At 37.9% G+C, this 72089-nt stretch overlaps 2 protein-coding genes and 1 pseudogene across 2 annotated transcripts in view; all 3 read left to right on the plus strand.

Annotated features, from left to right (window-relative positions):
* SAMD7 (sterile alpha motif domain containing 7) overlaps positions 1–8995 on the plus strand; it is a 16211-nt gene extending 7216 nt beyond the window's left edge. The window contains exons 4-7 of the mRNA XM_024733742.1: positions 1–329; positions 1343–1464; positions 5560–5670; positions 8801–8995. The exon at positions 1–329 is cut by the window's left edge and continues 276 nt beyond it. Coding sequence (XP_024589510.1) covers positions 1–329; positions 1343–1464; positions 5560–5670; positions 8801–8995 — 757 coding nt within the window. The remainder of the gene's footprint in view (positions 330–1342; positions 1465–5559; positions 5671–8800) is intronic.
* Positions 8996–28397: 19402 nt separating this feature from the next.
* Positions 28398–58418, plus strand: SEC62 (SEC62 preprotein translocation factor). The gene is made up of 9 exons (XM_024734025.1): positions 28398–28481; positions 37670–37778; positions 38808–38913; positions 44826–45030; positions 45275–45367; positions 48337–48397; positions 51352–51471; positions 55498–56001; positions 56550–58418. The coding sequence occupies exons 1-8, from the start codon at positions 28446–28448 to the stop codon at positions 55965–55967; spliced, it is 1200 nt and encodes a 399-aa protein (XP_024589793.1). The 5' UTR covers positions 28398–28445; the 3' UTR covers positions 55968–56001; positions 56550–58418.
* Positions 58419–61904: 3486 nt separating this feature from the next.
* Positions 61905–62443, plus strand: LOC112392414 (DNA-directed RNA polymerases I, II, and III subunit RPABC5-like; annotated as a pseudogene).
* The last annotated feature ends 9646 nt before the right edge of the window (positions 62444–72089 follow it).

Raw genomic sequence — 72089 nt, forward strand, 5'->3', positions numbered from 1 at the left:
AAATCAGAAAGTTCTAGACAGTGACACCGAGAGTTCTAAAAGTGGAGTAGAAGAAAAGCCCCTAGGCCAAACCCGTGCAATACCCTGTGAAGAGAGTGAGTATGCAAAAGACCCAGAAACAGACACTCTCAACAATCACAAGTTGGGTGAAACTGCCCACACCTTTGGAGAGCTGGAGCGCGGCCATGGAAAACCCTGGGGAGCCCATGGCACTCCCCTGGAAGAAAAGGCCTGGGACAATGGGAAGGAGAAGGCTTCAGAGCAGGTTTTGGCAGCCTGTGGGGAAAAGAATGAGGTTTACCCGCCAGTTCCTCGACCATCTCTGCCAGGTAGGTGTCCAGGGGCTAATCCTCATGAACCGCAGGTCATCAAGTCCCTGAAGTTATTACATGGTGAGCTGTAACCACTGTGTTTCTTTTTATCCTCCTTTTTCTTGATCCTACTTAGAATGACCTCCTCTTGAAAAATTTATTACATTAGTTCCAATCAGCCATAACAGTGCAATGTATCTCTGTTTATATATTTGCTATATAGAGAATTTTCAGCAAAGGCTAGGAAGGTAAATATGAGGAAGGATGGGAAAGCCTACCAGAATTTTTAATTAACATTTTAATTTAATTTTTAATTTAATCTAATCTCTTCAACACAAAACAGAGGGGCTTCTTGCTTAAAAGTATGAATTCAATCTCCCCTGTATTTAAGTGTAGAAAATAAACAATTAAACAGAAGCTCTTTCAGTGCTCACTACTGCTATGATACTCTCTAACCTAAAAGTATTAACACACTACCCCCTGCCCCAAAAGACACACTGAATAGTTTTCAAGAACTTCTTTAGATAAAAAATAGTTTAAAACTGGAACTTCTTTAGATAAAAATATTTTAAAACACAGGGATTTGGATATGTGTAATCTAGCCACCATACCGACTGCTTCCCTGACAAAATATTAATTTGCCATTTTGATGAAGATGTAGCTAAATTCTCACATGGCTTAGAGAGCATGATAAATCATGTAACATCATAGAACATGGTAGTATTAATCTGGAGAATGAAATCCACAGGGTATTTCTATTGGAATCTGAGAGAAGCTGGAACTTTGTTTTTATTTATGATAAGGTTGTCATTAAAGATCCTTTAGAGGAAGAAAAGAAAGGAGGTAGCTAAGCTTTTTTAGAAATCATCTCTCAGTAACTGTCTTTTAAGGGGGTCACGTGTAGATCTATGTAAAGGGACTGCTCTGTGGTAATAGAACATGAGGAAATGAATGTAACTATACAAGAAACTGTACTCTTAGCTTCCCCCTTTTCCCTTTTCCCACAAAATAATTTTCTTTCTGTTTTAAAGGAACACATGTGCTTCTTACAATCAAGGAAAATCTATCTTTGGATGAAGATATTCAGAAATGGACCGTGAATGACGTGTACAACTTCATTAGTGGCCTTCCAGGTTGTTCAGACTATGCTCAGGTGAAGCAACATTTAAGTATTTTCTTAAAAGTTAGACACTTTGAAATATACTTCCTTCATAATGAGTTCTGTCGAACTTGATTTTGACCCCAAAGAGCATTCCTAATAATCTCTCCCTTTGTATGGCATTGGCTCCCTTGGAACAGAAGTCTCTGATTGGTGGAGCTTGGGTCATGTGCCCACCCCAGCCTCAGGGGAGGCTGGGAAAGCCAGTGTCTGGCTTTAGTTTCTGTCCCATCAAGGCTCCTGAGATGTGGAATTCTCCCAGAATTAGGAGGTTCAGAGGCCAAACATCCAAGAAGAATGAGAGGTATCTACTATATTCCCTGCTCATCCATTTAGCAAACATTTGGAGGCATGTACATCTGTATCAGAAGTTTTAGGCTACTCATCATACATAACAGAAATATATACTTTATTCTAAAAAGGACAAGAAGGAAATACATCTGAAAAGTTGGAAATTAACTATTTTTAAATTCCATTTTTATTCTGGGGCAATATATAAAAATGCCTACGCACATAATTTAATCTGGTAGATAAATACCATTTTTTAAATTATAATGAACTATCAGGACAGTTGAAAAGTAAAACTAGCCTCACTTATATGGGAAAATTGGAGATAAAAATGGTGGGTTGCCAAGTTTTTGAAGTTTATGTCAGTGCTACATTTTCATGCATATAATTTACTTTTTCAAGTGATTTAATAACATAATTCCAAGCAACAGTGTGCCTACTAAATCTGGTATAACTATCTTTGGTTTATATTTTAAAGTAAAAGAAAGCAAGAAAAGGACATTATGATTTAACTACATCATAAGTAACTGATGTTAGTGATAACTTTTTTCAGATCTCATTTTGTGATATTTTCTTCAGTGTAATGCTGTTAATTTTTTAAAAATTTTCATTTCTTTCTTCCTTTCTCTCTTTCTTTCCTTCCTTCCTTCCTTCCTTCCTTCCTTCCTTCCTTCCTTCCTTCCTTCCTTTCTTTCTTTCTTTCTTTCTTTCCTTTCTTTCTTTCTTTCTTTCTTTCCCTTTCTCTTTTTCTTCCTTTGTTCTTTTTATTGGACCAATGGAAAAGTCATATAGAGTAGTGATTAAGAGTATGGCTTATGAAACCAGAAAGTACAAGTTCAAATCCTGGCTTTTCCACTTTCTGGACATGTGACCTAAGACAAGTTGCCTCCCTCCTCAGTGTCTCGGTTTTTTCATCTGTAAAATGAGGATAATAGTATAATACATTTTCAAAGGATTGTTGTAAGCATAAATGAGTGCCTGGCACTCAGTAGATTCTAATTTCATCATTACCTCAGAGGCTTCTAGAGAAAGCAGGATCTCAAGTTACTTGTGAAGCAAGTTGTGTTCTTCAAGTCACCTACTTTGTCTTTTTGCATACCTGCTAAAAAAATTTGTTCTATTTTTGCCTATTCAATGAGTATAACCTTATTATTTTATTACTAGTCATTAACTGTGGGTAAGTCACTTTTTAAATGTATCTATGCTGCTTTTCAAGTGGTACAATGAAGTTACCAAATTCTGATAACCAGAAAGAAGCAACCCCATGTATAACGAACATTTGATTACTGACTTCTGATGGATTGAATCTGTTTGAACTCAATATTTTTAATCAGTCAGTGATTCACAGTCAAAAAAATGCAGTTTATAATAACCACTCTTGTAATAAACAATGTTACATGCATTTCATACTTTATAATCCCAGATGTCCCCTTATGGGTATAAAGAAGTCACATAAACACGAAGACCCCAAACTTTGCTGACTCATTATCTCTTGCCAACAGGATGTTGGTGCTTCCTTCCCCACCCCAAGAAGTGGTACAGTTATTTCTAGGTGTTTCTCAAATGTGTTTAGGATCAAGTCCTGCTCTTGTTTCCTCACTAAAGTCAGTTCCCCTCCTAGCAATTGCTGGTGACCTCAACAGCAAGGATGGCACTACTCTGCTGGGCATGACCAGGCTGTGTTCAGTGACGGTGTTCTGTACAGAAATGGGGAGCACCCCCCTGGATGCAGCTGGGTGCCGTCTGAGCGCAACAGGCTCTGAAGCAGCACTGCTTGTGCACAGCTCTCACAGGAACCCTTGTCTGCAATGTGCCATCCGCTTTTACTCACAGCCCCTGGGACTACTCAGGGCCACACCCCCTGTCCCCTTCTCTGTCCTCTTCTTCCTCACCTCTGCCTTAGGTGCAGCAACCTCCAACCACCCACCTTCTGCAGGTAGAAAAAGAAAATTCAGGAAAAAATAACTGCAGTGAAAATCCAAAGCCCCTTGCAAATGAAACCTTTTAAATAGATGTGAAGAGAGGATGGGTGGTTCAGCCATTTAGGGATATCCAGGATACCCTGTAACACATTTTTTTGGTTCAAAGTCAATGTCTAGTTCAAATAAGTCAGCAGTTAAAGTATTCTCTCTAAAAATAAATGAAATTATTAAAAATACATGCATATTTATATCATGCACTTGGCCCAAACTGCTCTCATGAGAATGAAGTGAGGATATCTTCTGAGTGACAGAGGTATGTTCTGCATCCTTGCCTCAGGCCCAGGGTCCATCCACCATGACTGAAGGTTAGGCCCTCATGCATTTCAGGCCCTGGGTGCCAACCTACCTCTGTGTGAAAATTTATCGCTGTGATTTCTCCTTCTTTGGATGAGCTCTCACGGTCCCTTCGCTGCTCAATGGAATCCCTACAAAGGAAAGAGAAATTAGGTAAATTTTCTACCATAAATATAGGTAACTATTTTTATCAGCACTCCTTTTGCTGATTGGCAGTTAAGGGTTGATTGGGGTTAAGCAGGGGAAATTCTGGATCAGAATCATGAACTATACATTATTTTACAAGTTCTCTAACAGGCAAGCTATGCTTTTTGGGCAACTCACTTAACCTTTTCTATGTTGGTTCTCTCATTTACAAAAAATCATAATAATAGCGCCTACTCTTTATTGGCAGGAGACTATGTGCCAGGCGCAGTACTAAGTAAATTATTTAGATTGTCTTTTAAATTTAATCGACACCGTACTTCTGCAAAGGAGATATTAACTCTATTTTGCAGCTGAGTAAAGCTGAACTTCAAGGTGGCTAGAGGACTGCTTAAAGAAATGTGTGTGTGACTACAAATCTAGCTCTTTCCATTATAATTACTCTACATTGAGGATATTGGGCCATATGATTTTCGGCCAAGGGTACCTGGGGCCCTAGGAATTCTCAAAGGTGGTAGAAGGTATGCTTAAGTTATTCAAGATATTTCAAAACAACAGACAACCTAAGAAATATCATACATTTCCCCAAAATAAGGCTACATAGACTAACCCAAACTGTCCACTTTTTTGCTTTGGCCCAAATTAAGTTACTTACATTAGCCATTCTACAATTTGCTCAGTTAAAATAGGAAAAGAAATAATTACTTAATAAATATAGTTTGTAAATAACTAAAATCTGTTAGAACACAAAGTTCCTGGTATAGAAGTTTCCCAAGAAGAATCTAATCTTCTGCTGGTCCTGAGGCATGCCCTCCGAGGCACGGAACACACAGTGGAAATGGGACAAATATGGTTCCTCTTCTTACGGAGCTTGTAGTCCAGAAGAGGGGCACTGTAAGGGATTCCACATCAGCGTGACTGTGCTGGAGAGGGCAGCTACGGCGCGTGGTAGGAACACGTGGGAGGGCCTTACGGTTTCCTAGAGGAAGAGGCATCGAAAGTGAGACCTGACAGTGAGGAGTTTACCACCTGAGGGACAACAAGGTGAGAGGGAGGCAAAGGAGGAGTTTCCAGGTGAGGACCAGAAGCCAGAGAGAACTTAACGTGGTTGGGATTTGAGAATAATTTTTAGTGGCCAGAGGCGAGGGCCAAGGTGGGAAAGGTGAGGATGGCAGGATAGGGGACTGAAGAGGGAGAAGGGATCAGGCCACAGAGACTTGAAGGATTGTGACTTCATCCCGGAAACAGTCTAGGTTTTAAGGAGGAGTGGCGTGCTTAGCTTTGTGTTTCAGAAAGGTTGCTCAAGTTGCTTTCATGAAAATAGGTTAGGTCTTAAAAAAAAGACATTTAAACAAAGCTGACATCTTTTGTGTTTAATAAGGTGTTTAAAGATCATGCAATTGATGGAGAAACCTTGCCATTACTCACAGAGGGGCATCTTCGAAGCACTATGGGCTTAAAGCTGGGGCCGGCACTAAAGATCCAATCGCAGGTAGGGTGATTTTTCGTAACTAAACGTGTTCATGGTATGAAGCTTAAGAGAAATATGTTACCTTTATCTTGTTGTAACATTAACGATACATCTTTATTAAGCTTTTTCCCTCTGTGGTTGGGGACATGATAAAAGTGAGGGAACCTGAGGGCTTCCCTGGTGGCGCAGTGGTTGAGAGTCCGCCTGCCGATGCAGGGGACACGGGTTCGTGCCCTGGTCTGGGAAGATCCCACATGCCGCGGAGCAGCTGGGCCCGTGAGCCCGCTGAGCCTGCGTGTCTGGAGCCTGTGCTCCGCAGCGGGAGAGGCCACAACAGTGAGAGGCCCGCGTACCGCAAAAAAAAAGGAACCTGAAAACTTTGGACGGGGCATTGGTACACGTTCCTAGTTTTGGTTGGGAAGGCACAAAGCAGTGGTGTGATGGCCAGTGTTTAACAACCTGCTGTCTTTAAAAATGAACGATTTGTAGCATTTGTCAATTTCTGTGGTGTCAGTCCTCCCACCATGGCTGACACATGCAGCGTCACTGAATACAGAATTGGGAAGAGATGCACAGCAGCTCCCCATTTCAGACTGTCTTCACCGTGTGGATAGCACAAGTGTAAACAACCTCAATAGCAGAGATAATAATAAACAATTATAGTAAAATAAGTAGGTAAAAATAATTCAGTGATAGGTTTGGGGTATTTAATACCTTAGTTTGCAATATAATATATCTAATTGTAACTTTATATAATTTAATTTTCAATACTGGCATTTTTAGCAATTAGCTGGCAAATTTCCTAAAAATATAACAATTGGTCTCAAGAGCTGGAACAAGCCAGCTCCAGAGCACCACTTCTCATCACTACCTCCACTGCTTCATTCTGGTCTAAGGCACTGTCTTCTCTCGTTGGATTACTGCGTTAGCCTTCTAACTCTTCTCCCTGCTCTGCCCTTGCCCACCCAGAGCGTATTCACACAGCAGTAAAGAATGATTCTTCTAATACATGAGACAGATCATGTCACTCTTCTGCTCAAATGTCTGCAATAGCTCCCCATTTCTTTCAAAGTCCAAGTCAAAGTCCTATATTATTTGCACTCCTCTGCACCCATCACCACCCTTGCCTTCCTGACCTCATCTTCTAAGTCTCTCCCTGCCAGTTACTGCTTTTGTCAACTCACCTCTGGATGCTGTTTGAACATCTAGACAGGTTCCACCTTCACACTGTTCCCTCTGCCTGCGATGCTCTTCCCCCAACATCCTCATGCTTTGTTCCCTCATCTCCTTCATCTTTGCTCCACCATACCATCTCAGTGAGGTTTGATTGGTTCACCTTACTTAAAATTGCACATGGCCCAGCCCCCATACATACTACTGCTATCCCTTTTTCTGGTCTTCTCTTTTTCCCCATAGCACCCGTCACGTTCAGTCACACAATATAATTTATTTATTTGTTATATTTATTTTTGATTTCCCTCTGCCCCCACTAGAATGTAAGCTCCATTAGAGCAGAGATCTTTATCTGTTTTGTTGACAGATATAACCTTAGAAGTGCAAAACCCATAATAGGTCAATAGTTATTTGTTGAAAGAGTGAGTTTCCTAAAAGTCAAACCAAGAAGCCTCAACTAATTCTTTCAGAATTTTTACAGTACTTTACTTATTCACAATACATGCTTAGACCAGGAGCTGAGTTTCCAGAATGTCCTTCAAAAACCTTTTTATTTTTCCTAAACTTTTCAGGGTAAAGGAGTACTTCAGTGTTTCCATTGATGTTCTTTTTTTCAACTTCTTATTTTGGAATAACTTTAGATACAGAAAAGTTGCCAAGATAGTACAGAGAATTCACCTAGCTTTTCCTAATGTTAACATAATACATGAGAGGGCACATTTGTCAAAACTAAGAAATTAACATTGGTACAATATAATATTCACTTTTAAATGATTTATTTTTCTTTCATGAGGAAAGTATACCTCTTGGAGTACTTACAATAACACTGCAGTTTTTTCTCAAATCTGATTTTCTTTGGCTTTGGTTTATCACTTTCGTTGCACTTTTTGTTCTGCTTTGTCCTTACAATGTGGCCAACCCCAAGTCATTCTTAATCTTCTCCTCACTTGCTGCTAGCATTCTTATGCTCCTATCTGATATATATAAGTGCTTTCATGCAGCCCAGCTGAGCTATTACATCCCAGGCCCCATCTACCAGCATGACAGGACTCCCACAGAAGCTGGGGGTGGGGGGGAGGTGGAGGGGGAAGGTCCAGCTGATGCCAGATGTTCAACCAAGCAGAACAGTTGTAGAGTCCTTGGGATTGGGAATTTCCAGGGGTCCCATTGAAGCAGGAAAATTGGAAGGTTCTGAGTAACATCTGAAAGTCCCAGAAGGTGGGCAGGCAGGAATCAGTGGATAACAAAATCTCAGTCTCCAAAATGGGAATCAAGGGCAAAATTCCATTACAGCAAGAACTGCTAAGAAGAAGGAAACCTACCCTCCAGAACAGAAACGTAGAAGGTAGACCGGGACTGAGCACACAAGGGAAGGGGTAGGAGAAGAAAAAGTTACTGGAATTAGAGAAAGATATTATTAGAATGGAGGGAGCTGGGGGTTTGAGCTGTAACAATGCGAACAATATAGAAATCTCCTGGGTCCCACTCGGCATCAGGTTTGTGTAGGAGCCCGCTGGTTAGTACTAGGGCACCAAGCCCCAGCGCAGCCTTATTTATGTCTCAACACTAAGCCCACTGAAGGCCAGTTGTGTGCTAAGGTTCTAAAGAATTCCAGCCTCACCTGGAGAAGGACGGGCTGGGTGTTGGTGAAGGTGAAGTAGGGTGTCTGTGGGAACCTTTGTGGGACCATTGGGAAAGGAAGAGCTAGAGTGAACTCAGAGTGAAATAATTGTATGTGCAAATGAACCACAGCAGAACCAAGAACAGGAACTGGCAAGCTCCTACCACCTTGATATCCAGTTTTACAATGTAAACACTATGATTCTAAAAGAAAAAGCCCACCACATCCTAGAATTGTGTCCTTCTAGATGTCCCATACCTGAAATTACCTCAGCCTCCCTGCCACCTGTGGCTTAGCAGAGTATGCTGTGTTATTGAAAGAATTCATAGATGTAATTACTATATTTTGTCTTCTAAGGTATCTCAGCATATGGAAAGTATATTCTACAAGAAAAGGCTGTCACTTCCTACCCACACGAAACAAGCATTTGATCAACCAACAGATACAAACCCTCTTTTGGATTTTAATTCCTGGAGTGATACACTGGACATTCCTTGTTCCCAGGATATGATCATTCCTAAAAGAACCGAGCGAGATACTATGAGAAATTAAAACCCTCACGGAGCAAGAACAGTCTTAATCGGTTTTCTGAAAAGTCTGGCATATTCTGAAGGGTGTGCGGGGGTTTCCCAGGACCAGATGGCGGCTCAGAGGGAGAGAAAGCCCACCCTCCTGAGCTCTCTGGGAGGAGGCCTTGCCCAGGCTTCCTGAGGTGACCACATCACAAAGTAGCTGGAGGCATATCCTTAGAAGCAAATACTAAATGAAGGATAGAATTTGCAAACATCAAATTTGTATATATAAAGAGGTCTATTTCTTTTTTTTCCTTCCAGTTTTATTGAGATACTATTGACATAACAGCACTGCATAAATTTCAGGTGTACCACATAATGATATGACTTAAATACATCATGAAACAGCTGTCACAATAAGTTTAGTGAATATCCGTCATCCCTTATAGATACAAAATGAAAGAAAGAAAGTTCTTCCTTGTGATGAGAACTCTTAGGATTTACTTACTTAACAGCTTTCATACATAACATAGAGCAGTGTTCATTCTATTTATCATGTGGTACATTGCATCCCTAGTACTTATTTATCTTACAGCTGGAAGTTTGTACCCTTTGACGACCTTCATTAAAGAGGTCTATTTCTGATTTTCAAAAAAAAAAAAAAAAAGAAAGCTATAGTTGGATGTTTCCACGAGGATATCTGTGCAGAAGCCAGAAGAGCTGACACTGAAAAACAGAGCTCCTAACTGTCTTCACTGGCTTCCCATCCCCCAGCCCAGAGAGAGACAGAGGCAACCCAGTGGAACCGGAAGGAGGAAGAAGAGAATGTGAAGTACAAAATAGAGAAATAGAGGAGCTGAGCACAAGGCCCCAGCTTTTCTCGTGGCAGGCTTTCAGCCTGAAGGAAGCTGGAGAAAGGAACGGGCAGAAGCTCGAACCTTAAAATTCAGAGTTCGACTGTTACTCAGCATTTTCCTTCTGATATGAAACCATGTTATGACTAAAAACAACTGGAGGACTCCTTATGACCTGAGAGGGAGAGGAAAGGGCATAGTGACCACCTCCTATTTCACCCAAGAGGTGGGGAAGAGTTACCTCCTCAAAGCAGTACTGAACTGGCAAGATCGAGGGGAGACGATGACGGCAGCTTCTGCACGTGCCCCGTGGAATCCCACTCTTTCAACTTCACATTTAACAGAAAGACTGTGAAAGAATCCACAGGGAGCGGATAAGCGTTTGCTCAAGGAGGGTATTGGGTGACAGCGGTGTGAGGGAGACTTCTTACTATATACCCTCTGGTACATTTTAAATTTTTAACTGTGAGAACATATTTTCTGTTTTTAAAATTTATATTTAAAATAAACTGGGACTTCCCTGGTGGTCCAATGGTTAAGACTCTGAGCTTCCACTGCAGGGGGCACGGGTTCAATCCGTGGTCAGGGAACTAAGATCCCCCACGCCGTGGGGTGCGGCCAAAAAAACAGAAAAAATAAAATAAAAATATAAACTGTGGTAGGCAGCTTCTAAGATGGACGCCAGTTACCCCTGCTTCCTGATGTTCATACCTTGTGTGATTCCCCTCCCCTTTGGGGTGGGCTGCAGTTATGACTTTTTCTAAGGGATAGAAGATGGAAGACATGACGGGGTGTCACTTCTGTGGCTTCTGTCACAGGTCCTCTCTCTTATTCTCTTTGGATTGCTCGCTCTGGAGGAAGCCAGCTTTCCTGTCTCCAGGCGGACCTGTGGAGAGGACGGTGTGACTGAACTCGGCAATAGATCTTCTGAGGCCTGCCAATAGCCATGTGACTCTTCCCCAGGTCAAGCCTTGAGATGACTATCCAGCTCCTGCCCACAGCTTGACGGCAGCCTTGAGGCTGACCCTGAGCCAGAGGCCCCCAGCTAATCCGCTCCTGGGTTCCTGACCCACAGAAACTGTGGGATAATAAGTATGTGTTGTTTCCAGCCACTAATGGAATAATTTGTTTTGTAGCAATAGATTCCTAAAACAAACAAACAAATTGCATTGATAAACATAGATAGCGTGCGTCCCATCTTCACTTTTTGATTTGGAAGATGGGCTTTTGAAGTCATTGCCCCACAAGCCATGTTAATTTAGTTGATCTTTGCTTTCTTTCATTTTTAATGTGAAAACAACAGGGTTTTTTCCTGACATAAAGTTATATTATAACTATCAAACATGCTTGTGGACCAAAGAGGGAGTATTGGTAACTTTGAGGGGAGAGAGAGAGAAAGAGAGAGAAAGGCTCAGAGAGAGAACCTGCCATTTCAAATTTCAAAATTTTAAGAACTGTTTTGTCACATAACCTTTCACTTCCTGTAATTCCCAGCATATAAAAGTTTCACAAGGTGCCAAACGTGAGTTAACAGGTGTTATGGTGCGGGATAAAAAGAAAGCTTAATTAATACTTTTAGTGGCAAAGGGATCATGGGATTCCATCCATATGATGGCTTTTGAATTTCTTTTCCCTGCTAAATGAGTCAATTGAATTGGTAACTGATTCGCTTGAACAGATGTGTCTCAATGTTACTCTAAGGAAAATGTCCTTATGTCATCCTGGCATGTACTAATAGCACCAAAAAAAGCACTGTGCTTAATTTTAGAACCATGCATAAAAAGAGAACCACGTAAAGGAGGCTCTCCCCAGCTCTCAGCACTCTTCTTTGGAAGAAAAGGAGACTGAAGTTGCTTGTCCACACTAAGATTATTCTTTCCAGATTCATGACTCTAGGGTACCTTTTAACAAAAGACCCACTTTAGTAATCAAAATTATTTTGAAGGGTGAAAATTTTACTCATATTATCATATAGAAATAGTTTTTAACTCTTCTGCAAATTCAACTTTAGTCTTGATTGTACTGTGTACCCTTTGGGAGAATAAAATAAAGAACAGCAAAAACAACAACAAAATGCTCTCTCATGTTTGAAAAATAATCACAATAAAAATGTGTTTGCTAAATAGGCTCTTCTGACTTATGAAACATTCTGTTTAGACAAGGGGAATAAACATCCATATAATGGAGTACTATGTAACTGTCCCTCTATGGAAGTATTAAACAGCTATTAAAAAGCAATAATAGAATTCAAATATCACCACTTTGCACCCCTAAAAACTAAAGGACCTAAACAGTGATCATAAATGACTATTAACACCACAAAAAGAGAAACAACCAGACATTGTATGCCTCCTCATGGAAGCTTATGAAACTGTTATGAATATAGCAAAATCCAAACTGGGGGAAACTGTATAGTATAAATGACCTGATCTTCTTCAACAAATAAATTGCAAGGAGAAACAGAGAAGGGGAAAAGGGAAACCAATAGATTAAAAGATACTAAAGATTTAAATCACCCAGATGTAAAAGTTTTAGGAACAGGTGGTGATGATGGTGGTGAATGTTATTATTGCCACTGAACCGTACACTTAAAATTGGTTAAAATCACAACTTTTATATATATTTTACCACAATAAATTTTTTAAAGGTTCATATCACCAATACAATTATTTGGATGCCTATTGAATATATTGTTTAAAAAAAAAGAGAAATAATTGGGGAAATTTGAACATGATTGATGATATTCACTTCTATTAAAGAATTATTGTCTGTTTTTTAGATGCAATAATAGTGACATTTTTATTGTGGTAAGAACATTTAACACAAAATCTTTTCTCAACAAATATTTATGTGCACAATACAGTATTGTTAAGGCACAATGTCGTGTAGCAGATCTCCAGAACTTAGTCATCTTACCTAAGTCGTTTTTTTTTTTTTTTGAGTTCTTATCTCTTAGAGATGTATACTGAAATATGTACAGATAAAATGATATATATTGGATCTGGGATTCGATTTTACCTGACCTACAATCTAATAAATTATCCACTTATTATTTTATGGAGCCTGGCAGAATACTCAAGACCCTTGGGTCAGAGACAAAGAACTTTATTACTCATGACACAATAAGCAGCACAAACATTAGCATATTTGTTTTGGGTCCCCTTGCTCTCGGTGCCACCGGGGTAACACAGATGGATGGCTGCACGTGCAGCGGGTTGCTTCATAGCTGTGGAACACTGAGTTTGGGGAACTCACTTAGTCTTACAGCAAACAGTAAGAGCAAGAAAGACCTACTGTTTGTCCAGGGGTGGGAGTGGAGGGTGGAGGGGTGGGGAGGAGATGTTACCTCATTTCTTAAAGTTACTTAGTACACAATCAACCTTGAGAAATGGGCCTGGTGAAAGCAGTCAGGGCCTTGGCATCTTGGTCCATAGGAACATAAGAGGCCCAAAGAAGAGTCTCTCTCCCAACAATATCATGACATGAATTTGCTTCAAAAAAATCCATCGAGAAATGAGGCTTTGGTAAGTCAGTGAGAGTATAGTGAAACAAGTTTGGCCATGAGTCGATACTTGTTGAAGCTGGGTTGTGAGTATATATGAGTATATAAGGTCCACTGTGCTCATCACCGTTTTTTTGTATATGTTTGAACTTTTCCACAATAAAAGTTTTTAAAAAATCTGTTTACTAAAGAGTTATCTTATACAATATGTATGGATTCCAATATTTTTTAATAAAATAGAATATGCAAAAATACATATTTGTTATTTTTAATTTATGGAATATTTTATTCTGCCCAATAATACTAAGAATATACTTCAAGCAAATGCTGTTCCTCATTATGGTAAATATATACATTGTCATCTCATTACAAATATATGAAAGGTCTGTTTTATAGAGAGTTGTAGTCAATTTACAGTACTTTTCCAGCCTGTCCTCTGCCAAATGAATGTGTCTTCACGTAAGCCAACAACATGAGGTCCAAGGTCTTCGATGTATCTGCTAAGAATCCTGAGATGTCATTGTACAGCTGTGAAAAGTTAATCTCCCCAGGAAAGGTAAGGGTTCACTTGAACATCATTGGGTGCCATTTTGAAAAAAATCAGAATGCTTTTAGGTTGTGCATATATATTTTTTAAACTAAACTTCTAATGTATTTCACCACTACCACCCTCATTCCCTAAGGAATGGCTCATTCTCTAAGGGGTGGATTTTATTTTGCTAGTTAGAGTGACAAAAAGTTTACTGATTGTTTAATTGAATTAGATTATTATCTCTTTCATTTTGCTAAGAAGTTATTCTCATCAAATAAAACAAAAGCAGGGACTTCCCTGGTGGCACAGTGGTTAAGAATCTGCCTGCCAATGCAGGGGACACGGGTTTGAGCCCTGGTCCGGGAAGATCCCACATGTTGCAGAACAACTAAGCCTGTGCACCACAACTACTGAGCCTGTGCTCTAGAGCCCGTGAGCCACAACTACTGAGCCTGCGTACCACAGCTGAAGCCCACACGCCTAGAGCCCATGCTCTGCAACAAGAGAAGCCACTGCATGGACCTAAAGTCTGTCATATAGAGTGAAGTCAGAAAAATACCGTATGCTAACACATATATATGGAATCTAAAAAAAAAAGAGAAAAAGAAAAAATGGTTCTCATGAACCTAGGGACAGGACAGGAATAAAGACGCAGAGTAGAGAATGGACTTGAGAACATGGGGAAGGGTAAGCTGGGACGAATTGAGAGAGTAGCACTGACATACATACACTACCAAACGTAAAATAGATAGCTAGTGGGAAGCAGCCGCATAGCACAGGGAGATCAGCTGGGTGCTTTGTGACCACCTAGAGGGCTGGGATAAGGAGGGTGGGAGGGAGGGAGATGCAAGAGAGAGGGGATATGGGGATATATGTATACATAAAGCTGATTCAGTTTGGTATACAGCAGAAACACAACATTGTAAAGCAATTATGCTCCAATAAACATGTTAAAAAAAAAAAGCCACTGCAATGAGAAGACCGTGCACCACAACCAAGAGTAGCCTCCGCTCGCTGCAACTAGAGAAAGCCCGCACGCAGCAGCAAAGACCCAATGCAGCCAAAAATAAATACATACATAAATTAAAAAAAAAACAAGAAACAAAACCAAAAGCAAGGATCTCAAATACCTTGTTACTGTAAACAAATTTATCGCCTTTTTTCCTGGTTCAGGCTGCTATAATAAAATACTATAGACTGGGTGGCTTATAAGCAACAGAAGTGTATTTCTCACATTTCTGGAAGCTGGAAATCCAAGATCAGGGTGCCAGCACGGTCAGGTTCTGGTGAGAGTCCTCTTCCAGGTTGCAGACTGCTGACTTCTCATTTTATCCTCACATGGTAGAACTCAGAAAGCTGGAGCAAACTCTTATGACCCTTCTTAGAAGGGCATTAATCCCATTCTTGAGGGCTCTACCTTCATGACCTCATGACCTCCCAAAGGCCCTACCTCCTCATACCATCACATTGCGGGTTAGGATTTCAACATGAATTTTGGAGGAACACAGTCTATAACACCTTCATAGGCCCATTTTCCGTTAGTCTTCTCTCAACATTCTTGGGTTCTTTGATGTCTAAAACATTAGTCAGCAATCTCAGATGCCCTTCTGTGTCTTTTTGGGGTAGGGGAAATAGCCAAATTTCTGAACTTTTTTTTTCACAGTTCCACTCCTGTATAGAGAAGAGCTAATTTCACTTCAAAAAGGATGTTTCTCTCCTAATAGGCTGGGCCACGAACTTCCTTGAATCACAGACTAGAAATGCCTTTCAACTGCTCTTTGAACACTGCATAATGTCCTGTGGAAGCTAGAAATTTCAGTGCTTTCTATATGGGACAGGTAGATAATTTGTTGAACGCTCAACTTGTTTCTTGACATTTGTGAGACTAACCCAACCAGTTTTGTGAAGGAAGCCCAATATTTGTTGGAGTTATGTCAAATGCAGTGCTGTGTTTTGCCTTGATAACAGAACTCTGCTGCAGTTATTTTTTTTTTTTACTTTCACAACAGGTACGATAAGTGTTTATGAAAAGCATTTGTATAATTTAATAAATAGTGGGAAACAGTTCCCTGATATTTTCAAAACTTCAGTTGCAGACCTCTACTAGGGCAACATCTTTTTCATACATTTAGGTCCCCAGACACTGAATAGATAGAAACAGCTTCATTCCAAGCTGCAGAAAGAAATTTGGTCCATGTTAGGTTTTTTTTAATGAATTAGATGATGATCAGGTGGTTCATTGTGTTAATGAGATTGGAGTTACTGTTATAGTCTAATAGTTGGTTTAGAATCCTTTAACACTCAGCTTTTCCTAAATTATCATCTTGGCTCTTCTCGCTTTAACACCAGTGGCTACCACTAAAACCACTCATTTAATTGAGTAAGCAAATAAATATTCACAGCACAGGAATCAGAATGAACCATCCCAAATCTGGTTGTATAGGCTGTATATAAGAAAGATATCAACAATTCCAAAGAATAAATCTATAAGAGGCAACATTTTTAGTCCTGGGAGAATATGAAAAAAAGTCTTTATTCCAGGCCTGATGACTGCTCCCATGCTAGAGGCATAAAAAAATCATTACTCACCAGCCTTTGTCTACACTCACCAACTCTTTAGGTAAATCATGTACGGAATAGATTCTAAGCATTGCTTCCCTCATAGAGAACTTTCCAAAGTGAATGGTCTGATTAGGTTACTTCTTATAATTACTATCCCTAAAACACTCGTTAATTCATAAATCAGGGCTTTCTTTTAAAATTTAGGATGAAGAATAACAATAAAATGCAAGTATTCTTGTGAAGACTCACTTTTCATGTTTGAAATCTTTAATTTGAAATAATTTTTCAATTATCTTATTTTAGGGTGGTGTATCAATTAGGATATTCTATGATGCAAATGACAGAAAACCCAATTCATACTGGCTTAAACTGTAAAAAGGAGCTTGTTGGATCTTGTAACTAAAAAGTCTAAATGTTCGGCTTCAGGCGAGGCTTATCCAGCGGTTCAAATGATGTCACCGAGCATCCAGTTTCTCTTTGTGCTGCCTTCCTTTGACTCCAATGTTAAGTTCTATAGAAGTGGCTTCTGAGCAGTTCCAGGGCCTCTTCTCCTGGTAGTGAAATGCCTCTAGCAGTCAAGACCTAATATTCTCAAATCACAGGATAGAAAGGAAGAGCATGTCTCTTCTAATAGATTCAAACTCCCGGGAGTCACTCAGTTTCATTGATTCCTTTGGCTCCTGTGCCCAGTACCTATGAGCTGGATACAGATTGGTTCATCCCTAAAGCCTGAATTTGTACATGTATTTTAGCTCCTTAATTTTGTTTTTCATTTGTAATATCTCATCTAACTCTTTCGGGTATTAGCCCCTTGAAAGCAACTATGGAATCTAAATTTCTTGCACTATTTCAAAGTACCCACAACAATGAATGCTCAACAAATGGAACTGAATTATATGTAGCAATGATCATTCTTTTATTTATGCACTGTCTCTAACATCCCAAAGTACTTTGTAAAAAATATGTTAGAGTCACAGGATGACGAATGTTCTCCATTGGGAGTGGGAGGAAAGATAAGTTAGAGTGTTTATTTATTCCTTGGGTTACTTTCCTGCAAGTCTGCTTTCCTCATAAAGCCCACAGCTCCTGTCAGGCAGCCCTCTCTAGAAACAACAGCTTCTAGAGAGGGCCCTTCCTAAGTTCTGGATTGTGGGAAACCAGCCCCTCCTCTTGTCATTTCAGGCTGGGGGATGAAAAGGTTTCCTGCTATTGCTAGTTCTTGTTGGTTTCCCTTAACCCCACTCACACCTGTGTAGTTGGTCCTTCATTAAACTCTCCTCAATTATCTGGTTTAAGTGTGCCATTTGTGTCCTGCCAGCATCCTGACTTACACACACATACACTGTTAGAAAATCAAACTCAAACTGCCTTAAATCATCAATGGAATTTATTGAATCATGCAGCTAAAAAAAAAAGATGTCTTGCTTCAAGTCAGTGCAGTGGCTCAAATGACGGCATCAAGGCAATTAGAACTGGAAGAAACTTTATTAATCAGATTGTTATCTTGATTATAATATAATTAAATTTGTGTACAGGAGGGATGAAAGGTTTTTTTTTGTTTTGTTTTGTTTTTTGGGTTTTTTTGCTCCGTTTTGCACTAAAGAATAAGGAAAATAGTTTACTGGCCAAATTGTTATCTTGATTATAATATAATTAAATTTGTGTGCAGGAGGGATGAAAGGGTTTTTTTTGTTTGTTTTGTTTTTTGGGGTTTTTTGCTCCGTTTTGCACTAAAGAATAAGGAAAATAGTTTACTGGCCCAGTTGTTTCTGAATCCTATGTTAGCACTCTGTAAACATTTGAGATAAATAAATGAGAACCTTCAGAGGCCCAAAGCAAAACTAACTCCACAGAACTGTATGGAACCTAAAGGAAAAATAATTGCTTCATCATTTTTATTTTTGCACATCATTAACTCTTTTATTCACAGTACCTGACACAGTAAACTGATGGATGATGGAAAGTAGTGACTAGCTCTTTTCTCTCACGTGATGCTGGAGATGGTATAGCAACTGATGTACCTCTCTGTTCCCAAACACTTGCTGGCCATTCCTGTCGATTTCGTGTAGTGGAGAGACTGCGGAAGACCAAGGGCACTACTAGTAAATGATTTATAGTAACCAAGGACAGCGAAACATGCACTAGTTTTAATTTTTTCAAATAAAAAGACTTTCACTCTGTACACAGTATTTCCAATAACACTATAATGTCAAAGTTAAAGAACAAGATAACATAAAGTATGCTTAAAAGTTTCTCGTTGTTTCAAGCACTTTGTTTTTCCCTGTGAACAATGGACAATTGTGCCTTTAAACTGAAATACTTGTATGAGATTTAACACAGCTGACTTTCTCTCAAAAAAAGAAATTCATCTTTTACACTTTCTAAGTTAGGAAAAGATTATTTAAATGTTTTTGATTCTTTCATTTATTTCTTTTTTAGGTAACCAGTGAGTGTGTCTCTGTTGTTCCATGCTATGCCAGTGACAGCAGTTTGTCCCTTATTTAGCATGGACAAGTATAACAATCAAGAGAGTAATGTGACCATGAGAATTAATGCAAAGCACTTGCTGCCCAAGAGGCAGTAGCTGGGGTAAGATAGGGCCATGGGAATACAAGAACAATGCCCTCCTCGTCCATGCTCCCACCCAGCCAGGGCTTCCCAGAAGCCAGACCTTTGGGGCGGGTGAGAGACCACCAAGGACACTTCAACCATAGCCCACTTGGCTCTCTGAAGAACCCACACAGCATGTCTTAGTCAATTTTTTAAATTAAAAATAACTTTTTTCCCTATTCCAAAAGCAATGCATGTTTATTATGCAGAATGTAAACATTTAAGATTAACAAAAAAAGAAAGAAAGAAGGAGGTAGGAGAGAGTAGCCTTTAATTACCCCTCTTAGGAATGACCATGATTAACATTTTGGTGTATACGCAAAGCTCACTCACTCCTTGTCTCCCTCTGTCTCTGGGATTTTACTATAAATATCCTTTTGAATATCTTTGTACACCATTAATTTAATTCATCTTTTACTCCTCACAGAACCTAACAGTCCTGCATGAGGAGGTATTCAATAAAAGGATGAATGGCTGAATGTCCGAATCAGCGCCTTTTATTCATATGCTGCTGGAGGTTAATATAGCAACTGCTGCACCACTCTGTTCCCATGTGCCTGCCAGAGGAGTACCAGGTATTAGGACTTATCTGAAACCATCAAGAAATCACAGTATTTGCTAACTCCACTAGAAAACCCCTCCTTAAAAGGAATGCTTCACAAGTGACAGAGCCCTTAACTTGGAGCTAGAAGATATAAGTATGAATTACAATTGGTCATTTTACTTCTCATTTTACTTCTTTAAGCCTCCATCTTCTAATCTGTGAAATGAAGGCATTGACCTATGATGTATAGGATCCCTAGCAGTTAATGTTCTATGCTATCTATATATGTCTGTCTGTCTATCCATCCATCCAACCAAACACACATACATGTATGTGTGTATATATTTAAAAAATTTTTTTAGTGAAGAAAGGACCCAGGTGCTAGGCCTTAAGATGCTAGTATGACAAAATCTGGTTTTGTTTGCCTGTTTTGTAAAAACTGAAAGTCTTATAGGAAACCCAGCCAACATGCTTTTCCATGCCCACAAACACTCTCTGTGGCTAAACTGGGAAAATCAAAAGCATGAAAACCAAAAATAAAAATAGAAAATAATGAAAGTATCTCTCTACATGTGGCTTTTATTAATTCTCAGATTCTCAGATGATTGTTGTATTCTGTCTGAGGCTCCCTTTCTTGTTTCATAGCTTTACACTCTGTTGTGTCATTTTCAAAATACTCCCTCCCCCCATTTCCAAGGTTACAAGCAGAGAATAGCTCTTCACTGATCTGTGAACAATGAGCTCTGTTTGGTAAGAGAACTTGACAGCTGAAGCAGAAGAAATCCTAATATCAAAACAGGTTGACACAGGAAAATGATTAGTAACTCAAGTGTCTGGGTGGAAAGGGAGTATGAACTATCACCTCCTACCCATTCCTTCCCGTCAAGCTTTGAGCCATTTTAAAACCCCATACCGATTCCTGAGAGCATTGAAGAAATGATGTGTTTCCAACATGTTCTGGCTGATGCTGAGGGCTCCTTCCCACATGTGCCTCTTCACCCTGCCTAAGCAGAGGGGATGTTAAGCATGGTGGAGGGGACCAGAGGGAACCATACTTAGAAAACCCTGCTGCTAGAAGCTTGTCCATGCAAGCGCACCGAGGCTTTCGGAACTCACCACCTCCAGAGTGTTTGCTTTTTCCAAATGATCATTCGGAACAGGTGCACGATGTCACTTTTGTGACATTCTTGCCCAAAATTCATAGCCTGAATATAATCATGAGGAAACATCAGACAAACCTAAATGAGCAACATTTTACAAAATAACTGGCCAATACTCTTCAAAGAGTCAAAGAAAGGCAAAGAAAAACTACTGTTTCATTGTCATGAAAGACAAAGAAAAACTGAGGACCGGCCCAGATTAAAGACTAACAAAGCATGAAAACTAAATGCAGTCTAAGATCTGGGATTGAATCCTGAGCAAAAAAAGTAGTAGGACAGGACAAAATTTGAATAAGGTCTGCAGATTACTTAGTAGTACTCTGTCAAGTTAATTTCTTGTTTTGAAAATGGTACTGTGGGGCTTCCCTGGTGGCACAGTGGTTCAGAGTCCGCCTGCCGAGCAGGGGACATGGGTTCGTGCCCCGGTCTGGGAGGATCCCACGTGCCGCGGAGCGGCTGGGCCCGTGAGCCATGGCCGCTGAGCCTGCGCGTCCGGAGCCTGTGCTCCACAACGGGAGAGGCCACAACAGGGAGAGGCCCGCGTACCAAAAAAAAAAAAAAAAAGAAAAAAAAAAAGAGAATGGTACTGTGGTTACACAAGATGTTAACATTTGTAGAAGCTGGGTGAAGAGCACATGTGAATTCTTCTATTTTTTCTCAACTTTCTCTTAAGTATGAAAATATTTCAAAGTGAATAGTTGAAAAAATTAAAAATAAATTCTAAAAAACATGGTTGAGAAAAATTCATTTATTATAATATTGGTTTGTGGACAGAGTAAAAAATACATATTAATTAAAAGAAATATCTTCACTCTTGAATTTAAGACTAGACAAGCAAGCTTTTTCTTTGATTAGTCATGTGTAGAATTATTCAGGCATTTCTTAAAATCACTCTAAACTCTCAGCATATACTTTATTACCAAAACTTGAAGTTCAGTATAGCAACTGTACGTAAAAGTACTTGGATAATCTTGGACTGTCCTTGTCACAATATCAATAGATCTCTGCTGGGAACTGTTTTATTATGACAACCGAGCACTAAATTCTCTAATCTTCAGGTCAGCAATTCCTGGGTGTATAGAAGAAGAAAGTTTTCCATTTGGCAGATGAAATATCAAGACCCCCAAATCCCTCTCCTTAGGAAGTAGAGCTTAGGAAAAGAGCCTAGTACTTTTTTGCTGTTTGCTCTGAAATATAGCACTTTAAATGAACTGAGTTCATTTCCAGTGGGGTTAGGGGTGACCCTGCATAACTCAGAAGCAACCTGTAGGGGAAAAAAAAAAGGCAAGTACAGTCATGGGAAGCAGAAGATTTTACATGTCACGTAGGAATATAAAATGTTATATTTAGTAGTTTCTTATATAGATATACAAAAAAATTGAATAACTACGGGGGGGGAGGTAGACCCATAATTACCACAGCCTCCACCAGATTATTTAGATAATTACCTAAAAGTTAACATATCTACTCCGTAAGATTTACTGGCCTTTTGTTCTTTTCATTTCAGAGAAATCAGCATTACTGGACCAGTTCTTGACCACAAGTGCTCTCTGAAAATTTTCTGAGGCCAATATAATGTGAACAAAAAATTAATAGTTGATCTAAAAAAGAAATGGAAAATTTTATTCGAGCCAAACTGAGGATTATAACCAAGGAGACAGTCTTTCAGAAAGCTCTGAAGACTGTTCTGCCCATTAGAGATCAAAACACAGTTATATAAGTTTTTGAGACAAAGGGTTATATGTCAAATGACTATTGACAATTTACATAATCCAGATCTATACATACAAAGCAAGTAGTGGGTCTAGCTAACTAGTTGTTTGTTTTTTGTTTTTTTTTAATTTATTTTTGGCTGCATTGGGTCTTCGCTACTGCACACGGGCTTTCTCTAGTTGTGGTGAGCGGGGAGCTACTCTTCGTTGTGGTGTGTGGGCTTCTCATTGTGGTGGCTTCTGTTGTTGCGGGGCACAGGCTTTAGGCACACAGGCTTCAGTAGCTGTGGCTCATAGGCTCTAGAGCGCAGGCTCAGTAGTTGTGGCGCATGGGCTTAGTTGCTCCGCGGCATGTGGAACTTCCCAGACCAGGGCTCGAGCCCGTGTCCCCTGCATTGGCAGGCAGATTCTTAACCACTGCGCCACCAGGTAAGTCCCATGCTTGTTACAAGATTAAGAAGGAATATTATTTCCTAAGGAGGGCTGGTTAATGCAGATCCACAATACACACTAAAGGGAAGGTAGGAGGCCCAAACCGGCAAAGAAAAATTTTTATGTTTAAATTTTTCTTGTCTTGACATAAAACATGAATTTTATTTTATCAACAAGAAGAAAAAATGTTAGGATTTTTCTCCCAATCTGCATGTGAGGTCCAGGTCTAGATGCCCTGGTTTTCTTGGCCCTCCTGACTTCAGGTTCCATGAATTCTGTGCCAATTGAACTTCTGTTCTCACCCTTGCCATCCCTCTCCTTTCTTCCCATCTTCATAGATGTTGGGTTTGGACAGAAAACAAGCTCTAGATATATTAATAACCTATGAGGTTTAGCTTTCTTTCCTTGTCCAAAAGGTTTTAATGTGGGGGATTTTTTGCTTTGTCAAACCCTGTATTTTCTCTCAAATTGCTGGGTTGGAGGTAGGTTGAGAAGGTGGATCCTTACATGTCTCTGTTCTCAGGTAAGACTACTATTATACAGGAAACCAAGCACAATGACTGAAAGCTAGAGTCTCTCATCTTGCACAAGGAAGTGCTTCCTCCATCAAATCTAGGGAAGCTTATTAAACCGGTTTCTTCTAATTTCATAGAGGACTATAGAGATAATAGAGGCCATGGATATAATGAAGACTTAACATAATTTTGTCCATCTTGTAAGTATATTTCTCTCCATTTACGAAAGCTGCAGAGGATAAGGACTATGTCATTGTCATCATTCATTATTTACTCCATTGACACCCATTCACACGAGGCCAGTAATGTGAATTTGTTGTTTTCATTTCTACCAGACTGTGAACCTTTTAAGGGCAGGTACTATGTCTTATTCTGCTGTTCTCAATATCTAAGTCCAGTGGACTAGATATTGAGAACAGCAGATATTGGACTAGATATTGAGAACAGCAGATATCGGACTAGATATTGAGAACAGCAGATATTGGACTAGATATTGAGAACAGCAGATATCGGACTAGATATTGAGAACAGCAGATATTGGACTAGATATTGAGAACAGCAGATATTGGACTAGATACTGAGAACAGCAGATATTGGACTAGATATTGAGAACAGCAGAATAAGACATAGTACCTGCCCTTAAAAGGTTCACAGGTTCACAGTCTGGTAGAAATGAAAACAACAAATTATACTATTTGTTGTTTAAATTGTATTATATATATATATAATTTTACATATAAATATATTAAAACTATATTAAATTATATATACTATAGCACTGATTGTATGAAATGTTGCAGAAACCCAGAAAAAGGAACAGCTAATTCTGCTGAAGAAAGAATTCAGGGAAGGTTTCACTGTGGAAGTGTTAGGTTTCTTGACCCTTGAAGGATCTGCCAAGTGAGAAGGGGAAGAAAAAAATGGAAACATGTGGGTATGAAAAGGCATTTGGCAGGATGGGGGAGTAGGAGAAGTGTGGTCTCACAGTACGAAAGATGAAGCAGGAAAGGAGTGACCCAGGTGATTCTAAGGAAGAAGATGATGGTTGGATATGGTCAGCTGGCACATGGCAAAGGATAGAAAGCTAAAGTCTTCATTTCTCAGACTTCCTTGCAGCTAGAGTCTGTTTCTAATTCAATGCACTGGTTGTATATCAGAAGGACAAAAGTGATGAGGAAGCCATCTTTCTGCTGCTGGCTGGCTTTCACTTTGCTGGCAGGCAAGGTCGTGGAGACACAGGGTTCTTCTTCAGCTCCAGTGTTCAGCCTTGATTGTGGGAGTTGAGGCAGCTGCAGCAGTGCTGGCAACAACTTCTGATGCTGGCTTCCCAACAGGTTGATCACAGCTATCTGGTAATTTCTTGAACTCAGCATGGCTATCATGGACTCCTCACTCCTCCAAAGCAGAGATTCCCCTGAGTGGTTAGTTCTGCAGGGTCTGACAGGCCCAGGCTTGATCCTGCTTTTGCAAACTTTCAATGATTTTGGAAGCATCTAATTCCCCTAATTAAGTCTTTACAAACAGCAACATTAGTAGTACAATCTTCATTCACATACACGGTACTCATGACTTCCTTATCTTTGCTCTATTAGTTAGGGTTCAGTGCAAAAAAAGAGAAACTAATCTCTGTATTTTAACAAGGACTTAATTAGGGGAATGACAAAACAATTACCATTTCGGTTAAAAAGTCAAAGTGACTTTTAAAAATGTTCTTAGTCTAATATTAGCGTACTAAAAATCATGTATTGTGCTTTTTTCAAAACAAAATATTTATGTTCATTTTTCAATAATACATATTCGTTGTCTTATTTATGCTGTTTCCTGAGTGGAAGTCTAAAGAATCAACTCAATTTAAAACATTAACTGAAATTTTAAATAAAATTAGGTTTACTGTATTTTATTTTATATTAAACATATGTATATTAAATTTTTTTTTCTTTGTGATAACAGCATTAAGTCACTGACATTGTCAATTAACATATTTTAAAGTGCTTTTATAAAAATAATGCCCCAAAAGGCCTGGGTGTTATTTGCTATACTTGCCTACAATTTTTTTCTTTTCAATTTAGTCACACATATATATTTAACATACAAGATGGACCCAGAGAAAGTGTTATTTAAAACAAAAACCTAAATGTATCAGTTTCCAGTTTGGATAAGTCTGATCAATGGGAATACATTTCTATGTACTATTCCATTCCACTTACTGGGATGGTAGATCCCAGGAAACTGACTTTTTCAAGTCCACACCTAATCATCAGTCCTCAAGAGAGGGGAACCTGATCAGAGAACACTTTGTTTAGCAGAGCATGGTAATGAGTTTTTATATATTTATGCATCCCAAGGAATCCAGTAAAGAGTAAAGACCTCAAATTCTCTATATAGCAAGAAAAATTCTGAGTTTCAGCCCCAGGGAGAAGAAGTGACAGAGTCCAGGGATAAACAGAAGTTTTGCATTGGCAAAAGAAAGGGAGAGGGGTAATGTGCCTCATTTGGGTGAGAAATAAAAGTCAAGTCACAGGAATGAGATTGCAAATTCATAAGGAAATCAGAGCAAGAAATGGCCAGGAGAAACTCCCCACTACCACCATCAAAGATATAAATGGGGTGATGATAAGAGTGCTTGAGCTATTTTTATATAAATATTAAATGGAGGGAGGACCCAGAAACGTGACATTTGGGTTATATGTGCAAACATTAGCCATCCTTAATGTTGCTGTACACGCTGGGGAGCAATGGTGCCTGGCAGGTGGTTAACAAGGGAGTGGAGGATGGTCTGGAGTGTAGAGAGGGTAGAGTTGGGGTGGAACAATTAGCAGGCTTTTGCAACAACATTTCAGGTAGGAAATGATAAAAACCTAATCAAAGCAATGGCAATAGGAATGATGAGGAAGGGAAGAATTCCAAACGTCTCAGTTGCAGAGTCAACAGGATTGCTTACTGATTGGCATGGTTGAGATACCTCCAAGGTTTCTAGCATGAGTGACTAAGTGAACAGTGATGCAGTTACCAGAGTTTAAAAATGCAGTAAAAGAGACAGGTTTTGTGGGGGGGAATGGTGATTTCTAGTTGGACATTCAGTGGAGATATCCAGAAGACAACTAGAAATAAACAGTAATGCAGTATTTTGGAATTAAGCTGTAAACATGAATAAGAATCCCCAAAATGCATGGAGAAAAGGGAAGAAGATGAGAATGGAAACGTGGTGGCCAGGAACATTGAAGAGCTAGGTAAAGAGAGAGGAGCCAAAGAGATATCAGAAGGAACAACCTGATATCATGAATGCCAAGGAAGGAGAACAAATTAAGTGCATGGTCAATATTGTCAAGATGCTACAATTTGACATGAATTATTAATGGATGGTGGAGGTAGAAACCAAATTGTTGTAGTCTAAGGAGTGAATGTCAGTGAGACGTGGGGAGAGTAAATTAAACCTCTTCTGAAGAAAAAGGTGGTAGGGCAGTAGCTAGAGAGGTAGTTATTTTCCATGAAGGGCTTTCATTCCCCATCATAGTCCTAACCTAGCATTTTGCATCTAGTAGGCACTCAACATCTATTAAATACAATAATATTTTCATTTATAAACTAGCTTTCCTATGAAGAGAATCCAGTGTTCTCCAAATAAAACAGTACAAAACAGATCTACCCTCATTTTGGATGGGGAGGACTGAAGGAAATAAACACATTTCATATTCTGTGTTATGTTTTGGGTTAATTGGTAAGAATCATCATTTTTTCTCACCCCTCTCTGACTACACACACCCTGATTATAGATTATAGAAGGAAAAGGAACCAAATGACTTGCTGATCCAGTCCCCAGACTGCAGAATTGCATAGTCCAAAAGTGAACTTTAGCTATGTTACTTTATAAAAGACTAGGCGTCAAGATGCCACTATTTGCCTTAATTACATATTTAATTGCTATTAGGTTACATATATATGGGGAATGAAGAATTTTTAAAAGATATAATATATGCTCAGCATAACATTAAGTGAAAAGGCATATTATGCAACATGATCTCAATTAGGGGGGAAGGGGGAAATAATATATACACACAAAGTATGAATAAATACTAGAAGAAAATAAACTGTTAACAGATCTTTGGACGGTAGCGTTAGGGATTTTTATTTCCTTCATCTTACTTTTCTGTAAATTCCTAATTTACCATTATTTAAAATCTCCATCTAAAAACACTTACTAGCAATTTAAGCCCATTCTCTTTGATCTAAGTAGCTCTAAAATAACAATAGTTATAATAGTAATTCACCAGACTCCAAGTACCCTGCAGTCTTCTTAATTCCAACTTCTTAGAATCTCTCTCCTTACTCATCGTATTAGTTGCTTGTACTCTCTGAGTTCTCTGACTCGGATTCTAAAGGTGCGTTTCGAGAAGCAACGTGGAAAATGGAATGGGGAATCCAAAGTTTGTTTCACATGAGCCCGACTACCCCCTACATTGTACGGGGAGATAATTTGGCTTAGGTCTCGTCTGTGCCATCTACCAACTGTGGAGCCTTAGATAAATCTGTTCATATCGCTGCACCTCAGCTGTCTCGGCTTTCCCATCTTCAAAATGGGATTAGGAGAATTTACACGTGGGGAATAGATGCAGGGCTCACTGGCAAGAAAAGAAGTGCCACACTTGGAGACGTCTAGAATTCCATAGGTCTCAGGAAATCCTCTGTAAAAGGTTCCACCCCAAACCTACTGACTCCGAGGAGCATGGGGCCCCAGGAATCTGTATTTTAATAGCTTCCCAGGTGATTCAGATGCCCAGTCAGGTTTGAGAACCAAGGACTCTTTCCAGTCCTCCTGTTCTTTGATCCACTTCTCAACTTCCTTCTGGTCCCAGCGATTTCCAGTTCCTGCAACAAAAGGAGCCAAGGAAAGAGGGGAGAGAAAGCGCAGCCAAGACCCGCCGAGCCCGCCTAGTACCGGCCTCTCGCCAGCCTCCCCGCTCCGGCGCCAGCCGGTAGATTACATAACAGCCCCGCGGCGCGCTATCGCGATATTTCCACCGCCCCCGCCTACTTCCACGTCAGAGGGAACCGGGCGGAGCGGCCAACATGGCGGAACGCAGGCGACACAAGAAGCGGATTCAGGTAGCAAAGCCGAGCCCTGGGATAGGGGACTCTCGGAAGTGGAAGACGCAGGGAAAGCTCCCGGGAAGGGTGGGCGAAATCGAGGAAGAGGTGGGGTGGGGTTCCCCCGCGAGGTCGCCGGTTGCGGGCTGAGTCGTCTTGAGGGGCCTGAGGAAGGGCGGTGTTGGCGACGGCGGAGACCGAGGCGGAGGTGCTGAGGCAGCGGCGGAAGGCGGGAGGCGCGGCCGCCAGCCCAGGGTGGCGGTAGCGGCGGCGGCGGCGGCGGCGTTGTCGTTGTCGGCCTGGGCCTGTGCTGGGAGGTCCGCGTCCTCCGAGCGCAGACACCGACCCTCCCCGGGCTCCTCGCCTCCCTTCTCCACGCCATCCTTTCGCCTTAGCTGTCCCGAAATTAAGGCCGCGATAATTAGGGTAGAAGGAGGCGGAGGACTGACCTAAAGCTGCCCGTTCTTTGTGCGCAGATAGAAGGACCGTAGGAGGGGGCAGTGATCAGGGTTTGATCAGCTGCCCCAGGGGCCCAGGCGGCGATCTGCGTATCCAGATGTTCGTTTGCGTGCAGCCTCCTTTCTCCTCACAGTTATTAACTTAAACGCCCAACTGAAGCTTTCCGGCTTTCTTTCAGCGACACAGTGTAAATAAACAAAACTCCCTTGGTACTGCAAAGAGCGGGTCCCGCCCAGAAACCTTTCACATGCCAGTGTGTCATCCTCATAACCTACATAGCATCCCTCCCTCATTCCACATCCATGTCATCTATGTATTTCTTCCTTGCAGTTTTCCCCCTGTTGTTCTTGCTCTTTGCCGAGAGGATTAAATATGGGGAACATCTTAGACTCAGGATGTTTTGTTGTCTCCTTATTAGCTCCTGTGCCTAGAAACCTTCATATGTCGTCATAAATTGATGGCGTGTTGTAAACTGTTAATATACTAATCACAAATTGTTACACTCGTCATTGTCTTTTTGTTCCTTACTATTTCATTGCTTAGATGAATGTTTCTAATGTTTTTTCCCCCCATTTTTTTCACTTAACTGACTTACACCACAGGTGATTTGAGCTATGCAAGTTAAAATTCTCCTGAAAACTTTGAAGTACTAGGAAAAAAAAGATTTCAGTGATCAGTAAATTTAGAATTTTAGAATTAGGCAGAAATAAGAAAGTAGTTTCAAAAAGAGTACAGAAGGGGACCAGAGACAATTGCTCCACAAGTTCAGACAGGTCATAAAACCAAGGATAAAGGTTATTATGGAAGAAGTTTCTAATTATACTGTTTCTAGTCTTTCAAAATTTAGTGTTATTGGTCAGGTATGGATACAAAATATACTTTTATTAGAATTTGTATTGAAGTTATCAAATTAGGACTTACTGGACTTATATTTACACACATGGTATATTTTATGGCCTTAAATAAACATTGTTTTTACAGTTTCAACTGTTCTTTAATATTGTTGTAAAGATGATCCTAATTCACTTTGAATACCTGCTCTATTTCAATTGGTTGTGATCTCATATTAAGCAGAAAGATTTAAAAACCTGTATGGTAGTGGTAGTGACTGGGAGCTAAAACTTGTGCCTGTTTGTACCCCAGTGTCAATAATTATTGGCTGTGTAACTTTGGTCAAGTTACTTAACTTTTTTCCTCTATTTCCAAATCCATAAGAAGGAATATTTACCTTAAAAAAATATCCTCATTGGATTGTTGTGGAAAAAATAGGTGCGTGGGTGACTTATTATTAAAGGTTATAAAAGCTATTAAAAGAGTGCTTAGCACATAACTCCTTTTTCCCCTTCCCCAGGGATGAAGGCTTTAGGATAATTTGTTTTGGTTTTTGTTAAGCACGCTGATATGCTGAAGAAAAATTAACAGTTATCTATTCAGTAAATAAACCTTTGAGTTGTGAGCTCCATAAAGAATGGCTGTTTACTTACTGTTGTTTAGTTGGGGATTAGATAAGTGTGTGAGGATCTGATTGTTAAAAATCAAGTTGGTATACTGCTAGGTGAAAATAAATAACATTTTTCACCTCCTCCAAGTTTTCTACATAGCTGTGCTATGTAAAATGTTGTGGAGATCTTGGGAGTGCTACCTGGAGTACTACTGTGCGGTGTCAACAGATTAATAAAAGTGTACAATATCTTATAAAACTCCTTGGTTTTTTTCCCTCCAGAGAATCAGAAACTCTATAATATTGGCATTACTTTAGACAAAAAGATCAAACGTAATGACCAAATTCAGAGTTGAAGTTACAGAAAAAATTCTATTGTGAGACTCTGGGCAAAAAGATCTGTAATATTAACTCAGTTTCCTGTTGCTACTTGATGTTTCATGTTTAGAAAAGATTTTTATGTTTAGTAGATTTACTGACCTTGAATTGTAATTTGTATATTGGGGGAAATGATTGATACAAACAAGTTCAGGGTTTTAAAAAGTAGTTAATTTGTATGCTTTTTCTTTTTTTTTAAATTTATTTTATTTATTTTTGGCTGCATTGGGTCTTCGTTGCTGCACGCGCGCTTTCTGTAGCGGTGAGCGGGGGCTACTCTTCATTGTGGTGCGTGGGCTTCTCATTGTGGTGGCTTCTCGTTGCAGAGCATGGACTCTAGGTGTGCAGGCTTCAGTAGTTGTGGCTCACAGGCTCAGTAGTTGTGGCACGCGGACTTAGTTGCTCCGCGGCATGTGGGATCTTCCCGGCCCAGGGCTCGAACCCATGTCCCCTGCATCGGCGGGCGGATTCTCAACCACTGCACCACCAGGGAAGCCCTGTATGCTTTTTCTAATGTAGCCTAATTTTAGATTCTGGTATTCCATCAAAGTTGGAAGCAAGAAGACTATTTTGTCACATTTCCTTCTTGGACTCACTTTACTGGTCACTGAAAACCAAAAGTGAGCTGCGTGTTCACTGACGTGATATTGGAAAGTTTTCATGATTGAGATTCTCAAGTGAGAGTGATCTCAATTCAAATTAATAAAACATTTGAAAGTAAATAATTGTAAGTTTTCTAAGAAATGCAATTATGTAAGTTTTTAAGAACATTAAAATCAGTACTTGGGCTTCCCTGGTGGCGCAATGGATAAGAGTCCGCCTGCCGATGCAGGGGATACGGGTTCGTGCCCCAGTCCGGGAAGATCCCACATGCTGCGTAGCGGCTGGGCCCGTGAACCATGGCCGCTGAGTCTGCGCGTCCAGAGCCCATGCTCCACTACGGGACAGGCCACAACAGTGAGAGGCCCACGTACCACAAAAAAAAACAAAAGAAACCCAAAAAAACTTCTCACTACCCTCTCCAAGTTGGGACACAGTCTTTCGAGGCAGGAGCCAACTGTGTCCCCCTTTGTCTGGTAGAGTATTGAATAATAAAGCTATCCTTTAAAAAAAAAAAAAAATCAGTACTTATAGGTTAACAAAGTGCTGCTTACTAGAAGGGTTAATTGAGAATCCTAGTACCATGAAATTTTAGAGTTGAAAACGATTTTCAAGTAGTAGGGGTTTTTGGAATCTTTTTGCACAAATGCAGCTCTTATGTAAAAGCAGAGGGGTGGGCCCAAAGCCCTATCACCTCAGTACCCCACTACTTCACTACCATTATCCCTCATCCTTAAGCTACTTTTAGGACCTAGATCTAAAAGCATTACTAGGTATAAAACATATTGATCTAAACCGTTAACATCATTTTACAGATACACTGAGGTTCAGTGAGGATATGTGGCTTGACCCAGGGTCACTCATCAAGATAGTAAAACCAGATTTAGACCAAGTCTTCTAATTCCAGTTGAATGTTCATTCCACCGCACCATTGATAAAATAAATTGTTTTGACATACTTTAATCTTGCAATCTTTATATTAAATTGTACAACAAAGACTTAACGAGACTTGTCCCTGCTAAAGAGGCTCATCCCATTTAGTGTTCTGCTTATGTGTAAAGTATCTAGTTGAGTTTTGGGACATTGAAATGGCTTATTCATTCCTAGAAATTTTATAGTACCTGCATCTCAGTTAACTTTGTTGCACCCATCTGTCTCCCTGTCAGTAAAACCCTGACATATCACGAACCAATATGCTTAATTTCAGAAAAGGGCAAGTTTAGGATTATGCGCTCTGACTCTGGGACTTTCTGAAGAAAAGAGATGGAACCCAGGAAGCCAGTCCTAAGTGGAAAAACTCCCCCCAGAGGCTTAATGAAGGGCTTACAATGGCAGGGGGTGGGGGATGTTAGAAGGGCACTGCCAAAGTCAAGATACAGAGACTCTTGTAAAGCTCTGTTAGTAACATACTGTGTGACTTTAAGCAAAGGATTTATCTAAGATCTCCTCCAGCTTTCAGATTTTAACCTGTTAACCTATTTACATTTTCACGAATATTTTATACTGTTTGTATAAAGATACAAATTGACAGTTGGTGAACTAATCTTTTTCTTTTGCTCAGTTCATTCAACAAGCTTATTTATTACCTAAGCTTATTTCTATTGAATATAACAATTTTTAAAAATTCTAGTCGTTTTGGGGGTCGGAGGATGGGGAAAGCAAATTTGAAGTCAAAAATTCTGTGAGATTGAAGTCCATGGCTTACTGACTCTTGATCTAATATTTTTTTTCTCAAAAAGATTATCTTAAGTACCAAAAATAATATATAGTTAGAAATGGTAACCCCAGTTTCATTGTAGTATTTGAGTGTTGAAGTATTCTAAAATAAAAATATTTGTTAAATAATTTAAAAAGAATGTTCTACCCAAACTTTCAGTTTTTGTAATTTTGGATTAAGGGTTGCAACACCCGGCATCTTGGTGTTTGGGTTGGCAGTCCAGCCTCAAAACGTACTGGTTCTTTGCTTCCTCATTCTAAGACATTTGAGCTCATTCACTGAGCTACAAAGTTCTCCTCATTCAAGGCTCGATGAGCTGGTTTCTCTTGGTTAGTGGGTGATGTTATTCGCAAAAGGCCTTCACTTTTTGTCAGAGGGTTTCTAGAAAAGTTAGGAAAATATTCTGAATATTTCTTCACATCAAAAGGGAACAAAGAGGGGAAGTACTTTAGTCTAATGTATAAACAGGAAGAGGATAAGACTGTTTTAGCCTGCAGCAGGGGAGCAGTGAGAATGAAGATTCCATGGCAGGCTCTTCTATATTACTAGCTTCCCAAGGTCATATTCTCTTGGTGCTCTTCTGTAGCAGTCTTTCTTTCTGGCTTTAAAGCCCCAGCAGATGGCACAAATTCTATACTGCTAGAGACAGTCTACAGTATGTATAACTTATATGTGGTATAATGAATATTTCATAATATTTCACAGAGGATAATAGAAACTTTTTAAGGATTTGAACTTGAAGGAGGAACAAGGAAGGAATCAGTTCTGTTGTACCAATATATTGATAGAATTCACTACTTTTCTAGTCAGATGTTTAAGGGAAGTTAACTGATACTTTAAGAAAGTATCAATGAATAAGTAACTGTCTGGTTGGGAGAGATTATCCAAGTCCATGTTTTCTGGGTCTGTTCACTTCATTCTTGCTTTGTAGTGCCTTTACCAAGGAGGGGAAGGAAATGCAAAGAGAATACTTGAGTCTGTTTTTGCAGTTGTGGAAGAGTTTGGTGAACTTGAAGTTAATTGTTAAAATGAGGTTTTAAAGTGTGGATTCATGTATTATCAGATTCCCTATTATATAATAATAGAACGGACTTTTCAGTTTCTTGGGTATTCTAATAGATTCTACGTCTGATGCCTCTTATCAACGATCAGTAGATTAGTACCTGTATGCCTGTGTTCAGTAAATGGTTTGAGTGTTAGTATGAGTGTAGACTTGTCATGCCTAAAGTTGATGTGATTGTTTTTCCCCCAAGAATCACCTTCCTCCCAAATTTCTGTTAATTGAAAAACTGTCCTTTCAGTTGATCAAATTAGAAATCTGACATCTTTTACTAAGCCATTTCATTCATCTTTTATCATTGAGTCCTACCTGTTGTACATTTGAAATGTTTCAAATGTCAAAATCCTTCCCATTCCTAGTCTAGTATCACATCACATCTTACTTGAATACTAAGTAGTTTTCCTGCCTTGTGCTTTTTTCCCCCAGTTCATTCTACATACAGGCTCCAAAATAGTGTCTAAGTCATTTTTTTTTTCTCATTTTGTCCTCCTTCTATTCAAAACCTAGTTTCTGTGACTTAAGGAGTAAATTTGAAATTTCTTAAGACTGCCTTGAATACTGTTTAGCCCTATTATACATACTTAACCTCACAATTCTTCCTAACTTGTCTCTACTAGAGCCAAATTTTATGCTCATTTTTAGCCACAGTATGTTTATGCTATTCATTCAGCTTATCCCAAATTTGTTCATCTTGGAAAATCCAGGTCCCTCTTCCAAGAGGTCTTTCATAGCTATTCTCATCCACATTGATAATCTCACTCCTTTTGTACTCCTAAAATATTTTTTCTACTACTCATTTTGGAAAATAACAGTTGTTGTTTTGGAAGGTTGTAACAAAGTGGAGGTATCATGCCTTAACAAATTTTTGATATTAACAGTAGCACCCAGAGTTATTATAGGGTAAACACTCAGTAAGTATGCATTTGAACAATTTATGTTTATTGAGACTTCTCCCCCACATACCATTTTTAATCAAGCATATCCCAGTAACAAGTTATCAGTTAATTGGATAAATCTTTAAATTGGCAACAGTTGTATCAACTGAGGGAAAAATTGAACATATATGGGTGTGATTATAAAATAGAATTGGTTTCTATAAAGCCAATTATAGTATCTCATTATTTCCAACTATTTATATAGTATTACTTTTTTGGCTGTACGTGACTATATAGGATATTATTTACTAATAGATGAGCCTCCTCGAAATGCAGTGCGTTACACAGACATAATTAAATGCTATCGTTTAATATATACTAACATATATGTTAATAATTTTAGTGTGATTTCAAAAACCGAAATATAGAATTTTTAGTTTGTCAGAAACTATATTTTGTGACTAGGACCCAGATTAAATAATTATGAACATTGTAGATGTTACTGAACTTGGAGTGTTAAATTTTGAATTTACAGTTTTTTAAGATTCTATTTTTTTGTGATATGTGTTTTTATATATAAAACTAGAGGTCTTTTAATCACATAAATATTTGGTTTTTACTATAGTTTTCATTTGGATTGAATGGTTTGGGCTTTTTTTTTTCTTTTTTAAAATTTTTATTGTATATTGGAGTATAGTTGATATACAGTGTTGTGCAGGCTTTTAATTTTTATTGTCACAAATAGTAACCCACAAGTGGGGTAATACGAGAGTATAAGAATCATGCATTGTTAATTGGCTGTTGGAAGTAGAGGAGTTGGGAAGTGCAAAGAAGGAAATATGAGAAGTAGCTGCCAGGTGACCCAGCAACCACGGCACAGATTTTCGCTTCATCTCACAAATTACTCCTCTTCAGGATAAAATTAAAGCTGAAACTTTGATTTGTTAGTTGTTCCTTATTTTCAACAAACATAACTGAATGCAAACTAACTTGAAATCTGTGGGAAAACTGACGTAAAGATAGATGATTTAGAGAGTTTATTTTTCCTGTTTTGTGTTATTAGAATGTCTTGCCTAAAACATAACTGTCTTCAGCATTAATTTTTCTCGGCATACTAGATTCTTGGCAGATAATTCTTTACTATTATTTGGCACTTTTTTCATCTTAAGAAATAGCCTTTCCTGAAATCATTCACATTTAAATTGTATATTGCTAGAAATATTGCTTGAGTGCTCTGTGTACTGTGCTTAAACATGTAATTAAAGACAGTACTTTTAATATGATAGCTTACAGCAATAAGACAACTAAAAGTATATATATAAAAGATATATGCAAACATAGACTGACCTAATATTCTTCAGTATATGAGTGGGGAGAATAAGTATACAGGAACATAAGTTCAGAATGTAAGGAAATAAAAGCAAGATGGGGAATGATAAACAATGAAGCTGGTAGAAAGTTTGGAGGAGGGAATGGAAAAAAGAAAACAGGGAAGGATTAAAGTAGCCTTTCCAAAACTCTTTGTGCCCTTCCATTAATCAGTTCTTAAATGAGATTGTAATTTATTTGTCTATTGCTTTTTTTTTTTTTTTTTTTTTTTTTTTTTTTTTGTTGTTGTACGTGGGCCTCTCACTGTTGTGGCCTCTCCCGTTGCGGAGCACAGGCTCCGGACGCGCAGGCTCGGCGGCCATGGCTCACGAGCCTAGCCGCTCCGCGGCATGTGGGATCTTCCTGGACTGGGGCACGAACCCGTGTCCCCTGCATTGGCAGGCGGACTCTCAACCACTGCGCCACCAGGGAAGCCCTGCATCTTTATTTTTGCTTTACCCCGTTCAGAAAGAAAAGAAGAAAGGCAAGGTGAGAAAAGATTCCCTGACGAGATCTAGAATCTGTAACCACAGGGGAAAGGGAAGAGAATACAAATCTTCAGCATCTCTGATAGTAGTTTGTATCTGGGACCACACTGGGACAGCTGTCTTTGGTTAATTTGAGAACTCCTCCTGCAATCTGTTGTCCATTGTTCAAGGTACATGGCTTTGGCTGTTATTTAACATTTATTTATGGCACCTGTTTCTACTTACTTTGACATTTGGGCACTCACTATTGACAACCTCTTAATGTTTTGAATTATTGCATTACGGCTTTTAAAAAGAGACCAGGCAAAAGTGAAGGTGAACTGGTACAAAATGATTACCATACTGGAAAAACAACTCAAAATAAATGCCTTGTAGCTGAGGCCAAGAGGCAGACAGGTTTGGGCCCTATCAACTTGTATTTGAAAAACGTGATTTTAAAAATCTCCATTCCAGGGGCTTCTCTGGTGGCACAGTGGTTGAGAGTCCGCCTGCCGATGCAGGGGACACGGGATTTGCCCCTGTCCGGGAGGATCCCACATGCTGCGGAGCGGCTGGGCCCGTGAGCCATGGCCGCTGAGCCTGCGCGTCCGGAGCCTGTGCTCCGTAACGGGAGAGGCCACCACAGAGAGAGGCCCGCGTACCGCAAAAAAAATCTCCATTCTGTCTTCTGTATACATTACTAGGTCTGCTCCAGAAAAAGCTTGAAAGAAAGGCCTGTACTAAACTTAAAAAGATTTTCAGAAGAGATCTGTAAATTATTCTTCAGTATATCAATGTCACAAGTAAACGATTACATTAAATTAATATTCTTACTTTGCAGGAAGTTGGTGAACCATCTAAAGAAGAGAAGGCTGTAGCCAAGTTTCTTCGATTTAACTGTCCAACAAAGTCCACCAATATGATGGGTCACCGGGTTGATTATTTTATTGGTAGGATTACATCAATAAAATTATATTTGTGTGCATATCTTATGAAGATACCTAATTTGGGGATAGGTAGATATTTTAAAAATGCTCTCCAAGCATGATTGGTGAAGCTAGATGATGAGCATATGACAATTGATTATCCTGTTCTTTCCTTTCATGATTGAAAATGTCAATAAAAATAAAAGAAAGTGCTTTTTAATAACGTTTCTTGGAAATTTTTAAAATAGGATTTATTTTCAGTACTAACACTAACTTTTATTCAGATAGTACATGTACTTAACGATACTCTTTTTGTAAAACTCTGGCATAGAATTCAGTGTGAAACAAGTGTGTTAGAACCAACTTAGGAGTGTTTTTTATTCACATAATCTAAACAACTTCATAATCAGCTAATATTATCTGTAATATTGTCTCATAGCTTATAGATCAGTAGTTGTTGAGTTTGCCTGTCTGATCAGTTAAGGTTGAATTACCTATTATTGGGAAGAAATTTATTTATCATCTCTTCAGTGTTATGATTAATGATTTTGATAGTCCTTAAAAGTTTATAAAAATAGACATGCTGATTTTTTCACATCTCATATGTTTAGCTTCTTCCAATGACAGTAGATTGTTTCAGAGCTTATTCCTCGGTGGGTTACAATAAAGCTTGGTGACAGAATTTCTGTTACTGTGGTAGAGGAAGATTTTTGGTTTGTTTATCCCATATTATGATTATTTGATAAGAGTGTTATTTACATTTATTTTGAATTTTTTAAAGAACATTTTCTCATTAATTTATCTTGCTTTAGTTAATATTTTTGAATGTCATTTATTTCAGAGCATTACTTTAAGAAAGGTGCTTAATCAGTATGTTTCACAACTTGAGGTTTTGAGGAACTATTTGTCATCATTATGTCAGACTTAAATTTTCTGTTGAACTTGGTTGTATTTTCGGATGCCAGAATGTTGAAATTTGCCTTATAGAATATTGTTTAGATAGGCACAAATCCTGCTGTATACTAAATTAAAAATAATAAATTTCTTCTTTAGCTTCAAAAGCAGTGGATTGCCTTTTGGATTCAAAGTGGGCGAAGGCCAAGAAAGGAGAGGAAGCTTTATTTACAACGAGGGAGTCTGTGGTTGACTACTGCAACAGGTAGTTTTTATTTCTTAGTGAAGGATAATATAAATAGTAATTTAAAAATATTCTCCATGGTCCTGAAGCTCCTTCCCTATTTCATCATTAAGTATAGTGCTATTACAGCATAGCTCAAGTATAGCTTTTACATGTAACCTGGATTTCTTCAGTACTTCTGGAAATGAATTTATTTGATGTTAGGCTATCATATTTTTATAACTTTTATTTGTGTTCTGTTACATTTGTACATTTGCCAGGCTGACTGAACTGAAGGATCAGCAGTAAAAATCATATACCAGTGCCTGTCGTGAACAAAAAAGTTCTTTCTTTTCTAGAGCAAAAGTTGGGGAATCTTTTCCAAAACTTTGTCAGAGATTCCTAATAGACCTGTTGTCCCTGTTTTGTTTTGTTTTTTCAGCGCCTACTGAGCCATTAGCCAGGTACCCTTCCCTATTTTGTTTGTGATTGCTAATATATTCCTTGTGAAATCAAGGCAGCTGAAACATCTGTCTTTTCTTCATTCCAAGATGAAGTATAGACAGTTCAGTAACATATCCATGTTTTTTATAATAAGTACTTCTCCTTTGGGAAAAACTTTTCATGGTGAATGGTGTACAAAAATCACTTCTCTGGGGAATTCCCTGGTGGTCCAGTGGTTAGGACTTCTCGCTTCCACTGCAGGGAGCAGAGGTTCAATCCTTGGTTAGGGAACTAAGATCCCACATGCTGCATGGCGCAGCCCCAAAAAAATCACTTTTCTCTTGGAAAGAAGTATGCTGGGGTTGTTTTTGGTTTTTTTTTTTTTTTTTCTCCAATTTTTCCCTTGGTTTATTTACTACTTAAACATATTTATTAAGATGTTAGTATATGAAATTTTGTTTTTATGACACTAAATTTTGTAATTGGTGGGAATTTGACATTTTAGATTATTTTATATGCTTAGCAGGGAGATACACATAGCATTTACTAATATATTGCTTAATGGCATTTAAAGTATCAGCCACATGAGACCCCTCTTAATAACCACTATTTTACAACCTGGTTTCTAAAACTGTAAAGTTGAAGAATTATTAACTATTTCTTAAAATTCTTAGCTGCCAGGGACTTGCCTGGCAGTCCAGTGGTTAAGACTCCACACTTGCACTGCCACGGGCCCAGGTTTGATCCCTGGTCGGGGAATTAAGATCCCACAAGCCATACTGCACAGCCAAAAAAAAAAATTCTTAGCTGCCAAAATCTAGAGTCACTAATGGACCTTTGAGAAACAATGGAAATTTCATTGTCGGGGCAGGGATTAGCTAACAGTGGTGTAGTCGGTATTTTCCTTTACAGCCATCTGTGTATTAGAACTCCAAAGTGCAAATTTCCTTGCCTGCCTCAAAACAGACTTATTTTTTATATATATAGTGTAAAAATTAAAAGATGCTATAAATGCAGAAACAGAGAAGTTAAATCACTTACCCAAGGTCACACAGCTAGTAAGTGGCTGAGCCAGAATTCTAAATCCAACAATCTGACTTCATAGTCCATGCTCTTAACCACTGCACTATACTATCTCCTCCAAAATGATGATGGATTTAATGAAGCAAAAATTAAGATGAAGGATTAACCTGTCAATACTATTTGAATATTAAATCTGAGCCCAGATCTCTGAGGAGAGCAGCCAGTATTAATACACTTCACTTGGCCTTTTAGGAGACTTGATACTTCGTTATATGAAAAGCAAAAAAAACCTGAGTACAGAGATTGTCCTAGCAATACACTCACTTTTTGTTGTATATGTTATTCCCATTCATATCAAGCTTTTTGTGTCCTTTTTGCACTAAGAGAGAGAAGCATAACTACCTAAAGTTTTCAAAGCCACTTCTAATAATAACCATGGTGACCTCATGATGGCCAGCCCTCATGGGTTCCTGCCTGACTACAGGCAAAACCACAAAGGGACACTTGTCCTGTCTCATTTTCTGAAGTCTTGAGGGAGTCTAAGGAAAAACAAAGGAAAACAGGAAACTGTAGGATGTGCCTCTTTATGGCCTATTTCAAGTACAGACTCTTCAACCTTTTATCTAGCATCATCCTAACCCTCCTAGTGACTTTGCATCTCCAACCCCCCAGTCCAGTAGTGTCCTTCTCACTCTCATTCATATACCATACTCATTCTCTCTTCTGGTCTTTCTTTGATAATAACCTGCCATTTTCCGCAAACAGTTCTTCCTCTATCCTGCCTGCCTCTCAATATAAATATCTCTCAAATTCCATCTCTACCATCTAGTATTCCCCAGATCCTCTAGCCCACATTAAACTAATGTTCTACAGAATTTATAAAGGTAATAGCATACAGTTTAGTCCTTAACTATTTAAATAGAATTGTTGCATGTGTGTTAGTTTTTCTAAATTTCTTGCCTGCTAAATCTGAAGGCAATTGGAGGACTGTTTTATACTTTATTGTAACTCCACAGCAATTAGCACAATGTGGGCATTCACCATTGTCAGATAAGTGAAGGTCCTAAACATATGTCTGGCATTTAATAAACATTTATTAAACCTGGTAAAAAAAATTAAGAGGTGAAGAAAAATAATAAGCAATTTAATAACTTTTCACAAGCTGCTTTTAATCCATTCATTTATTCTAGAAATACTTATCAAATATCTATTATAGGCCAGGCCTCAGGAATACAGAGATAATTGTGACTTGGTTTCTGCCTCCAAAGCACAGCACATATTTTCATCTGTTAGAGAAGATTTGTGACTAATTACAATACAGTGTGTTCTGTAAGAAAGACAGAAATGGGGAAACTTCAAGAATGGCCTCTCAGGGAATATGTTTTAATCAAATTTTGAAACAGAAATAGGTGATTACCCAGCAAACAGTAGGAGAGTGGACATTTGATCCTGGCAGGGAGCACAGAACATACTGAGATAGGAATGTATGAGTAGTCTGTGAAAATGTCAGTTTATGTAGATGATCTGTACTGTACAGTGTGTTTAAAGCTAAATAAATGGAGGCACTGATTTTATTACAATAGTAAATGTCATCTCATTTTTTGAGGCATAGAGTGAATTGAAGTAGGCATTCTCTAAGGAACTATCAAGGAATAAGTGAATGATTCTACTTATTAATGAATGGAATGAGGGTATAATGTAACTATTTATAAAACCAAATGTGTTTGTGTTTTCCATAACTATCAATATTAAATGAAATTCAAGATTTTGCTACAGCAGTAGTAATGGCTAACATTGAGAACATGCATGCCAGGCACCACACTAAACAATCTACATGCTTCTCATTTATACCCCATTTTAGAAATACACTAAAATTAAGTAACTTACCCAATGCTACATAGCTCGTTATGTGGTAGAGGTGATATCTGAACCCATCTACCTGAATGTGAACTTCTCAAGACCAATTTGATTGGTTAATAGTCTTCTTTTCTCTCAAGGGGTTGGGGCAGCTGTACAGGAGGAGTAACAGAAGCAGGTGTTCCTGCTGATTCTGTGCTCTTCTGTATCTGCTCATCAAGGGAAGGATTTCTTTTTTTTCTCCTAAAGTTCTATGGTTTATATTTTTTAATTGTTTATTTCTTTATTAAGAACATTTTTTTCACTAAAGTAAATTTGAGAAAATTTTGAAAATGATACAGAAGAAAATCCAAATTACCAATAATGTTGCTTCATGGATAATTATATTACCATTTGAGACTATATACTCAAGTATCTGTGTTTGTGTGCCCATGTACTCTTACTATATGGAGAGCTGTAATATGAACTGTAGTATGAAATGCTGGTTTTCAATTAACATACAATGAATAAGATGTATTTTTGTTTTCATATTAACACATTATTGACTGGGGTGGGGGGTTTTGCAGAAACTAATGCTGTGGTGTTAGTACAGCTGCGGTCAGTAATGTGTGAAGTTGTAATGAATGATCCTGATAGAAAATCTGGAAATCATCTAAGTGCAAAAATAGAGATTAGAATATTTTCATTATAAATTTTTGTAAGAAGTTCTGAAGTAGTAAAAATTAAAGATCCCCCTTCATATGCAAATACCCACCACTACTCTTTAAGTCTCACTTTCTACTCATAAGTAGTTAATTATTAAGTGTCTCATTTCAGATTTTTGCTTGTTTATGTATATATGTATATGTGTAGCAGATATTAATGATGGGTTCTTTGGGGGCATTTCAGGCAGTGGCATAATTATATATGCCGTATAGATCTTCTGAACAAGTAAAAGTCCAGATGAGGAGACCTAGAAGTTAGCTTTGTGGAGATGTTCATGGGGTGGACCTAACTGAGCAGCAGAAAGAAGCCCAGCCAAGCAGGTCAAAACACAGGTGGGCACAAGATAATGATCAGAAATAAGTTGTCTTTAGGCAAGAAGGAGGCATCTAGTTAGCAAGTGGTATGATGTGCTGGAGTAGGCACCAGTGAAGGTATTGAATAGAAAGGTGGATAGTTACCATTAACAGGCACAGATGGTGGCAGTGGGACCTAGCTTCTAGTTGTGTTTTGGTAGTTGTACTTTATCAAGGCAGGAATAAAGAAATCAGGAACTCTGAAACTGGAACATAAGATTTGAAAAGATGGCTTTTAGATGACAAAGGTAGGGGTAAACCAGTTTCTTGAGTAAGATTAGAAAAGATTGAGGCAGCCAAGGTTGACTTAATTTAGGGTCAGCTGAGCTTCTAAATTCATCAGATAAAGAAGTGAATAAAGCAAGGATCTTACTCTTAAGAAGTTTACAGTCTAGTGAAGGCAAACAAGCATGTTATAAATTGTATATTAAACTAAAAGAATAAATGCTGTGGATAGGATAACAGGAAACAGGAGGAAGGATGGAGGATAGATTTATAATTTTAAACAGGGTAGGCTTAGTAGAGAGGGTAACATTTGAGGGAAGACTTGAAAGAAGTGAGGAAGTAGACCAAAAGGACATGCTTATTTGGGGGAAGAGCATTCTAGATAAAGGGAATAGCCAGTGGAAATGCCCTGAAGTAGGAATATTAAAAAACAAAACAAAACAAAACAACCCCTGCTATATAGAAGAAAGATCAGTTTATTGAGAGAAATTAGTGAAGCAAGGAACACATGGTGTTGTTCTGCTACATATATTGTACAGTTTTCAACTTGATACTGTGTTGTTTTCAGAGTCCAGAAATCTCACCTTAGCATATTTAATTATTCCTTAGTTAATTGGAGATATTTAATTACAGTGACAGGCTGAATAGTGAAGTACATGGAGAGAAGAAAAATACATCAAGAAGGACAGGTGAAGACACGATTTGGATCAGTCAGATCATGGGCACATTTTTTTTTTTTTTTGTGGTACGCGGGCCTCTCACTGCTGTGGCCTCTTCCGTTGCGGAGCACAGGCTCCGGACGCGCAGGCTCAGCAGCGGCCATGGCTCACGGGCCCAGCCGCTCCACGGCATGTGGGATCTTCCCAGACCGGGGCACGAACACGCGTCCCCTGCATCGGCAGGCGGACTCTCACCCACTGCGCCACCAGGGAAGCCTGGGCACATTTTTAATCTGCTAACATTTCTTAAACTGTTACTTTTATTTTCCCCATATATTTATATACCACTTATGTCTGCTCTTGAATTTGAGACTTAACTTTAAATCAGTCTTGATTACTCCTAATGAACCTAGAGAAAAACTTAAGGATAATTCCAAACCTATAATCTCATTAAATTATACAGTTAAAAAATGAAAATTAGGTTGACAACTTTCATATAATCAAATTGGCTACACAGGTTTTCAGTTAGACATTTTTGATGTTCTTCAATGGGCTTACTAGTTGTAATTTCTTTTGTGAGTTGCCAGTGTATGTCTTCCTTTGCTCATTTTATTCAGGTCTTGAAATTTTTGCTTTTTAGTCTGTATTAATTTATAGGGAATGTAATGTCATATCTTTGTTTCCAAAGGCTTTTAAAGAAACAGTTTTTTCATCGGGCACTAAAAGTAATGAAAATGAAGTATGAGAAAGACATAAAAAAAGAAAGAGAGAAAGGAAAAGCTGAAAGTGGAAAAGAAGAAGATAAAAAGAGCAAGAAAGAAAATCTAAAGGATGAAAAGACAAAAAAGGAGAAAGAAAAAAAGAAAGATGGTGAAAAGGAAGAATCCAAAAAGGTGATTTCAACTAAAATTCAGTAAAAATCAAAAAATTATGACTTGCACATTAGCACTACTGGTGTATCAGCACTTTAAAATATCGCGCAACAACCACTTAACCACATTAGGATTCTTACATATACTGTGGTTGAGAATTTTGATTTCTGTGTCTCATATAGTGAAACTTTGACTGTATGGATGTTACATTGCTTTTTGCTTCTTTGCAAACGTGTTTTCTTCTATTCAACTTGTTTTTTAATAGGAGGAAACTCCTGGAACTCCCAAAAAGAAGGAAACTAAGAAAAAATTCAAGCTTGAGCCACATGATGATCAAGTTTTTCTGGATGGAAATGAGGTGAGAGTATCTAGCTTATAAGTAGAAATCCAATTTTCCATAGGAGTTTTTAGAATTACCTTTGATGCCTTCACTAAGAAAAGAAGTAATTCAGATAAATTTAACCATGTAGATACAAAATCTACTTTTTAAAAGTGAATGTCTCTGAATTTAGATTTATAAAAATTTTTTTAAATCAATCTGAATCGGGTTCAGCTGTCTATGATAGATAGGAAACATGAAATAACAGTGGCTTAAAACAAAACAGATACTTGTTTCTCTCTCATTAATGAAATCGGAAGGTAAGCAGATATGGCAGCTCCAGGGTGGATCTGAACTTTTCCACCTGTGTGAGGCAGTTAGTAAAGATTACCTCATGGTGCAAAATGACTGCCAGCCTTATATCTGCATCCAGAGGAGGGAAGGAGAATGAGAGACATGCTTCCTTTTTAAGGATACTTTCCAGGAAGCTGGCGATTTTATTTCTGCATGTATTCCATTGGCTGGAACCTACTCATATGGTCATGCCTACCTGCAGTAAAGTCTTAGAAATATGCTTTTTATACTGGATGGTCATTTGCCCAGTAAAGTATAAGATTCCCATTAGAATCAAAGGAAAAAAAGTACAATGGTTAAGGAGGGACACCTACAGGTTTCTGCCTCTTATAGTTAGACACACGACTATCAGGGTCTAAAATTTTCAATATTACTTGATGCTTTACTCAAGGAGATCATTTTTATTTATTTAATTTAGTGGCTTATTTTTATGGTTGTAGCCTTCCATGAAGACCACTTAATTTAGTCATTTAACCAATACAAAAACATTTACTTATATACTGGCCATTGAGTTGTTGTGAATTTCTTGCTATACCTAATACAAAAGTAGTATAAATAGAAAGCAGTGGTTCCTGGAGCTATGAGCTTGAAAATCTGGGAAGGCTTTTCACAAAACATGTGCACTAGGCTCATTCCAGGCATACTTCCATGAGGATCTCTAGGGTGGAATCTATAGTAAATGAGTGTGTATATGGATGTGTGTGTGTGTGTTGTATAACGTATCCCTGGGTGATTCTGGTGAACCCCTGCTTAAGATCCAATGTAATAGAAGACCATAGGTCTTTCTTAATGTGAGAGCGCAAATACCTTCAGTTAAACACCAGGCGTTGGCTATATGCGAAGTCGTTTTTATAGGTGTTGGGAATAACATGATAAATAGGATAAAATTATCTTCTTGGAAGCTCTTATAGTCTAGCAAGCATACAAGCGTTTAAACATGGTATGGGCATACCTCATTTTATTGTACTTCTGTTTATTGTGCTTCAGAGATAAAGTTTTTTGTTTGTTTTTTTGTTTTCAGCAAATTGAAGGTTTACAGCAACCCTGCATTAAGTCTATCAACTCCGTTTTTCCAACAGCATTTGATCACTTTGTGTCTGTCCCATTTTGGTATTTTTCACAATATTTCAAACCCTCCTCCAGCAAAAAAATTAAGACTCACCAAAGGCTCAGGTGATGGATAACATTTTTTAGCAATAAAGTATTTTTTACTTAGGGTATGTACATTGTTTTCTTAGACTTAATGCTATTGCACACTTAATAGACTATAGTATAGTGTAAACATAACTTTTACATGCACTGGGAAACACCAAAAAATGCATTATTGCGGTGATCTGGAGCTGAACTGGAAATACCTCTGAGGTACACTGTATATATTATATAGTACAGTATAATATAGTACATGCCTGTACTATATTACAGCATGGTGAGTATTGTGGGAGAATACCAATTAGGGATAGGTAATTTAATCAAGAGAGGATAAGAAGGGTCTGGAGATTCTGGACACTTGACCTGAGCCTTGAAGGATGACTGGTAGATTGCCAGGTACACTGCAAAGGAGTTATAGGTCTGTTAGACAAAGGAAGCTTTTTCCTGAGCAAAAGCATGGGTGCTTGCGTTCCCAAAAAGGCTAAGATTTTATTCTGTAGAAAGAAGCAGGCTTTGAAACTTTTAAAGATGGGAAACATCTTTAAAAACTTGTTTCTTTAGAATGCTAAATGGCAGAAGTGATGTCTGTGGATCCGATTTCCAGGATAAATGTGCAGCATTAAAAAAGAGAAATGTTAGAAAAAGAAGCAAATCAAAAAGCAGTAACCAAGAGCGCTAGTCAAAATAGAACCAGGAGGGTTTCCCTGGTGGCGCAGTGGTTAAGAGTCCGCCTGCCGATGCAGGGGACACGGGTTCGTGCCCCGGTCCAGGAAGATCCCACATGCTGCGGGGCGGCTAGGCCCGTGAGCCATGGCCGCTGAGCCTGCGCGTCCGGAGCCTAATGGAAGAGTACTGTTATTTATAGAAACTGAGAGATAAAACTAAGAGTTTTATGGATGATGAACAGAGTTCTGATTATTCTAAATGAAGTAAATTTCTGTTTTCTAAAGTAAGTTTTAAAAGCAGTGGTTCCCAGCTTTGCAGCTACAGACTCTCTGTGGGGAGCTGGCAATGAACTTATTGCAGGGAGTCATAGAATCTTTATGTTCACTGAGCAAGATCTTTAATAATGGTTCTTTGCTTCTCATCAGTTGGGTGGAATTGAGAGCTGCTGGATCTTTAATAGGGCCTGACTGGAATCTATCATAACTGTGCTCTTAGACTGGTTGGTTCTACTCTACTCATGCCAGTATACATCATTACATTAGGGGCAAAAAGGCTGTACAATTGCTGGTATTTAGGTTGAATAAGTAATGGTTTGCACACAGGAGTAAACTGTTAAAAGCATGCAAGTACATAGAAATGTACTTAACTGTGTTATGTAATTTATAGTTTTTAAAATAATTTTCTAACTGAATGGATACCGAAAGAAACACTGCTACTAAAGGAATAGTCTTTGGAATTTGTTTACCTTTAAAAGTAGTTCTTATATGTTAAGAGGTTGGAAGTAACTGTTCTAATGTAACCTTAGAACTTTAAGCACTGAGGTTTCTTGATTCTTCTAGGTATTTGTGTGGATCTATGACCCAGTTCACTTTAAAACATTTGTCATGGGATTAATCCTTGGTAAGTACAATCTCTAAAATTTAGAAAGGGATATAAACAATGCAGAAGCCAGAAAGAAAATATTTAACATAAAATAGTTATTTTTTTAAAGTACATTTTAAATAAAGCCAGAAGATAAATGATAAACTGAGGATAATATTTCACTACATCTTTAAGAGATTAACAACCTGCTAGAAAAATGGTAAAGGTAACTCACAGATAAAGAAATACAGTGACCGGACTTCCCTGGTGGCGCAGTGGTTAAGAATCCGCCTGCCAATGCAGGAAACATGGGTTCGAGCCCTGGTCTGGGAAGATCCCACATGCCACGGAGCAACTAAGCCTGTGTGCCACAACTGCTGAGCCTGTTCTCTGGAGCCTGTGAGCCACAACTACTGAGCCCACGTGCCTAGAGCCTGTGCTCCACAACAAGAGAAGCCACCGCAATGAGAAGCCCATGCACCGCAACGAAGAGTAGCCCCTGCTCACCACAACTAGAGAAAGCCCGCATGCAGCAACGAAGACCCTACGCAGCCAAAAATAAAATATAAATAAATAAATAAATTTATTTTAAAAAAGAAAGAAATACAGTGACCAATAATTGTGAGTGATACTTAATCACACTCAAATACAAATTAAAGTAACAGTGATTATCAAGAGAATTATAAAATTTAATAGTACCTACTCTTAGTGAAGGTCCAACACAAGAAAAACCAATACTCTCCAATAATTGACGATATGTCCGTTATTTTATTTTTTATGGAGGGCAGTTTGGCAATATCTTCCAAATTTTAAATGTATACATATGGACTCAACTATTCTACTTCTAGGAATTTATGTCATGGCTGTTCCTAATATAGTTGCACAAAGTATCTATTCAGAAATATACATTGACACTTTATTCTAATCCAAATCCCTCAGACTGTATTTAGGAGGGCCATTAGCAAATATCTTTCAAGTTTTTTTTTTAATTTTTAAATTTTATTTATTTTTTTATACAGCAGGTTATTAGTCATCAATTTTATACACATCAGTGTATACATGTCAATCCCAATTGCCCAATTCAGCACACCACCATCCCCACCCTGCCGCGACTTTCCCCCCTTGGTGTCCATACATTTGTTCTCTACATCTGTGTCTCAATTTCTGCCCTGCAAACCGGTTCATCTGTACCATTTTTCTAGGTTCCACATACATGAGTTAATATACGATATTTGTTTTTCTCTTTCTGACTTACTTCACTCTGTATGACAGTCTCTAGATCCACATCTCAACAAATGACTCAATTTTGTTCCTTTTTATGGCTGAGTAATATTCCATTGTATACATGTGCCACAACTTCTATATCCATTCGTCTGTCAATGGGCATTAGGTTGCTTCCATGACCTGGCTATTGTAAATAGTGCTGCAGTGAACATTGGGGTGCATGTGTCTTTTTGAATTATGGTTTTCTCTGGGTATATGCCCAGTAGTGGGATTGCTGGATCATATGGTAATTCTATTTTTAGTTTTTTAAGGAACCTCCAAATTAGTATATAGGAATGCAAGAGATTTCTGTGCATTAATTTTATATCCTGCTACTTTACCAAATTCATTGATTAGCTCTAGTAGTTTTCTGGTGACATTTTTAGGATTCTCTGTATAGTATCATGTCATCTGCAAACATCTTTCAAGTTTTAAATGCCTTTACCCTTTGACCTAATAGTTACACTTCAAGGAGTTTATCCTGTGCTGTAATCACAGTTGCACACATGTACATGTACATTGGTATTTGTTGCCCTCTTGTCTATAATAGGATAAAACTGGAAACAGATCAGGTCCCTCAGTAGGAGGATGGTGAAATAAATTTCAGTGCAACTGTGTGCCAGAATATCATGCAGCTTTTAAAGAATTAGATAAGACTAATTCTTATTAGTACTCACGAAAAGATATCTAGAATAGATTAAATGAACACTGTAAAAGAGTAAGAGTGTTATAAGCTCATTTTTGTAAAAAAAAAAAATTCTGTGTAGCTAGTTTTAATTGTATATAGGCAGTCTCTGGGAATACAAATAAATCATAGTAATTAACCTCTGGGGAATGGACCAAGAATTGGATGAAGACTTCACATTATACCTTTTGGGTTGTTTTTTATTGTTTTTTCTTTTACTGTTTTGGGTTTTTTGTTTGTTTTGGGTTTTTTTTGCTTCTTTTGTTACCACAGGTATGTGTTATTCCTGTAAATTTAGTGGGGCGGGTATAGGAGTAGAGGAAGGGAATGATTTAACAAGTAGAAAAAAATAGCAGTTAAGCAAGTTTGATCAATATGATCATAGGATCCCATTCAAAATAATAAATCCAGTCCTTAGCTTATAAATGAAATAGCTAGAATTTGAATTTGAATCCTGATCTCTTTTGCTATAAATACCTAAAAACCAGATCTTTCTTTTGATTGTTCCATGTGGTTCCACTGTACTTAGAAAAAAACTGGAGATGCTTGTATACAGCTTCCCTAACTACCAAAAATGATCTGTATCAGAATTTCCTGGTGAGCTTTTCATTTGGTAGATGTCAGAGCTTCACCCCAGAACCAATCTCCAGGGAGGGATCTTTGGAATCATTTTTGGTTCTGTTGTTTGGCTGCTGTTTCTTTAAGCTTCCCTATTTGATAGACAGATATCTTATAGTCAAAAAGTTGACAGCAGCAGCAGTTGATCATTTAAGGAGCTAACAGTCTCACATTTTTAGACAATACTTTTTTCTAATTATATATAATTTATACTAGAAAAATCCTAATCTAATTTAAAAATAGTAGTTCAACTATGAAATGGTTGATAATCCACCATTTTTTACCTATAAAAATGGCAATTTTATATGTTTCAATATGGTTTTGTTTTATTTCTCCCCCTAGGAGTATATTCACTGTTACGGCAACTAAGCCATTTAAAATTTTAATCTAAAGGTTATGTATGTAACTTTTTCATTTCTTGTTCCAGTGATTGCAGTGATAGCAGCCACCCTCTTCCCTCTTTGGCCAGCAGAAATGAGAGTAGGTGTTTATTACCTCAGTGTGGGTGCAGGCTGTTTTGTAGCCAGCATTCTTCTCCTTGCTGTTGGTAAGTATTGTTATTAATAAGACTGACCTGGGTAAGAGGTAGATATTGAGCAGTTTGGACTATAATCTGGAGCTTCAGTAAAGTTTAACAGCAAAATTAATGTAAGTGAATCAAGAAATATATGGGCCTACTTTTTGGGTCATATCCCAAAACTGACTCAGGCTTGAAGTAGTATATGTGCTTGATTATATTTGGTCCGTTGTGTTGAAAGGATTTAAATATGTCTCAGTCTGCAAATAGTTATGCTTTAAGATTTAACTACCACAAGGACTTCAATATTTTTACAGTGATTGATCATTTATTAGACATAATATTTTCAGTAAACACTTTTTTTTTACTTAAGGCAAGTGAAACTTATTTTAAACATTTACATTTTATACAATAAATGATTGTAAACAATTGATATGCCATTTTTAGTAAAAATCAGTTTGTACCATGTACCAAGATAAATTCTTGATGCATTAACAGGTTGTAAAATGCTGTTTAAAAATCAACAAGAAAATGTAAATAATGTTATTTTATGTTTCTGGATGATTGAGGTCTTTCATGGCTAAAATAACAATATAAAAATAACCCAATTCAAAAGAGGAAATTCAAAACAATTGATGAATATATGAAAAATACTCATCACTAGTTATCAAATGATAAAATTAGGATAATGTGGTATTTTTTGCTTATATAATTAGGAACTTAAAAAAATTGTTTTGTTTTCAATGGAAATAGTGCCAAGGAGGGTTTGACTATAAGGAAGTATGCCTAGGGCTTCCCTGGTGGCGCAGTGGTTGAGAGTCCGCCTGCCAATGCAGGGGACACGGGTTCGTGCCCTGGTCCGGGAAGATCCCCCATGCTGCGGAGCGGCTGGGCCCGTAAGCCATGGCTGCTGAGCCTGCGCGTCTGGAGCCTGTGCTCCGCAATGGGAGAGGCCACAACAGTGAGAGGCCCACGTACCACAAAAAAAAAAAAAAGGAAGTATGCTTAAATATAAATGGTGGTGGTAGTTTTGAATGATTTTAATGTTCTTCTTTACACTTGTCTGTATTTTTTACAATGAACATGTTACTATGAGAAAAAACAAGTATTATTTTGCTTAAAATTCTAGTCTTTGAAGATTTTCCTGTACAGGATAAACTGGTCTAATTTAGTTTTTCATTTTGGGAAAGAAATAGGAATTTTTTTATGCTTGTCTAAAGCTCTTTAGTGATTTCTTTTTTAACCTTATATATAATTCTTTGAACCATTGAGAGTTTATGTTGGTATATGGTACTAAGTTCTGATTATTTTCCTCAAATGACCAATAAGCTTTTCCACCAGAACATATGGGAGTACTTCTTTATAGAAATGTTTTTAAATATCCACATTAATGATTTAATATCTGTTTTTAGAGGACATGATTTGGCCAAGATTATCTGAGGAGGGTGTGTCTCTGAGATTCTATGATATGTAATGTAATAGATTCTTATGTTTATAAAGCATTACTGCTATAGCCCTAAGCAGTTTCCCTCTGCACATCCCTTCACCCTGGACATCAAAGTGTCCTGAGTTGGTGCCACCACCCATGGACCTAGGAATTCATTGAGTATTTTCATTCAGTTCATCTTGTTTATGGGCCTCCATTTTTTTCTGGGATCTCTGACTGTGTGTGAGGCCTTTTTCATCCACCTTTCAGTTTTTCCTTCCTCTAGCTTAGTCACCTTGAAAATAGCCCCTGAAGTTTTTGCATGTAACAGCACACTTGTAGGCCAAGAAATAATATCTAAGAGTGTGAAGCAGGTAATTCGTGGTAGTGTACTACCTGCATCAAGAATGAGAAGCCATAAACTTTTATCTGCCATTAGATATACTAATCAGGTTGGTGTCTTCTGGTTTGCAAATCTCTGAAAATTTAGAAGCTCTTTGAAATTTTTCAGCAAAGGTTTAACTCCACTAAATAGAAATAACCCACTTGGTTATCTTTTATTTAAACCAATATTTGCAATAATTTATGGTTATTATCTTGTTTTGCTTTTTAAAGTATTGTTTCTTCAGTAATGTTTTCTATAATTTTTCATTTTAAATACAGTATGGATTTAAGTAGCATTGTACATTAAGTAGTCTTGTGAATCAAATCAGAAAATAAACCCAACGTTTTCATTGCTTCTCTTAGAAAATGTTGTTTCTCTTGGAAAATTCCAAATATACTTTCAAATGGTTTTGATCTGTACCCCACTTATAAATTGGAGATTTTTAAAATATTATCTCATGAAGTATTATATATTGGTCAAAATTATATTTGGTGCTACTTTGAATACATATTCTTAGTATTGCCATTTAAAATAAGATCTTTGCCGATTTTCTAAATATGTCACTTTTAGTATAGAAGTGGTATGACGATACATATCACAGCGGTTTTCTCATGATTCCTCTCCTTTTGCCCCTGATAATAATCTACTGCCACATAGAGAAAAACTGTAAAAAATGTTAGAATTCTGCTACACCCAGTTTATATATGGCATTAGAATTTAGATTTTATTTGCCATTTCGATATTGCTCTTTCTTGGATTTGAGGCAAGATTTCATATTATGAACTGTCTGTCTTAACAACCCTTCAAAGCCTATCATAACATCATAATTCTATTTGGAGGGAAAAATATGCAACCTCCTTAAGAGATGTTCATTATTTTTTTCAGTGGGGTTTATTCACTGATTATTCCATAATTTCAAAGCATATTTGCCTTTTCTGTTTGTACCACAAAAGATACTGATGTATACACACACAGTCTTTCAGCATATTTATGTTCTTTTGTGAAAATAGAAATTACTGCTTTATAAAAGTCAGGGCAGCTATAACCATTTTATTTGTCCAAAGCAATATAATGGAAGAAACATAGAAGAGCTTTTCTCAGGTCTTACTTGAAAACAATGATATAATTATTAGTAAAGAAAACAAAAAGTAAAATAAAACCAAAAAACCTGTCATAATTGATTAGTCCATAACATTCACATAATCATGACCTTAAAAAAAAAAAAGAAAAACCAGGCAAATCACTCACTCAGCTCTTCAATATGTTTGGTAAATTAAGAGAAAACTGTATGAAATATTGGGGTTTGTGTTTGTGATAGCTCATTACTATAAACTTTAAAATTCTCAATTTCTTCCATTATCTAAACCGCAGTTTTGTCATATATTGCTCGAAAAGAGTAACTTCAAACCTATTTGTTGAAGCCATCTGGCTTTCATTAGCATTGTATGTTTCCTAATATTGGGAGAAGGTTGGTCCTTAAAATAAACAGAAATTATATACTTATTTAAGAAACTCATAACTTTTAGTAAAACATTATCTTATTGTTCAAAAGTATTTTTTCTTAGAAGACTTATCCTTTAGGCAGGGTAGGCACATGCCTTGAACTCAAAATATATTTAGGGGCCCACGGAAATTGTTTCATTTTCATTTCTTTTAAAATCAAAAGTAATAATATATACACATGTATATCATAGTGAACCTGTGCAGGATTATATTTGTATTTGTACCAGTATGGTCGGAAAAGCAGAATTTTTAGTATGTTTTAATGAAGGAATTGCCTTACAAAAGCAAAAGTGTCTGGGGTCTAGGGAAGTCACGGTGCAGCCCTGCTTTCTCCTTTTTAAGGCTGCTTAAGGTATCCTTCATCCTGCATTTATTTCCTTTTTCTTCTACCATGATCTCATGTGTACTTCAGGGTCCAACTGGCAGCTGTGCTTATTGAACCATACCATAGCAAAATGCATAATCATAAGTATATCCATGAAACAGCACCCGAATTAAAACATTATAAAAGCAATTTTTTAATGGCATTGTAGTGTTACGCCCTCAAGTTCAGAGAAGAATGCTCTGTGCCTAGAATACTGTTGATAGCTGCTAAACTAGGATTTAATTGTTTATACTTAAGGTGCATGTAATATGCAAATAATAAAACTCTGAATGTTTTCCCACTTTTGCATTAACAAATATTCTGTGCTTTCTGAGTCAATGCTTGAATTATTCAATTAGAGAAATTTTTCTCCCACAGCTCGTTGCATTCTATTTCTCATCATTTGGCTCATAACTGGAGGAAGGCACCATTTTTGGTTCTTGCCAAATCTGACTGCTGACGTGGGCTTCATTGACTCCTTCAGGCCTCTGTACACACATGAATATAAAGGACCAAAAGCAGACTTAAAGAAAGATGAGAAGTCTGAAACCAAAAAGCAGCAGAAGTCCGACAGTGAGGAAAAGTCAGACAGTGAGAAAAAGGAAGATGAGGAAGGAAAAGTAGGACCAGGAAATCATGGAACAGAAGGCTCAGGTGGAGAACGGCATTCAGACACAGACAGTGACAGGCGAGAAGATGACCGATCCCAACACAGTAGTGGAAATGGGAATGATTTTGAAATGATCACAAAAGAGGAACTGGAACAGCAAACAGATGGCGATTGTGAAGAGGAGGAAGAAGAAGACAATGATGGAGAAACAACTAAATCTTCACATGAAAAATCATAATCTGACTAATTTGGGGACTAAATAAGTGCAAGAGGTTGGATTTTCTAGGTTGGCTGATCATAATGTACACGTGACATTTGTAGCATTCTTTAAATCCATTTACTGAAGTGGATTTGTCATCCAAGCAGTTATATTCAGCCCCTCATTTCATGTAATACTATTATTGGTACAGTCTAAAGCCATTTGTAAGTTTTATCTATTTGATAATTTTACAGTAAATAGGTCTCATTTATTTTGATAGTTATCAAAGGTGCACTTTCCACAGTGACATTTACATTAATGACATTTTTTGATAGTTGTATGGCTTTTTACTGTTAGACTAATCAAAATAACTAAAAGGGATAAAAACAAACACCGACATTTCAGATTATGCATAGTTCTGTAGCCATTTCACAGTTTCTTTAAGGTGAAATGCTTAAATTATTGTTCTTGATAGTTTAGCTTTTGTTGATTATAAAATTATACCAGAAAATTTCCAAGATTCTGAGTTAGCAAGGTTCAAAAGCATTTTGTGGAAACAAGCCAACTAGTAATAATGCAGCAACACTTAGTTTAACTACAAATTCTCCTTTTCCAACTTAGGAAATCCAAACTGATTTGTACGACTGATTCAGAGTAACGTGGTCATCTCCAACAGAGGAAGCAAGCAGCATTGGCTGGAAGGTGATGGCTCTTCTTCCCATTTCCTTGTCGTAAAGTAAAATGTATTCTGTACATAATTTACAAATAAACATTTTATTTTAATTGACTTCTTATTTAGACACTTTCTCAAAACTTAAATTTGTAAAATTAAGACCATTTAAGCATATGTTTTTAGAGAAACGGAAGTTTCAGTTACCCACAAAACATCTGTGATCTTTCTGCAGCAGCTTCAGTTTTGTGCCAACATTCCATGTATTTGAATATGAATTAAAACGATCCTTATTAAATAAGAGCAGACTTAAAGTAGCTGTTTGTATGCCTTAATGTTCGTTTTGATTTATCTTAAATCTCTACATTCAGAAATGGGGTGCTGTATTATCAGACCAGGAGGACTGCTATGAAAGATAATTTACTGTTCTAAAATATCAATTTAAAATAAAGAACATAAAAGCAAACATAAGAGAACCATTGGACTCTAATTGCTTTAAACTAGTTTTGCAGTTTGATTTCATGTCTTGCAAACCTTAGTTACAAAAAAAATCTTTAGGAAAAATCATGTGTTTACTTATGAGCATAATCATTCCTTGGAGTTATACTCTTATAAAATGATAATGAATATTAAATTATTTTCCTTCAGTCACAGTGAGAGCATTTTGCTTTGTAGTTGAAATAGGTGGTGTGTATAGGTCTTCATTTTTCTTTAGGCAGTTTCCCACCTAAGTGTTAGACTAAAGGTGTTAAATTTTTCTATTTGTGAAAAAGAACACTTTCTGTATGCTGACACACTTTGTTAAACATGGCTTGTTTGCTTCTCTATAGTATTCCTTGTTAAGTGGACAGAAATGTGGCTGTTGGATGTTAATGCAACTCTATCAAGGATGCAGTCAATCAGTTTAAGTTTCCTCCTAGCCAATGTTCATTGATTTAAGTGCCTGGGTGTTTTCCCCTCACATTTTCAGAGCTCTTCTGCTTTATTTCCCTAAAAGGGATGCATAATTATAACTTCTGAGCTTCTTAATCACCAGTAGCATTAATACCTATTTTGGGATATGATAATGGTACCAAAAGTGTCTTTCAGAAATAAAAATGATTTAACCTTTACTGTTGTGATAATGCCCAGGCACTCAATATTTATCCTTAAGCTCTTTGTAATATATGTACTGTGTCTAACCTTTAAGACATTTGGAGCATGGCAGGAAAGTCAGCTTCTTATTGATGTGTGTGGATTCTTAAAGAATGTTAGTACAAATTTTTATCAATATTTGGTGGTCCCTGGGGGAAAATGTCATTCTTACTATGGTTAGAAAGCAAGTTAGAAATTTCAGCTCTTTTACTATTCAAGGTTGTATACTTTAAACAAAAAATCAAAAGACTGCCACTGTTACATTTCTCAGAATAATAGATGGCTGTCTTTGTTGACTAACATTAAATATTCTTATGCCAGAGCATGGAAAATTGTTTACACTAGTCATTGGAATCGTGATTTAAAAAAAAAAAAAACTTCCAAGTTTGCTATGCTACTGTAAATAGAAGCATGAAGCTTTTGGATAATGTAGGATTTATTGTGGAGTGGGTATAAATTGACTTAACTAATAAGCAGGATTGAATTAATGAACTGAGTCCAGATAATAATAATAATGCATTTGTGATTGTAAAGTCAATGTATTAAATAGGTTGTTTCTCCTTTTCCCTCCCACTGATTTCTTTAATATTCAAACTATATGGCCTTCTAGATGACTTTAACTGAAATAATTTGGATTTAGCCAAATACTATCAAAAAGTAATAAATTTTAATATGTCACATTAAAATTATGCAGTGGTGATGGGTTTTAATGTTTTCCCCCCTTCTGGTTTTAAATTATGAGTACCAATTAGCTGCTAACTATAGAAAAATCATCTTGTATCTTTTATAAATTGAATTTTCTTTTTTGAATCTTTATGAGGAATTGGAAAACAGTAAGTACAGTTGATCATCATTATTCGTGTAGTTAGGTTCTGTAAAGTCACCACCAACACGGAATTAACAAATACTGAATCATTGCTCCTAGGGGAAATACTGGGGTTATTGTGTGAGCTTCTGGCCACATTTTCACCAGCTAATCAATACATAAATTTGTTTTAGGTGTCTTTCTGTTTTGTTGAGTTAAGTAACATTGAACTCATGGTCAACAGCACCATAACTTCATGCCCGACCCAAGCTTATCTAACACACGTGCTTTCTCCATATGGTCTATTACAGTCTTCTAGTACTTAGGAACACTAGACAGCATTTCAGCACTACATTTGGGGACCATTTTAAACAGTAAAATCACCAGTAAAACACAAAAATGCAAAAAACAATGCACTAAATAGAGCAAAGGATGCTTGTTTAAGAGAGCTGAACCAAGGACACAGCATGTCAACTTGTCACCCTCAACTGGGAACATATGCATTGGGCAAGTCAAATTTTTCACCTCTGTGCATGATCGTGAAAGCACCACAGAAGTTTTAAACAACAGGCAAATTTACAAATACAGAATCCACAAATAAGGAACAGTTGTACTTAACTGTATTATAAAGCTGTGACATATCTGTCTGATCTACAGAATAGGATTTATTGCTGAATCATGCTCTAGTATTTCCATAACATTTTAAATATCCATTCTGTCTGGAAGTAAATATTTAGTTCCTACTTGTATGTAGTAGTTTCCTTTTACTCTTTGTTTTAGCAGTATTTCAGTTCTTTGTCCATTTGTTCAGTAATACCAAACACAGCGTGCCAGAATTTTAGGTGTAGCCATGAATTTTATAAAAAGTTTTGCGGGGCTTCCCTGGTGGCGCAGTGATTGAGAGTCCGCCTGCCGATGCAGGGGACATGGGTTCGTGCCCCGGTCCGGGAGGGTCCCACGTGCCACGGAGCGGCTAGGCCCGTGAGCCATGGCTGCTGAGCCTGCGCGTTCGGAGCCTGAGCCTGTGCTCTGCAATGGGAGAGGCCACGACAGTGAGAGGCCCGCGTACCGCAAAAAAAAAAAAAAAAAAGTTTTGCCCTCTTGGACCATCAGATAGTGCGAAAAGTGCTATGGTAGGGATTTGCCAAATGTGCTGGATATCTCTGCCTTTCCAGTTCCACTCTGCTCTCTGCCCACAAGAGACTTATGAGTGGACCACAGCAGTGGGCTGCCTCGCCTCCTGGCTTCTGGGTGGGTGTGGCTAAGGAGTGTCCTAGCTGGAGATCTGAGGATGGTCAGGGTAACCTCTTCTCTGCTCTCCCACTATGGGCTCCCTCAATAGTCAAAGGTTACCACTTCCTCTAAACTTCTCTTCACTCCTTTCCTTCAAGTTGCCACTTCCTGTTCTCTTCCCTTCTGGCCAAGGGGTGATGTCAGCTCTGCTGATACTGGCCTGGAGTTGTTGAAGCTATTGTGCCTCCTCTTGTGGCTCCCCTACACCCCACATCTTTGTTAGTATATCCTCGAAGTATCTTAATTTAAGAATCATCTGCTTCCTATCGGGAACCAAGACCAAGTAAACCAGAGAAATTCCTAGAGAACAATTCTGATGAAGAGTTTACCTCTTTGACGGGTCCTTGTCCCCAAACATTATTAGAAAGTATCTCACAACCTTACAGAGCATGCCCTAAGAGTTTCGTTTTGTTTTTATTTTTGTTTTCTGGGGAGGTTTTTTTGAATTTTATTTATTTTTTATACAACAGGTTCTTATTAGTTATCTATTTTATACATATTAGTGTCTATATGTCAATCCCAACCTCCCAATTCATCCCACCACCACCACCCCTGCCCCCGCTTTCCCCCCTTGGTGTCCATACGTTTGTTCTCTACATTTGTGTCTCTATTTCTGCCTTGCAAACTGGTTCATCTGTACCATTTTTCTAGATTCCACAAATATGAGTTAATATACGATATTTGTTTTTCTCTTTCTGACTTACTTCACTCTGTATGACAGTCTCTAGGTCCATCCACGTCTCTACAGATGACCCAGTTTTGTTCCTTTTTATGGCCGAGTAATATTCCATTGTATATATGTACCACATCTTCTTTACCCATTCGTCTGTTGATGGCCATTTAGGTTGTTTCCATGACCTGGCTATTGTAAACAGTGCTGCAATGAACATTGGGGTGCATGTGTCTTTTTGAATTATTGTTTTCTCTGGGTAAAAGCCCAGTAGTGGGATTGCTGGGTCATATGGTAATTCTATTTTTAGTTTTTTAAGGAACCTCCATACTGTTCTCCATAGTGGCTGTATCAATTTACATTCCCATCAACAGTGCAAGAGGGTTCCCTTTTCTCCACACGCCCTCCAGCATTTGTTGTTTGTAGATTTTCTGCCCGAAGAGTTTTGATAACCAAAATCCTATTCTGGTAGATACCTATGCAGATAACCACACAAAGAAAGAAATTTGTCTTCTTTAGCAAACTCCTAAGCCAATGTTTGCAGCATTTAGTTATAAGTTTTTGAGTAGGTCCAAATGCATTTATTCCACTCTTCTAACCTAGTCCAGAGACCCTCTGAAACTAAAGTAAATCACACATAGATAGGTCTGTAGTTTTTGGATTGTCCAAAGGCTCGTCATCTCTATTTCAGCATGGCATTAGAAAGAGTAGAGTGGGCTAAGGTTCTCGGGAGTCAAATCATCACACTTTGGTCTCATCTTGTTTGAAGTGAATACCTAGATCACTTCAGCTTTTTGTGCCATGGATCCTTTCTCAGAATAATGTTTTTAAGTGCAGAAAATAAAATGCATAGCATTACAAAACCAATTATGTTGAAGTGTAAGTTATCAAAATATGTACGTGTGTGATACAGTAATATATGTTCATTTAATAACCAGATCTAGCAGAGAGTTTAATAACTGCTATGACATTGAAGTAGCATGAACAATATATTGAGATCTCTGCAACTGCAATGTGATATGAAAAGACCTGATTTCTGTTAGTGACGAAGTCACGTTACTGCCTAAAACAGCTCTGCATTGTTGTATGCATTTATAATCAAATTTCCGTTACAGTCTATTGAAAAAAAAGTAATTTTTTTCCCATCCAAGTTCACATATCCTCTGAATTCTATCAAATCCCTTAGAGGTCTGCGGACTCCAAGGTAAGACCCCTTTACCTAGCTAATCAGATACACCAATATCAAGTGAAACTATAACATTATATTCAAAGGCCAGTGATACTTAATTTAGCATAATTCAGTATTTAATGTGATTCACAGCTCATGTCTACTTCAGTAACACATATTTAGCAAGTTCCATGGTGGGACAGCCTATGGGACCAGCCAGATGCTGTGCTGTTGCCATGATCATACCTGTGCACTGCTTCACGTGTAGCAAGATCACCAGCAACAAGTGGGAGGGCTGCCTGGGGCTGCTGCAAGCTGAGTACACCCAGTAGGACTCCCTGCAGTGCTGCATGCCGCTGGCCCACATGGACCTGACCGAGAAGCTGCTCAATTATGCACCCCTGCAGAAGTGATGCTTCTGGAGCCCAGTCATGGTTTGCCTAAAATATCTTCCTTTGGGGAACATTCCTTCCTCTTCTGTAGTCTCCTCATTCCATTCTAGGGTGACTGGCCCTATGGAAGAGCACATGACCCAACCCAGACCAATCCAAGTCCTCTCTTCAGGATCTAGAGTTCTAAGGACCAAGTGGGCCTGGAGACACCAATGACTGTGTTTCCTTCAGGTGGACCAAGCCTGCCTAGAAATAAAACCAACGTGAAAAAAGCAGAACCAGGAAAGACAAGACATAATGCCATCTTGGAACTCCTAGATCTAGCCCTGCCTGGATTTTTCAGTTACATGAGTGAACGGATTCCTTATTTTTGCTTAAGCTATATTGTGAGGCTTCTGTCCCTTGGAACTGAAAGGTGACCGACTTACACGGGATAATAAGGATGAACAGTGACACTGAAGTACCTTTGGAGGGAATTAACTCAAAGTGGGCAAGTGCCACAATCAAATTTGCATCTTAGACTATACTAACCACATGGAAATGGGCTCATGAGGGGCAAGTCTAGAGGGAAGGAGAAGATGTGGCTCTCGGAGCGACCATCAGATTCTCTGAATATTTCTAATAGTTCTTAAATTTACATGTTCTAACCAAAACTTCCCTCTTGTTTTAAAATAGATTATTTTCTTATTACAGAAAACTAAGAAAATACTTAAAAGCAAAAATAAGGAAACAGAAAACCCCCAAATCTACCCCGCAGGGACAACCACTGTTAAAACTTAACGTTTATACTTCTAAACTCTTAGCTGTGTAACTGTGTTCACTGAGGTGGGAAAATGTATTAAATAAGTGCAAGTACCTTGCACTTAGAATATGCAAAAATTGCTGATCTGGAAAAAGAACATGTGCGAAACTACAGACTTAACATTTTTTCCAGAAGAACAAATCATTGACCAACTTATGATTTTAAATTGTATTTCTGTTCATCAACTTCAAGCTTCAAATTGTGAACTTAATGTTAACCTGAGACTAAGTATATGCCAAATGCATGTTACAAAGATTTCACATTAGGATGTGTTTGATGATCAACATAAGAGGGATTTAGATGAAGAAGATTTAATGGTTAACTTACCCATATCTTCACCTCTTACAATTTTAGCAGTTTGTACTGCAAAGAAAAAGTAAAGATTACTAACAAACAAATTAGTCTACAACTGAAGAAAGTAGGAATGAGTATGTAGAAACTGGTCTGCATTTATTGAATATATAGTCTATACAATATCTGTCAGACTTCACGACTAGAAAGAGCTGTTAGATGCTACACAAGTAAGAGATCACATCTCCATCCCTGCTCTCTAGTTGCATATACTCTGCAAGGTTTACAAGATTGAAACTCTTATTCTTAATAACTTTGTTCTCACTGTTTAATAGAACCCTCAGAGTTCTCCACTTCTCAAACTCCTATACATTTGCTTCTACCTCACCTTCCAGCCTGCCTCCAATTCAGTCTCTTTCCTAAGGACAGATTGTAAATTTTATTTCTTAAAAACAGCATATGCAAGGACTCTGAAGATGTCTAGTGATTCCCTCAGGCTCCAACCAAAGTGACTTATTAAATAACAGTACTGGAAGGCAGCATGGAATGTTTGTTTTAAAGTTTCCATCAATGCCAAGGCACAATTATAAACAGTTTCCCTGTAGCAAGGGGACCAATTCCTGGGAAATAAGCTCAAATTTTCAGCCCCATTGCCTACTCACATTCTTTTTTTTTTTTTTCTGGCCATGCCGCATGGCTTGCGAGATCTTAGTTCCCCTACCAGGCAATGAAAATGCTGAGTCCTAACCACTGGACCGCCAGGGAATTCCCCCAACTCACAGTCTTTATTCCACCCTATACAGATTAAGAGGAGTGTGGTGACCAGTAGGGACAGAAGGAATGCCATTCAGACTCCCAATATAGACCATAGACTGCTTTTCCACGAGGCAATTACAGTTTTCTGCAGCACTCAGGAAGTTGGTCATCTGGAGAATCTTGAAACTGGGAGACCCGATCCACCTTCCCTTATTTTCTTTGTTCGGCCAACTGAGCCCCTACTACGTACCAAACAAGGAAGATACAACATGAGGAACCTGTAGTCCCTGCCCCCAAGCAGCTCACAGTCCAGGGAAGGACCATGCAGCAAGCCTCTGCCCATACAAGAGCAAACACGGTGCAGAAGGAGATCCATCCTCTACCCTAAGAGCACAGCCTCTGCCACCTGAAAGTTTCCAGCCTTGTGGGGGAAGATAATGCAAATACAGAGTCAAACCCTATGTGCCATGGAGACAAAACATTGGTGCTGCGGGGCTTAGATCATGAAGGAAAGACTGGGGAGGCAAAAAAGGAAGATGGTTGGGGTAGTGCTTCTGTGACAAGCAAGGGTTTTACCGCTGCAATCACTCATTCCCTGTGCTTCCTTTTTACCATCAACAGATGTTTTCCAGAATTGGGAATATTGCCCTCCAGGAGTTTACAAATCCAAGTGAAAAATAACCGCGAACTGTTGGAGTAGAAAGGAAAGGAACAAAAGAATAACTCCTTGGGCTTCTGTGATGGGGGCTTCCAGTACACAGCCTTAACATCTGGGACAATGTCAAACAAGCATTCCACTTACTTCTTAAGTATCTTGTGCTTATCATAGTTAAACCTGCTTAAAATAAAATCCACCAGGATGCTCATTTTGTTTACTTTATGCTGCACTACAAAGAGGAAGCAACCCAAGACATTGTTCTGTGCTGCTGAGAACAATTCCATTTCCTTCCTGTTGGCTGATTTTATTTTTCTTGATACAACATGTAATTATGGGAATTCTTCTCAAACAGATTTGTACTATAAAATTCAGTCTCTTGGGCGTCCCTGGTGGCACAGTGGTTGAGAGTCCGCCTGCTGATGCAGGGGACACGGGTTTGTGCCCCGGTCCGGGAAGATCCCACATGCCGCGGAACGGCTGGGCCCGTGAGCCATGGCCACTGAGCCTGCGCCTCCGGAGCCTGTGCTCCGCAACGGGAGAGGCCACAGCAGTGAGAGGCCCGCGTACCGCAAAAAAAAAAAAAAAAAATCTCTCTCTTAACTTTGCATCTGCCCAGTTTCTCCTCCCACTCCACCCCCTCCCCTATAAATATCCTTCCAGAGTTTCTTTATGCATATATAATAAAGTATGAATAAAAGTTATTTTCACTCCCTCCCACCATTTGTTTCTACCCTAAAGGCACATACTATATCCTTTCTTCTGTATCTTACTTTTTGCCACTTAACAAACATGTGCTGGTAAAACTGCATATCATTGGATAGTAGAGAGCTGCCTTATATTTTTAATTTTTATTTTATGTAGGAGTATAGTTGATTTACAACGTTATATTAGCTTCAGGTATACAGCAAAGTGATTCAGTTATACATATACATGTATCTATTCTTTTTCATATTCTTTTCCCATATAGGTTATTACAGAATATTGAGCAGAGTTCCCTGTGCTATACTGTAGGTCCTGGTTGGTTATCTCTTTTATATACAGTAGTGTGTATGTGTGAATCCCAATCTCCCATTTTATCCCTCCCCCAACCTGTCCCCTTTGGTAACCGTAAGCTTTTCTAAGTCTGTGAGTCTGTTTCTGTTTTGTAAATAAGTTCGTTTGTATCAATTTTTTTAGATTCCCCATATAAGTGATATCATATATTTATCTTTCTCTGTCTGAATTACTTAGTATGATAATCTCCAGGTCCATCCATGTTGCTACAAATTGCATTATTTCATTCTTTTTAATGGCTAATATTCCATTGTATATATGTACCACATCTTTATCCATTCATCTGTCAGTGGACATTTAGGTTGTTTCCATGTCTTGGCTACTGTAAACAGTGCTGCAATGAACATTGGGGTGCATGTATCTTTAATGAATTTATTTATTTATTTATGGCTGTGTTGGGTCTTCGTTGCTGCAGGTGGGCTTTCTCTAGTTGTGGCGAGCAGGGGCTACTCTTTGTTGTGGTGTGCAGGCTTCTCATTGCGGTGGCTTCCCGTTGTGGAGCACGGGCTCTAGGCACGCGGGCTTCAGTAGTTGCAGCACATGGGCTCAGTAGTTGTGGCTCGTGGGCTCTAGAGCTCAGGCTCAGGAGTTGTGGCACACATGCTTAGTTGCTCTGCGGCATGTGGGATCTTCCCAGACCAGGGCTCGAACCCATGCCCCCTGCACTGGGAGACGTATTCTTAACCACTGCGCCACCAGGGAAGTCCCATGCATGTATCTTTTTGAATTATGGTTTTCTCCGGATATATGCCCAGGAGTGGGATTGCTGGATCATATGGTAAGAGAGTTGCCTTATTTTAAGAGTATTTTCCTAACGTGCTGGTGTCATAAATGCCTGAAAAGTTTATTATATGTGTTTTTTCATTCAGTCTGGTTGAATTGCCCATCAACCATACTATTTAGGCACTACATTTTTTTAATTGAGGTATAGTTGATTTACAATGTAGTGTTAATTTCTGCTCTACGCAAAGTGATTCAGTTATTTATATATATATATTTATATATACACATTCTTTCTTATATTCTTTTCCATTATGCTTTATCACAGGATATTGAATATAGGTCCTGTACTATACAGTAGGACCTTGTTGTTTACCCATTCTATATATAATAGTTTGCATCTGCTAACCCCAAATTCCCAGTCCATCCCTCCCCACCCCCCCTTCCCCTTGGCAACCACAAGTCTGCTCTCTGTGTCTGTGGGTCTGTTTCTGTTTTGTAGATAAGTTCATTTGTGAATACTTTAGATTCCACATACAAGTGATATCATATGGTATTTATCTTTGTCTGACTTACTTCACTTAGTATGACAGTCTCTAGGTCCATCCATGTTGCTGCAGAGGGCATCATTTCATTCTTTTTATGGCTGAGTAATGTTTCATTGTATAATATATATGTGCCACATCTTCTTTATCCATTCATCTGTCAATGGACATTTAGGTTGTTTCCATGTCTTGGCTATTGTGAATAGTGCTGCTATGAACATAGGGGTTCATGTATCTTTTTGAATTATAGCTTTGTCCAGGTATATGCACAGGAGTGGGACCACTGGATCATATTGGCAACTCTATTTTTAGTTTTTTGAGGAACCTCTATACTGTTTTCCATAGTGCCTGTACCAATTTACATTCCCACCAACAAGTAGGAGGGTTACTTTTTCTCCACACCCTCTCCAGCATTTGTTATTTGTAGACTTTTTAATGATGGCCATTCTGACTGGTGTGAGGTGATACCTCATTGTAATTTTGATTTGCATTTCTCTAATAATTAGTGATATTGAGCATCTTTTCATGTGCCTGTTGTCCATCTGTATGTCATCTTTGGGGAAATGTTTATTTAGGTCTTCTGCCCATTTTCCTATTGGTTGTTTGTTTTTTTATTGTTGAGTTGTATGAGCTATTTGTATATTTTGGAAATTAAGCCCTTGTTGGTTGCATCCTTTGCAAATATTTTCTCCCATTCTGTAAGTTGTCTTTTCATTTTGTTTATGGTTTCCTTTGCTGTATAAAAGCTTGTAAGTTTGATTAGGTCCCACTTGTTTATTTTTGCTTTTATTTTTATTGCCTTTGGAGACTGACCTAAGAAAACATCGGTATGATTTGTGTCAGAGAATGTTTTGCCTATGTTCTCTTCTAGGAGTTTTATGGTGTCATGTCTTACGTTTAAGTCTTTAAGCCATTTTGAGTTTATTTTTGCACATGGTGTGAGGGTGTGTTCTAACCTCATTGATTTACTGCAGCTGTCCAATTTTCCCAGCACCTCTTGCTGAAGAGATGTCTTTTCTCCATTGTATATTCTTTAGGTGCTTCGTTTTTTGAGTACAGCAGGTTTGAGAGCAATTTGCTAGAAATATTAACCAGTTCTCACCTTTTCTCTATTCCAAATCAGCTATAAGAATAACTGAAATTTAAACACACTTCAAAGATTATTACTCCACGTGAGAAAACAGGATGCTGCCACTTTTCGGAATAAATGCCTGCTGGGGGTAGAGTGGCAAAAGTGTAGAAAAATCTGTTTGGGGGTTAACAGCAGGAAATCAGCAGACCTACAGAACTGATAGTGGTCAGAAACTTGGGAGTTTGGAGGACTGGGATGGAATGGCTGATTCAGGTGTAGCAAAAGGAAAATGTCACCATTGGCTAAAGGCAAATGCAAAGGTGGATCTGGTGTCCTCCAGAAGTGCAGAGCTGAGCTCTAGACATTAACTCTCTCTCACTTCTTAGACTGATGACTTGAAGTGATTGACTTGAAATATAATAAGCAAACTACAAATAGAAGAAAATTTTCTAAATCTGATAAAGAGTACCTACAAAAACCTATTGCAAACATCACATTTAAAGATGAATTACTGAAAACTTTGCCACTAAGACTGGGAATGAAACAAGAGGGCCTCCTATTCAATATCATACTAGAAGTACCAGCTGATGCAATAAGGAAAGAAAAAGGAATAAAGGGCATAATAATTGGAAATCAAGAAATTGTATGAAAAAAAAAGAAATTGTATGACATGATTATATACAAAGAAAATACAAAAGAATTTACAGACAAGCCACTGGAACTAGGAAAGCTACTGGATAAAGGTTAACATAGATGAAAAACTCAATGGAATTTCTATATACAAACAACAAACAAGTAGAAATTGATTTAAATGATACCATTTACAATAGCATCAAAAAATGTAAATTACCCAGGATTAAATCTAACAAAATGTGCACAGAATGTTATTGTGCTGAAGTAACACTTCTCTACCCTGAAAACTGAAAATATTAAGATGAACTAAGACATATTAAGAAGACACAAATAAATGGATTAATATATAACATGTTCCTGAATTATGACAATACTATAAAGATTTCAGTTCTCCTCAAATTGATTTATGTGTTAAATTAAGTTCTAATCAGTATCCCAACAGGGATTTTTAAAATAGAAATTGATAGGCTGATTCTAAAATGTAGATGGAAATATAAGGGCCAAAAATAGCCAAGACATCCTTGAAAAAGATTAATACTCACATGTTTATATTCAGTTGATTTACAATAAAGGTGATACTCCAGTCTGGTGGGGAGTGAATGTGAGTCAACTGGATATCTATATAGAAAAAAATATATTGACCCCCTACATCATGTCATACACAAAAATGAATTCCAGATGACTAAAGGTCTAAATATGAAAAGTAGAATAATAAAGGTTTATGAAGAAAGGAGAGGAGTATATCTTAATGACCTTGGGTATGTAAAATTTTCTTAAACAGGTCACCAAAAGCATACAGACCATAAAGGGAAAAAAATAAATAAATTTAACTACAGTAAAAGTAAAAACTTCTATTTATCAAAAAATACTATTAAGAAGGTGAAAAAATAAGACACAGAGTAAGTGAAGATATATATAGTACTTATATCTGACTTGTATCCAGAAGATATAAGGAACTCTTATGAATCAGTAAGAAAAAAGCAGATAACCCAAATAAAAAGTAAGCAAAAGATTTGAGCAAGCATTTCTCAAGTAAGCATCTGAAATGTTTCTCAAATAAACATGTGCAAACATCCTCAATATCAGTAGTCATCAAATTAAAACCACAGTGTGACACCACTACATAACCACTAGAATGGCTAAAATAAAAGATAGAAAATTCAAGTGTTGGTGAAGATGTGAAGCAAATGGAATTTTCATGCCTTGTCAGCAGGAGAATAAATAGATATAATAATTTCAGAAAGCTGTTTGGCAATATCTTCTAAAGCTGAACACATGCCAAGTCTATGACCTAACCATTCCAGTCCTAGGAATATACCAAACAGAAATGCATCAAAAGATGTTTACAAATTCTTTTTTAAGATGAATCCAAGCAGCAGCATTTGTGATAGCTAAAAACTGGAACCAACACAAATGCCCATCAACAGTGGATTGGATATACACATTGTGAGATATTCACACAATGGAATATTGTGCAGCAGTGAGAATGAATGAACTAAAAGTACAGGCAACAATATGGATAAATCTCATGAACATAATGGTTGAGCAAAAGAAACCAGACACAAAAGAATACATATTATACAATTCCATTCATATAAGTATCCAAAACCAGCAACACTAAGGTACACTGTTAGAGGTCAGAATAGTGGTACCCTTGATGAGGGGACAGTGACTGAAAGGGCGGGGGGCTCAAGGAGGTCTTCTTTGGTGCTGATGGTGTTCTGTTTTTCAATCTGTGTGCTGGTTACCCTAGTGTAATCAGTTTCTGAAAATTCATTGAGCTGTACATTTATGATATGTGCACTTTTCTATATGCAGATTATACTTCAATAAAAAGTAAAGCAAAAACACGAATTGTGGAGTGTTAGAGAATATGAGAAAAGAAGTCTTTTTTTTAATTGAAGTGTAGTTGATTTACAATGTTATGTTAGTTTCTGCTGTACAGCAAAGTGATTGAGTTTTATATATATATATATACATATACATTCTTTTTTATATTCTTTTCCATTATGGTTTATCATAGGATGCTAAATATGTTTCTCTGTGTTATGCAGTAGGATCTTGTTGTTTATCCATCTCTAGCTGCATCCATGTTGCTGCAAATGGCATTATTTTGTTCTTTTTTATGTCTGAGTAGTATTCCATTGTATATATGTACCACATCTTCTTTATCCATTCATCTGTTGATGGACATTTAGGTTTTTTTCACGTCTTGGCTATTGTGAATAGTGCTGCAGTGAACATAGGGGTGCATGTATCTGAGAAAAGAAGTCTTTAGTCAAAGGTACTATGGGCTATTTGCTTTGATATCTTTTATGTACTTTGAGATAATTGAGAAAAGAATGGACTGTTCCTTCCTTGAAGGCACTGGGCTCTAGATCATGCATCAGGCACTGGTAGAAGAAGACATATTCCTCCTTATCCTTAAAGATACTCTTGCCTATGGCTTAGACCAGTGTGCTACTCAAAGTGTGGTCTGAGGAGTGGTGCTGGGCTGTGACAGTTTTATTACTAGACCACAAAAACAAAGAAAGCTTGTGCAAGGATGTAGTCAACATACTGCTTACTTCATCAAGAAAGTCTTGATCTGAAAAAAAGGTACTAAACAATGTGCTTAGTGATACAGTTGATTTATATTCTGTTGCAAACCTCATCTGATTGCAGACCAATAGCAGCAACAACAAAAAAACCATAATATTATTTGAAAGTACACTGTGTTAAGATCTATAAGATCTATATTGTAAACTTTAGGGCATCCACCAAAAAAAGTTTTTAATGCATGATTAGTAAGTCTAGTGAAGATTAAATAAAAACATAATAAATACTCAATTGATCAAATTAAAAGGCAGGGAAAGAAGGGGAAATGAATTAAGAACAGATCAGATGAACAGAAAGCAACTAGAAAGATGGTAGGTTTAAGGCTAACACTAAGAGTAAGTGGTCTATGTACTCCGCCCCCAAGTAAAAGGCAGAGGTTGCCAGATTGGATAAAAATAAAGGTATAGATAGGCTAAAAAGAAAAGGATGGAAAAAGATATACCATGCGAATGAAAATCAAAAGAAAGCTGTAGTGGCTTTATTATAACAAAGTGGACAACAATAAAGAGGGACATTACATGATGATAAAGGCATTAATTCATCAAGAAAACGTGATCCCAAATATGTATGCACCTAAGAACACCGTTTCAAAATACAAGAAGCAAAAACTATTAGAACTGATAGGAAAATTGTGTTCTACACAATTGTGTTCTACAAACACAATTAGAGACTTTAACACTATTGTCTCAGGACAAGTAGACAGAAAAATCAAAAAGGATATAAAACTGAATTACACTATCAACCTTTTTGACCTAATTTCCATTTATAGAACATTCTACCCAATCACATCAGAGTACATATTCTTTTCAAGTGCACATGAAACATTCATCAAGATACACCATATCCTAGGCCATAAAAAATGTTTTAAAGAATTGAAATTGTACAAAATTTTCTGATCACA

The sequence above is a fragment of the Neophocaena asiaeorientalis genome, unplaced genomic scaffold (genome assembly GCF_003031525.2).
Source record: "Neophocaena asiaeorientalis asiaeorientalis breed wild unplaced genomic scaffold, Neophocaena_asiaeorientalis_V1.1 scaffold280, whole genome shotgun sequence".
Classification (NCBI taxonomy): Eukaryota; Metazoa; Chordata; class Mammalia; order Artiodactyla; family Phocoenidae; genus Neophocaena; species Neophocaena asiaeorientalis.

Excerpts from the sequence above, each read along its gene's own strand:
- SEC62 (XM_024734025.1), top strand. The coding sequence starts at position 28,446 with ATGGCGGAACGCAGGCGACACAAGAAGCGGATTCAG. Across the intron at positions 37,779-38,807 it reads CCGGGTTGATTATTTTATTG|CTTCAAAAGCAGTGGATTGC; the intron begins GTAGGATTACAT and ends TTTCTTCTTTAG. Across the intron at positions 51,472-55,497 it reads CATTCTTCTCCTTGCTGTTG|CTCGTTGCATTCTATTTCTC; the intron begins GTAAGTATTGTT and ends TTTCTCCCACAG.